We start from the raw sequence: 62,138 nt of genomic DNA, 5'->3' as shown, positions 1-62,138 counted from the left end.
ATATTTTTTATTAAAGTGCATCTAAAATGTAAATTCATTTGACAATAGCACGAAAAAAGTTTCAAAAAAATAAAAATAAAAAATTGAGAAACAAAAAACTTAAAAAATAATTTCTAAAAATTAAACCAAACAAAGTGAGTAATGCTAGGATATCCTATTTTGATACTCAAATTTGATCACATATTGTAAATGTCTTCGTAGTTCTTGCAATATATTTAGAGCCTATGTGAGCTCCTCCATATAAGTCGAATCAGGAAAACAATTTTGCAAATTTAGGCATAAAATGCCATAATGTAAACATCTCTCTCTCGTTTTCCTTTTTTTGTTTGCTATTTATTTTATTCATCAGTAAATAAATAGTTCAAGGTGGTAAAACTACTTTCTAGTCCAAATATTGTCATTTTTGGTTGTTGAAAACATTTTGAACAAGTTTTTCTGTTTGTAGCTAATTTTAAAATGGTTATTTTCTACAGAGAATGTGTACTCCCTCCAAGGTATTAAGTTCAAAATTTTTTAGGTGTAAATAATTTTTTGGCGCTAAGTCATATGGGGTTTTATCCTGGTTTTAATTAAGACTCTCGCAAGTGAACGGTGAGATTGATCCTTGAATTAGTTGGTCCAATAAGTCAGATACCAAGTTATAAAGAAAAAAAAAAAGAAAAAAAGAAAAAAAGAAGTCTTATTGAGTGAAATTATTTACTCATAAATTTTGAGTGATTTTTTTTTTTAAACTTATTTTTCCCTTGTTTTGATAATAAGAAAATTTTGAAACTACTTAGATATATATTGTGTTTGTGAAATAATCATTTGGTGTTGATAATCATACTGATAAATTTATCAAAGTGATTAATGATTGCGATATTTTGACTTTTGTTTATGAATTTTGATTTATTTCTAGTTTACTCATGTTAATTTGTATTGAAGTATGATGTGAGAAAGTAGTTGAATTTTTTTTATTTATTTATAAATTTACAATAATAAATTTATCACTGAAAATTGAAGTTAAACTTTTTAATAAATAAATCCAGTTCACAAGACCGGCTTGTAACCGCCCTTTGTATTTAGAACATAGGTGAATTTAAAAACAAAGAACTATATCAATTAATTCAATAGCCTGATTTTCAGATAAAAATAATTTTTAAGATATCTTTTTTAGTATCCATTTGGATTGTACTTCTTTCATTCTATTTGCACTCAAATAATTACTTAGTCTGCCCAAATTTTGAAATTTTAGTTCCTATTATACCTTAATATAAATTTATTAATAAGGACAATACATATTAAACCTTAACATAAATTTTTTCCCCCCCTCATTGTACACCCTAATAATTTATATATATATTGTTTATATTCAAGTATCTTTATCTTCTTTCTCAAGTTTCAATTATTTTCTCTTCATTTTCTTCCTCAATCGAAAACTCCAATTCACCACATCAAAACTCACAAGTATCATTGATATTATTATTTCTTATTGTATTGTTACTTCCAAATAGAAGAAAATTTGAACAAAATCAAACAATAAATAAAAATAACAATAATAAAGGTTTTTTTAAATTTTTTTTATTTATTATGAGAGGTATGAGCCAAACGCGTTCGGATCTTCTAGAGTGTTTTCCTAAAGTGATTCAGTGGAGTGGTTTCACTATGGTGCGACATCTGTCCCACTTGAGTAACTAAGAGTTGAGATCAATTCTTCACCAAAACGACGCTGTTTTGGTGATGGAATTCAACAAAAACCAAAACAACATCGTTTTAGTGATGGAATTCAAAAAAAAATAACAATAATCTTCCTTCAGCTTCAGAACGTAACTGTAAGTGAGAGAGAGGAGGGGTTGAGCAAGAAACCCACTGACGAAGGAGTCCGCCGCCTTACCACCCCGCCACGGATGAAACCCATTGAACACACTTTCTCCTCTCAATATTAGAATGAAAAACTATCTTGATAATTTTAAAAAAAAAAAAAAAAAAAACAGGGGCTTGAGAGAATATGAGATGGATCACCAAATCAAAGAAGACAAAAAAGATTTAAACTGAAATTAGTTGAAAACCCAATTCAAAAAGCAGTGCAAAATGAAAACCCAAATCTTGATTTTGGTCGGAAAGTAATAAAAAAAACAAATTGATGACCCAAATTTTCAAATGTGAGTTCGATTTCAATTTTTCAAATTTGGGTTTGATATGAAACAAATTGGTGACCCCATTTGTTTTTGTTTGATTTCAAACAAAAACAGAACATAAAACAAAAGGCAATTAATTTTAGAGTAACCCATCCCAAATCTCTGAAATTGAGAGAGATGATTGAATAGAAATTTGAAATCTCAGAAATTTTACGAGCTACTGAAATTGGTAGAAGTTTGGAGGACAAACTTAATATTTTAAGTTTGGAAGATGAATCTGTTAGATCTGTTGAAGTTTTTTGACTAACAGCTTTTTCAATCCCAATGCAACCACTCCTTGTCGGCGGTGGCGGAGCAAGGCAGCAACTCCTCAGCGAGAGGTCCTCTCTCTCTCTAACTCTCTCTCACGTTCAAAGGATCTGAACAACTGAAACCAAAAAAAAAAAAAAATTCCTGAATTCCCTCGCCAAATCGACGTCGTTTTGGTGAGTTTAAATCTCAGCCCTTGGTTGATGAGTGAGCCACGTGTCAGCTGCCTCTCCTTCACTGTACGAGATCATTGTAGGATATTACTCTAGAGGATCTCAACTCGAGCCAAACAGCTTACACAACTATTATTCTATCAACCAAAACATAAGAAAGGAGAGGCTGGGACCCCTTCCATCCAAACACTTGGTTGCTCCAATTGGATAGCCATGGGAGCAAACAAGTGAGCTGCCTTGTTTCTGTGCCATTCGTTTAGTATGTGCACAAGAAGAAGATCGAAAATCTCAAAGAGTACTCCGGATCCCTTGAAAGGGTTTTTAAAAATATTGTAATTTCTGATTTTTGATTTGTTTATTATTTAAGTGAACCTTGACGGGTAGGGTGTATTGAGAGTAAATTATAACCTTAAATAATTAACAGGGAGTACTGAAAAATTGGACGTACTAAATGATTTTTTTGGTGCAAATAGAATTCCCCCGTTCATTCAAATCTGAATTTCAGAAAATTTGAGGGCCCGGGAAGCCTATGTGACCATCACGAGATGAGGTACAACCAGCACCAAAGCAGATTCCTCAAATAATATATAAACATTATTTCATTGCAATATATTTATAAATATGGAATCGAAACATTTGTGCTTATATATATGAAGAGACATTCAACCAAAGATGGTAATTGCAGGAAACAGGGAGGAAAAATATACTCTGTAAAAAATCAGAGATGTACAGACTATTAAACGTACTGGTTGACATCTTTCCATTTTTTCTTCCCAAATGCTAAATAGTACTCCAAAGTGATGCATGATTGACAATACCAGCATATGAATCTGCCTTCAAAATAAAAATCCTGGCAAGAATTCACCATGAAGCACCAAACCTAGAATTAAACAAGAGCACCTGCATAACATCCAGTCTCAAATTAAGAATCACACACAGAATTCAAGCATTCTTGAAACCAAATTTATTGTTGAGAGAGAGAGAGAGAGAGAGAGAGAGAGAGAGAGAGGTGGGAAATCCAACCAATGGATATTGAGAAAGCCTAAGTGCAAAGAGGATTTTCACAGAATGGTATCACTTTGTGTGTCTCAACTTGTGAATTTTTTCTGCCTTCTTAGCACATCTGATAGATATACATTGTTTGGCCATATGTAATCTTTAGCCTTAAAACCAACTTTACTACTGCCCTTAAAATCAATTTTCCTCCAATAATGCTTTCATTTTATAAAGTTCAACAAACAGAACCATATTTTGTCTAGTTGTTCCAATTTGTCTTCTTCTTTTTATTTTTTTTGTGTGTGGCTGTTCCATTATAGTGCAAATTTAAGAAACATTTTTCTCAATCACAACAGAAAGCATGATAAGCAAAACAAACGGAGATCAACTAACTACCCTACAAAGAGGTGTGATGCTTAAAACTCATGCTCCAAGGCACCTCATTCATTACCTTACATGCCCTCTTAAAAATGCTATAGTTACATTCTCATGAAATTGCTTTAACAAATATGAATCAGCTCGCATGTGCACGTGTGTGTGTGTGAAAGACAAACGCATGCACATCCTCCATTTTAAATTAGGGAAAATTCCCATTAAGTCTTTTTTTTTTTTTTCATACTATTCTCGTTAAATCCCATTAACACATGAATTAATTCTCTGATTATAGTGTTAACAGGACAACATGGGAATTTTATGGGAAAAGTAGGACTTATTGGAAATTTTCCCTCTAAATTATATTGCTAAATGAATCACAAATGTAGGTTTAGATGGCAGATGACAAACATATTATGAATGCGGTTCAGTAAGTACCTGTACATGGCAGCACCAAAACAGCCAACGTTTTAGCCGCTTTGAAGTACCTTCAGCGGATCTAGTTGTCCACTACAATAACTGGAAGGAACAGCTGAGAGCTCCTGCCTTCCTTTCCACTCCTCACCAGGTTTCAACGTGATAGGCTTTTCCACAGCTGCAGCCTCAACACACAGCATGTGCTTGTAGTCATCATCCCCCAAATCTGGGATTGCCTTTGCCTTCTTATCCCAGGGATTCCAAACCACTGCAGACACGAAAATTAAGTCCAATAACAAGCAAGTGCTATTGAATTTTGTATGTTGAAACACTTATGTAGTGTTTGGTTCACTGGAATGAAGGTGGATGGGAATGGAATGGTCATTCTTTAGCCTCCTTACGAAGAATGACCATTCCCTTAACAATGATAAATGATGATTCAATTTGCAGTACATTTTTCATAATTTTTTAGCGAACCAAATGTGAAAATGAACATTTTGATGAAATGATCATTCCCTTCTAGCTCACTCCAATGAACCAAATATAGCATTATGTTCAGTTCTACATATTTGCTCAATCAGCTCATTATCTAAGCCAATTTTAAGAGTGAAACTACAGGAATGGTCATATGATTCGTCAATATAAAGTCACCAATTGTCCAAAAGCTTTAAGCTGTTGGGAAATGAGTCCAACCATATATATCAAGCTATTCAACATCCTCCCCCACATGCAAAATGCAACTCCGTTTTGCATGTGAAGATGCAAACATCCAAGAGAAGAAAGAATGCAAACAGGGACCAAATGCAAATGGAAAGACTTAAACCTAAGACCTCCCCCATACCATGTTAAGTCACCAATTGTCCCAAAAGCTTAAGCTGTTTGGAAATGAGATATCAACCAATTCAACAGTCAGAACTAAGAACATAAAGGTCAGGATTTTACAGAAGCCTGTAAAAAGGAAGCCTGGGCTGTAACCTCTCTGCTACAACTGGAGGAATGACAATGTCAGATATACAATTTCAACCCTGAACTCTAGCAAGAACTGTCAGATTAAAACAGTTTTAAGACTTGTACCAAAACGAAAAAAATCAAACAGAAGGGGCCTATAAATCTCTTACAAAAATGTAACACACTGTCATGACAAAAACAGAAAGAAATTGGGTCCCTTGAACTTCGAAGTAGATAAATTATCATCTCAAGAGGGAAGGAAGATATAAAGACAGTGCTTAGAATATCAGCAATGGTTACATCAGTAACATCACCTTTTTTGCTAGGTTTGGCAGAGGGGGCAGGGTGTTATTCAAAAAAAGAAGTCCACAAAATCCATTCTAGGTGGAGTTTGGACACAAATTAACAACTAATCAAATAGCAAGTTGGGTTGTTCAACTTCAAATGTTTTCAAGGTTCATATCTGCAGCTTTTCTATGCATAACAAACGACCATGTAAAGATATACAAGACATATTGCTAGGTTCTATGCTCTCTGTGCAGAAGATAATACATGCTGGTAGCACATTAATTGCTTTGACCTTGCCTCCTATTCTACCCATAAAATAGCTTCAAGCCCCAAATCATAGTAAAACCTTCATAGCATAAATATATTAGGGTAAATTACACTGACCACCCCTGAGGTTTAGAAAAATACAGTGAGAATGTAAAATGAAGAAATTAGGGTTGAAGGTTAGGAGGAAGAAGAAGAAGAGAGAACTTTTGTATATATTGAAAACCAATTAATTCCCTCAACTTTACATCACTCAAATATATATAAAAAACCTAAAGTAGCAATATGACCATCGTACCCTCATCTTAAGTAAATATTAACAAGACAACAAAAATAACTAAAAGAACTATTCTAATACTCCCCCTCAAGCTGGAGCATAGAGATCGAACATGCCCAGCTTGGCAGACAAACGAAGAAATGAAGGCCGAGCCAAAGGTTTGGTGAGAATATCACCCAATTGATCCTCAGAACGAACATAAGGAGTCACCAGTTGCTTGCGGAGTAAGAGATCACGAATAAAATGGCAATCAACTTCGATATGTTTGGTGCGTTCATGAAACACAGGGTTATTGGCAATGAAGATAGCAGCCTGATTGTCACAAAACATGCGCATAGGAGTGGAAACAGAAAGCCAAAATCTTGGAGAAGAGACTGAACCCAGAGCATCTCAGAAGCAGTATGAGCCATGGCGCGATATTCAGCCTCGGCACTAGAACGAGCAACGACGGTCTGTTTCTTGCTACGCCAAGTGACAAGATTACCACCAACAAAAGTACAATAGCCTGAGGTGGAACGGCGGTCAGTCGTATTACCAGCCCAATCAGCATCACTGAAGCCAGCGACAGACAAGGAGGAAGATGGGCGATAGAGCAACCCCCGACCTGTAGCACGCTTTAAGTATTGCAAGATACGACATACAACCACAAAATGGGGTTGGCGGGGAGCATGCATAAACTGACTGACCACACCCACAACATAGGTAATATCTGGACGAGTGACAGTGAGATATATTAACTTGCCAACCAACCGACGATAACGACCAATATCAGGAAAGAAGTCGCCAGTGTCACCAGCAAGCTTGACACTAGAATCCATGGGAGTATCACTGGAGCGAGTGCCTAAGAGACCAGTCTCAGTAAGAAGATCAAGAACATACTTCCGTTGAGAAAGAAACAAGCCCTGAGAAGAACGGGCAACTTCAATCCCAAGAAAATACTGAAGATGGCCCAAGTCTTTGGTGTGAAATTGTTGTCCCAAATGCTGCTTCAAAGTAGCAATACCATTGGAGTCACTCCCTGAAATGATGATGTCATCCACATAGACAATAAGAACAATACTCCCAGTAGACGAGTGGCGAACAAAAACAGAGTGATCAAAAGTGGAACGGTGAAAGCCATAGGCAAGCACAACAGCACTGAAGCGATCAAACCAGGCACGAGAGGACTGCTTAAGACCATACAAGGCCTTCCTTAATCGATAAACAAGATGCTCTTGGCCGGGAACAACATAGCCAGGGGGCTGATCCATATGGACCTCCTCGTGGAGATCACCATGGAGAAAAGCATTCTTGATATCCAGTTGATATAAAGGCCAAGGCTGATTAACTGCAACAGAGAGAAGAATCCGAACAGAGTTAAGACGGGCCACAGGAGAAACGGTCTCCAAGTAATCAACACCATAGGTTTGGGTGTAGCCTTTAGCTACTAGGCGAGCCTTAAGTCGCTCAACAGTTCCATTAGGAAGATACTTAACAGTATAAATCCAACGACAACCCACAATAGATTTGCCAGATGGCAGAGGGGTAAGGTCCCAGGTCTGATTTTGATGAAGAGCATGCATTTCCTCATCCATGGCAAACTTCCAACTAGAGATGGACATAGCCTCAAGATAGGTGCGAGGAATGGAAATACTCGACAAGCTACAAGCAAAAGAGTGAAGACCAGGAGAGAGACGATCATAAGAAACGAAATGAGCAATAGGATGTTGAGTGCAAGTGCGTTTACCTTTGCGGAGGGCAATAGGAAGGTCATCAGATGGTAGAGCAACAGGTGGAACAGGGGCCTCAGACGAAGGAGATGAACTGGTCGAGCCATAAGACACAATGCGACGAGCTTGAGACCGTTGATAAACCTGCAAAGGAGGGGTAGAAGTGAGAGGAGAGGGAGAGGATAGAGGAGTGGATGTGGAAGGAGCATAAGAGGGAAGAGTAGGAGCGAGAGAGGCTGGCTCCCCCTCACGAGAAGAGAGAAGATCAGTAGATAACTGTTGCCCAGAGGAAGAAAAAAACGGAGTAGACTCAAAAAACGTTACATCAGCACTGATAAAGTAGCGACGAGACTCAAGATGATAACACCGGTACCCTTTTTGAGTGCGAGAATAACCTAAGAACACACACTTACGTGCACGAGGAGATAACTTATCCAACCCAGGGTCAAGAACATGGACGAAGGCCACACACCCGAAAATGCGAGGAGGCAAGGGAAAAGGAGATGTGGTGGAATATAGCAGAGAATAAGGAGATGTGTGTACAACACTAGAGGGCATGCGATTGATAAGCAAACAAGCAGTGAGAACAGCATCGCCCCAAAACTGTTTGGGGACATGCATATTAAACATCAGGGTGCGAGCAACATCTAGCAAATGGCGGTGTTTCCGTTCTGCAACACCATTTTGATGAATAATACCATGAGCATCACAAAAGGTAGTAACAATAGATTGCACATATTCTAAGGCATTATCAGACCGAAATATCCTAATACGTTTGCCAAATTGAGTAAAGATTTCATTATAAAACTTAGAGATGATGGAAGGCAAATCAGATCTTTGTTTCATTAAAAACAACCAAGTCATCCGAGAGTAATCATCCACAAAAATAACAAAATAAAAGAACCCATTAACAGTAGGAGTTCTAGAAGGACCCCAAATATCTACAATGATGCTTCCCAAATTGACAGGCTTCACACTCAATCTGAGAAACATGACTCAAACCCGGAATAGCTAACTTGAGCTTGGCCAAGGAGGGATGACTCAAGCGAAAATGCCACTGAAGAGGAGATACACTAGCACTCAACACAGCAGATGGAGGAGGAGACGTCTCAGCGTCCAAAAAGTATAAGCCATCCTTCTCATGCCCCGAACCAATCATCCTCTTGGTCTGGAGGCCCTGCAAAACACATGAAGTAGGAGAAAAGGTTATTGAACAATGGAGAGCTTGAGTCAATTGGCTAACAGAAAGCAAATTAAATGGAAATTTAGGAACATAAAGACCAGAAGGTAAGGACATGGATGGAGTGGGATGAAGAGGACCTTGACCACAGAAAGGCCGAGAAGATCCATTAGCAAGTATAATGGTATGATCAACAGGTCTAAGAGTATCAAAAAGAGAGGAATTACCAGAGACATGAGAACTAGCACCAGAGTCTAGGAGCCAAGGCTGAGAGGACTTAGCCACACATGCAATATTACCTGAACTAGCCATGGTAGCAGTAGAGGAAGAAGGTAGACTAGGCCGGAGAGACTGGACAAGGGCAGTAAGCTCACTAATTTGAGTAGTGAGTGTCTCATGCGAAGTAACAGGAGAAGCATCCGAGCCAATGGACAACAAGGAAGACTGTGAGGAGGGGACATCCATAACCTGATGGACATGATCAGGTCTGCCATGCTTTTGCCAACACCAAGGTTCAGTATGACCTTGGGAACCACAATGAGTACACTTGCGATCGCCACGTGTACGAGAACCAGGTCCACTACTACTTCCACCACGGAAACCACCACGTGAGCCACCACTACGAGAACCACCTCCACGAGAGCCTCGGAAACCAAAAGAACTATGAAAACCCCTGCGAGTAGACACGTGATCACTACTACTAGAAACCAATGCAGAAGATGATAAAGAAGACCCAACAGTGGATTGTGCTTGTCCCAATGAAGAGCGTAACAGCCTAGAATAGGCATTGGCAGCTGAAGGTAGAGTGTCCTGGCAAGAATCTGATCTTTGAACCCTCGCAACTCAGGATCTAAGCCAGAAAGTAAAGAAGCCATCATAAACTCCTCCCAATGTTGTTTTTGGGTGGTCACATCAGTTGTGAAAGGTCAATGCTGTAGTAACTGATCCCACAAAGTCTTGAGACTACTATAATAATCAGGGAGAGACCGGCCAGATTGACGCATAGCAAAAATCTGTTCATATAACTCGTAGACCCGAGAGACATTACTTTGAGTTGAAAAAGACTCAGCAAGGGAGTCCCAAATGGCCTTAGAGGTATCACAAAATTCCACGGTAGTAGCAACCTGTGGTTCCAGACTATGCCAAATCCAACCCATCACACAAGAATCCTCACAACACCAATCATCATAATCCTTATCATCAGTAGGAGGAGGGAGTTCACTAATATAGCGGGACTTCTTCTTACCTCGTAAGAAAATCTTGACAGCATGGGCCCAAGCCAAATAATTAGCACCATTCAATTTCTTTGTAGTGATAGATTTAGGCATATCATCATCTTTACCCATAGCTATAGCCTTAGCCTCAATCTCAACCATAATGATCAACCAGACTTGCAAACAGCCAATACCCACAATCACCACTATAAACACAGAACTAGCTCAACAACCAAGTTTGGACCCAAATGAGACCAACACATCAACTCAACAGTAGCAATCAATAAAGAGAGGACAAATATCCCTTGCTAGAAGGGTTTCAACCCTTATATAGGAGCTTTCAATAGGTAGAACCGAAGAACACAAGGTGACTGGACCAGAAACAGCCAAAAATCAAACAGAATATCAACCCAATAGGAGTAAAACAACAAATTAAGATCAAGGACCCTTGGAGGGGTGATTTTCGGCTCCTAGGGAAGTGAGCCCAGCAAGAAAAACCAGAAAAAAATAGTCCCAAAGGCATATTCAAAAAAACAGTCCCAAAAACACGAAATAGTTTCAAAAATCGAAAACTCACATCAGGGATGATCAAAAAATTTCACAAAAATCACCATAAATCTCAGGAGGCAATTTTGAGTCTAGGGGTGAAGGATCCGTCCGTACACTGCTTACGTCATGCTGACGTCACCGTACGGCTGATGACATCAGCACGTCTCGGTCACCTCAGATCGATCTTTAGAATCTGTAGAACCCTTTCTAATGAAGAAGAGATGGCTCTGATACCAAGTGAGAATGTAAAATGGAGAAATTAGAGTTGAAAGTTAGGAGGAAGAAGAAGAAGAGAGAACTTTTGTATATATTGAAAACCAATTAATTCCCTCAACTTTACATCACTCAAATATATATAAAAAACCTAAAGTAGCAATATGACCATCGTACCCTCATCTTAAATAAATATTAACAAGAGAACAAAAATAACTAAAAGAACTATTCTAACAAATACAATAAGCTTCACAAGTTTGGCATAATTACACCAACCTCCTTTTACTAAGGCTAAAGCAACCAAAATTAATGCAAATTGTGTAAAGACAAGAAGAATAAACAAGGTAAAATATACAATTTAGTGTAAAAGATATGACAACAATGTTTTTTTTATTCATACAACTAACGAATTACTGATGAAATAAGTGTTATGTGAATTAAAACCTTAAGGGAACTCAATGTATTTTCTCCAAAGCGCAAGGAAGGTTAGTACAATTTACCAAATATATTAATAGAAAGCTCAAAAGTCTGATGAAGCAGATAACATGGCTAAACTCACCAGCATCAGGAAGTCCATCCTTCCGCAATACAAATGTTCTTTTTTTCTCATGATCCAGAATTGCAATCTTGGTCGGCGTACTGACATATACTTTGTCCACCTTTTCCACACAGAAAATCACCAAAATATTAGTGAAAAACAACAAGAATACCGCCACATAATCCATTGGAGAAAAAGAATACTAACTTCTGATTCAAATGTAATTGCATCCCCTTGCTCAGTAAATCGCTGTCTATCCTGCAGGTTATCTAGATAATCCAGCGTCTCCAGACCTTCTATGCGCACTTCACTGATTGTAACCAAAATTCAATGTCAGGTAACCAGTATTTGAGCATAGAGTTGTGCAGAATTGTTTTTTCAGGAGTATGTTGTAGACATTATCAGGAGAATTTGATAATATTTGGAACAGTTAAACTGAACAACCTACTTATACTGTTAAGAAGGAGAAACAAAAAAGAAAGAAAAAAGAAAGGGAATATTAAGAACGGCAGGCCTAAGCCCCAAGCGAATTGGAGAATGCAATCGCAAAAGACACCGAAAGCATAACAGAAACTAAACTACAAAAAATATCCACAAAAAATATGACGACAGCCCTCTATATGCACCATATAAACTATAAAAAACCTCCCTGCTTTCAAGGTCCTAACTCCCTGTATGTTTCTTCAATTCATTATCCACTAGCACCATTAATATCACAGCACATTTTGGCAAGCTTGAAATCTTATTAATTTATGTGAAAGACATCACGTGTTCATTATGACAGTATCTACATTGCTTCTTTCTTTTCCTATATTTTTGTCCCTCTTTTTTCCTGATACATTTGCAATTTTTACTGATACATATGTAAGAAATATATTTTTTCATCTTCACAATCATATATAGGATCATTTCTGAAAATTAAAAACATTTCACATATGTGCTATGTGTTTTGCTTAATGTTCCAAGTGTTTCCCAACAAGTTTCAAATTCTTTCCTTGAAGTTTTTACAGCCTGACACTCCAACATAATGTACACAAGGTGGCTGACCTCAGGTATACCGAAACAGATGAAGAAACAGAGCATAAAAATCATAGATGACAACAAGAAGTCGAGTCTGTGAAAAAACCTGATATCAGAAACAGAGAAATAATTGTTATAGGCAAATGTGAATGTAAATGACTTTCCATCTGTGTTGGTATTTCTAATGCGGGATGTCAACATCAGATCTCCTCCAGGTCCCAGGGTCACCCTAAGGCGAAATTCATATCTGCGAATCACGGAATTCTGAAATATTAATTGATCCACGTCCAACAAGAGACCAGAGACTGTCATATTTACATGACCAATGTATGACAAGAGAACCGTCAATAAATTCAAGAAAACATATTTGTAACCAGATGCACAGGCACACACATGTACAAATTTGCAGAATGCAAAAATGAAAATTTCTCTTGGGGTGGGTAAGAAAATAAGATGACTAACATCGAGCCCAATAAATAAATAATGTTGGCACAAGCAAACTAATTGAATTCAACAATTTACCTGAAAGAATTTTCACTCAACAGGAAAGCATGGAGCTCAAATAACTCAATCAAAATGCCTTTCTAAAGGATGATTGCGTGGAATATTGGACCGAATTAAACATATTCTCAAATTTGAGTTGTGCACCTGTGAGGCCATGTCTTTGCATCTTCTTCAGAGTGTTTAAGTATTAAGTCAATAAAAGCTTTGTTGGTCCTATTTGTTGCAAAAGGAGGAGGATCGGGATCAACACTCCAAAACCTATTCCTTGCAAATCCATGTTGTTCTAGAGGACCATGACTTCCAAACTGCATATGGCGAGTATTCCCTCAGAAAAATGTAATATATGAAAAGCAAAAAACAGATTGCAGAAAGAAAGTTTTACACACTTGAGGAAAGCAGAGTGGAATTCCTCCACGTATAGCCTTTGGAGGCTTGAAAATAGCCTGCATGAAACTCAAGTACGTTTTAGAAAAGAGAAGAACACATAATTATGCAACAAAAACTGCAGAAAAGAAAAGCATATATATATGCAGATTAAATTATTCATGGGGGTGTAAGAATTCGTGGTTGAATCTGGGAAACTGGCTCAGCAAGAATTAACAACATAAACCTATTAAGCAAGGGGTTGTTCAAATGCTGCAGAAAAGAGACTTGAGAAAAGAAAAAGCAAGTCGATCACTTTGAAGATAAGAAAAACAAATTCCAGTCCCATTGACATTAGGCTTTAACAGTTACTAATTTGGACAACTGACAATTAAACCACATTACCTGAATTTAAAAACTTCAAGGTCTAAATAGATGAAATTGATAATTTAAAGATAAAATAGAAAAAAATGGCAATCACTCTGTTTGGTTTCCATTTCCAGAATTCACTTTTCAAAAAATTCTACTTTTTCGTTTTCCATTTTTTTGTTTTCACTGAATTTTTTTAATATTTTAAGGAATTTTTTTAATTTTTAGACACACCTAACATAAATTAAAAAATATAATATTTGTGAAAAAAATCTTTAAAAAATTCACTAAAGACCAAAAATACAAACAAAACAAAAAACAAAAAACAAAAAACAAAAATTCAGTACATTTTTTTGTATTTTTGTGTATTTATTAATTTTTTAAAATATTTTTTCACAAATATTTTACTATTTAGATACATCTAAGTAAAGTGCATCTAAAAAAGTAAAAAAAATCACTTAAAATTTTAAAAATATTCATTAAAAACAAAAAACTCAACTTCTAGAAAATTGAATTCAGAAAATTGAAACCAAACCCACTGAATAATTTAGGAGATGAAAATAAAATTAACCCTATTTTCAATGTTTTGTAAAATTAACCATATCTTACCAATTTTAATGAGAAATGAAACATGAATTTTAATATATATATATATATATATAGAATCACAATTTTTCTTCATTTCTCACCATTTTCTTAGCTTCTCAATAATCCAATAAAACCATGATATTTCCCTTCTGTCAATTTTCTTTTAGTTCTCACCAAACCCCTTGAGATCTAAACATAATTGTGTGAACTAGTCATAGAAGAGTGTGAATTAGTTGTAGATGATTCGAACCCCATTCCTTCAGCTCAAGCAAGCTAAGTCCACATGGAGCCGCATTCAAAAACTTCTCTCTCCTTTGTTGTCGCATAGCTTTCAACTCTCCCTCCCTCTCACATGGCCACACAAGGAAGCCTCCATCTTCAAAAACAACTCAAAGGTATTGATCAAATACTCTGTTTTTCTCATATAGACTCGCTCATGTGTGTGTGTGTGCGCACGCGCGTGTGTGATTAATTGGTTGTTGGTTTGTAGATCTTTGTAAGCACTTGGTCAATGATAAGGTGGAAGCCCCCAAAATGGGTGATCGAAAGATCGAATCACTATGCATATCTTGGTGGTCATTACTTTTGATGGTCTTTCTTTTTGGTTGACTCCTGTTTCTATTATATTGATCAAAAGCATCCAGCAGTGCCAACTCGATTCTAAGAGTTAAGGCTGGTGCGCCACCCTTTCTTTCCCCCCTGACCATGTGTGGGCCACACTTTAAAAAGGCCCTATGGGCGTTTTTCACTTACTTGTGTAAGCTCCCCCGCCAGTTCACGCTCCTTTTACCAACAACCTGGCGCTTCGCCATTTGACCGATACATGAATAATCAACACACATCAATAAGTACTCAATTGATCTGAGGTACTATATGCTGGACTAAAGACCATCCTTCGAGGACAGCAGGTCATCTAGACTGTCTGCCCCCAGCATCTATGTGCTAACATTTGGTCATTTATGCAAGAACATATATAACTCTAAGTAATGCATTAGTTTAAATCTCTTTTGGGGAATCACTAGAATCATCTCTAACAAAGATGTTTAAATGTTATCGAGTTTCCAAAGCCATAATGCTCAAGAAAGAAGACTAAAATGAAATATGGTACCTTACTGCTGACAAAAAGCAATTCTTCCCCATGATCATTCTTCCATGATGTAACTTGACCGCCATATAGATACACCTGTTTAAACAAACAAATACGAATGTGATAAGATTGTCAACATATATGCTTTTGAAACTTAGGTGACAAGACAATTCAACAATTTAATTCAAGTCCAAAGTGCACAATGTAACTTCATCAGCACTGAAGTTGGAACACAGTCAGAAACAGAAAAGTGCATTGAAAAATTAATCAAGAAAGAAGCAGAAAGACAAGATGTTCCATAGGGGATGAATATGACACTTGGTAGTCAACCAAGGCAGTCCATGTGTGTGAACCCTACATGCCACTGAAGTTGCATTCAACTATGTGCATGAATCACTATTCAATAATTCAACCAAATGATATCAAAATAACACTGTGTAGCAAGGAGTTCAGAGTAGACAAAACAGACACAAATCCAAACCTTTCTGTCAGATTGGCAAAGAACAAAGAGGATTTGAAAGGATTGGAGCTAAAATGACACATCAAAAGGGAGGAGATTTTTTAGTAAAGAAGCAAGGGAGAGCACAAATACATGGATTTGAAAGGTTGGAGAAAAAATGACACATCGTAAGGGAGGATATGCTTGAGTAAAGATACAAGGGCAGAAGTATATACAACATAGATTTGGATACTTTCTATAAACACATTTACCTATTGTTTAAACTCTTTACCAATCCAAGAACATTACATTTCAGTTCAAGTGTTCCGTAAGACAGTTATGACCATATATCAGAAATGCATACAATCTTCCTGACTAAAGAAGGGTAGGTGGGTATAACTCATCTGATTTACTAGATAAACTGAGTACATTTGTACATGAGCAAGAGCAACCCTAAGGTGCTAAGAATTTGGTTCACACATAAGGAAAAATAAGTAATGGATTGATAGAGAAAAGAGAAAAAAAAAAGGGGGGGGGGGGGGGGGGGGGGGGTCACTGTACACAGATTTAAGATGCATTTTGTGCTGCATTCAGCAAATTTACCTATTGTGTTTAAACTACTTTATTAATCCAAAAGCATTACATTAGCATTTATTTCTCTAGTTGCACCAGAAAGTTCTAACCATATAGAAGAAAGAAGGACTATGCGTAGGTCCTAATAGGTAAACTTATTGTTCAATAGGTCTTGTGATAATTAATGATATTTTTCATCAAACACTATTAAAAAAGTCACTAATTGTTAATTTTCAACGACAATTTGAAAATTATCACAAAAATATCACTAATTATCAGTTTAACAACATTTTAAAAAAATCGTCACAAAAAAAGGCCACTAATTTTCAACTTATAGCGATAGTTTGAAAATTTTGTCACAAAAAAAGTCACTAATTGTAAGTTTAGCGACAATTTATAAAAACCGTTGACAAAAAAAAGTCACTAATTGTCAATTTTTAGCGACATATGCAAAAAGTCGTCATAAAAAACTATTTACTAGAACTTATTTTCAATAGGACTTTGTGGCAATTAAGTCAAACTATTAGGACCTATTGGTACTTTATCCTAAAAGAAACATATACAATAATCTTGATCAGCAACTATCTTAGCTAGAATAGCAAAAGATATACTTCAGCTCCCTTTGGCCCACAAAAACATCATAACCAACAAAGCCAGCAGGAGTTAGTAATCTCCATTCAACTTACTTACAATCTCCACTAGAAAAGGCCAAGGGGAAAGACTTGGGGCCTTTTTTTTTTTTTTTTTGGATCAGCAACAAAGACTTGGGGCCTATTTGAGAAAACTAAAATTAAGTACTGAAAAGTTAAATGCTGAAGACTTTAATCTACTTATTAATTTTAAGGGGAAAAAAATCAATTAGTTGCATCTAAATTTAAGCACCAGACTTAGTTAAGCTATTTGACAAGTACAACAAGCTCAAGTTTAAAAATTGTTAAGCGTACAATTTTTCCATTATTATAGTTATTATTAGCATCATTTTAAGAATATTTTTGTACATACAATAAAAAATGTCATAGACCTAACACACAAAACAAAAACCCAAAACAAATTTTGTCACATGTACTTGACCATTGAACTAATTACATACAAAAAGGATATTCCCTAAATACTTGTATAACCCCATTTCACTCAATACATTTCAATCTTTCAATTCAAACACAAAATACCCATGGTCAATTGATACATACATAAGTATTTAGGGAGGAATGTCCATTGGAGATCAACTGATACATACATAAAAGTGTAAATGAATATATACACACGCAAACAGACCCACTGAATGCGAACTGATATATGCATGTATATGAATATTTAAGGAGGAATGCCCATTGGAGATCAACTAATACATACATAAAAGTGTCTATGCACACACAAACATGAACACTTAGAAAGACCCAATGAAAGGCTTGTGCCATCATATGATTGATGAACGATAGAAACCTTTACATCAGCATTGTTATTACGTGATTCCTGGACAATAAATCAACGAAAAAATCCAACAAGATGACTGATGCTCAGGTACAACTAACCAACTCTCCTTTGAGAGAGAGAGGGAGAGTGGCATTGCAAGTTGCAACAAGACAAAGCGAGACTTTGCAAAGACAAGAGGGTGTCATGTATAGAGAGAGAGAGAGAGAGAGAGAGAGAGAAGGTAACAATTGCACATTATCACACACATTTAATAAGATAAATAACTGTACCTATTCAATATTAAGTACTTAATTGTGTTAACAAACAGACCCTTAGACTCACTAGAACTTGTCTGCATGCATCCAATGTTCATGATCAGCAAACATCTTAGCTACAGCAATTATAAAAAAAACTTGAACTACCCTCAGTCAACAAAGACTTCTTAACTAAAGAAATCAAGAACATCTCATTCAACTGCCACCTCATTTAAAAAGGCTAGACCCACTAGATCAGACTAGTACTATTGAGGCAGTACAAGAAACCCTACATAACTAATCAATAACAAATTAAAAAATGCAACAGATGTTGAGAAACCACATAAAAACTTAAAAGGAGTTATTGACGATGTAACCAATAAATGACTTGATACAAAACAATTACTACAATGATAGAGCCTAAAGCCATATCTTCATATGTCAGCTTGTTTGAGCAAACTACAATGTTCATCAACCACTGTCAGCAACTTAAATCATAACAAAGCATTTGAAGGCAAAAGGTTAAGCAAAGCACATTAATCTCCTCGAGGTGAGGCATAAGAAAAATTACATTAAAATAATGCAAACTCAATCATATCCAATTGGAATGGATTGATTGATTGGAATGATAAAGGGGTGTGCAAATGAATTGACCAACTCGATAAACTAATTGAACCTAGTCTTCATGATTCACTTTGGTTTTGTAATTTGAAGAACCAACTTGGTTTTGTTCTGGGTTGGTTACCTGGTTTACCCAAGTGAACTTGAGATTTAATTCATTTATATATTAAATGAACAAAAAACCCTGGGCATGTGTAACAAAATAGCCTCATAAGCTCTATTATCAATTTATCATGCATTCTATTATCAAAATAGACTCAAGGTTAGTAGGCCAAGATTTTACCATTGAACCAATGGTCACCACTGAATGGATATATAATGCAAAAAAGACTTGAGGCTTCAGCTAACTTCTTGATGTAGGATACAATCCTCACCCTGGTGTGTATTGAATATGGATATATAACAAAACAAGGGAGTTGGTGGGACATTTTTCTTAGATGTCACCATGGATGGTGAGGATTAATTTAATCTGATGGTGAGAAATCTATAAGGGCTGATGTGTTAGGATTGGTCCACCCAACTGGGTCCAATTAGTTGTTTCTTTGCTTTATGCATGTATTTTAGTAGAGTTCGAAATCTACTAGAAATCAAATGTGTAGAATTTGGTTTCCCAATTATATGGGATTAGGATTCTTTGGGTTTGCCTATAAATAACTAAATGGGGGCTATGAATTTATGTGGTGAGAATAAGCGAGTGACAGGGAGGTGAGAGAAAAAACACAAACAACCAAAGGGCTTTGGGTTTGGGTATTTTTTATCTCATATTTGTAATCACTCATATTTTAGTGGATTTCTCATACCTGTGTATGTAGGCAGTTGGTGCCAAACCACATAAATATTCGTGTCATATTTTTTCGGTATGTTTATTTGTGTTTTTGCTAGCATGGGTGGGATTCAAAATCCCAACAAACAGTATTAGAGCTTAAGGTTGTCGATTCTAGGTGGGATTGGCAAACAAAGGAGCACAGGTTAAATTTTCTGATTTGCTTGTACAAATCAAAATCTTTTTTTATCGCACAGAGAAAAAAAGTTTTGGATAGCGAAGAGGTTGGAAACAGTGCAACGCATTGTGGACAGAATTTTGATTGTGGTCTTGGGAGGCGTGCACAAAAGGTTGAGCTTCTTTGCACCGTATTAGTCTTTAATGGAAAAGACAATCAGGTAATTGGAAGTTGATTCAAGTTTCACAGGATTGTGATCCAGTGTAACAGGTTAATGAATCTCGATGATGCAGAATTCTTTTTTGTTATATTGGTGCTTAAATATAATAGAAAAATTTGAGGTGGAGGTGTACTCCTAAGGTTTTTAGGTGCGGTGATTTCATCTGTATGGTCAGAATTTTCAGATTCCGAACAGATCAGTGGAGGTCAAAATTCTCATGGCAAGGAAAAGTTCAGGTTTCATGATTGAACCTTTCAACGAAAATAATGATATTTCACCCTATGGCAACAAAGGGTGAAAAATATTTTGACAAGGGAGGGTGTGATAAAAGCTCTCAGAATTAAGTCTGAAAAGACAGAAGGGATGAAGGATAAAAAGTGGCAAGAGATGAGGGATCTAGCAAACAGGACAATCCAGTTGTATCTCGAGAATAGCACACTTCGGGAAGTCATCAATGAGACAGATCCGCAAAACTTTGGGCAAAGTTGGAAAGTAGGTACTAGTCAAAGTCCTTAACAAATAGGTTGTCTCTGAAGAAGCAATTCTACGCACTTCAGATGACAGAGGGAGCAAATTTTATGGACCATCTGGATGAGTTCAACAAGCTAATAATGGAATTAGATGCTATTGGTGCGAAGATCAAGGACGAGGATAATGCCATCCTTTTGTTGGTCTCCTTACCTTCGTCGTTTGAACATCTCAAGACTACTTTTATGTACGGGAAAGATACTCTCAGGTTAGATGAGGTGGTTGCTACACTTATATCCCATGAGTCAATCCGGAAAAAGGAGAGCGGCAAGATCTCAAATGAGGGTGCCATGGTTGCATCATAACGGATCCAAACTGAGGGGTCATTCGCAATCAAGGCCAGGCCACAAAAGGAAGTGCTACTATTGTGACCAAGAGGGTCATATCATTAAGAATTGCCCAAGGCTCAAGGCAGACAAGGAAAAGGCAAATCCATCTGAAGCAGCAAATCCATCTGAAGAAGCAGTTATGGAGGGTTCTTTTGATGACGAGGTTGATGTTCTCACAATCTAGCCAAGTATGGAAAAATTAGATTGGATGTTGGATTCTGGGTGTTCTTTTCACATATGTTCAAACAAGGAATATTGTTTCCACATATCAGGCTATTAGTGGAAATACTGTTAGGATGGCTAACACAGTGAATAAGGTTGTTGGTGTGGGGACAGTGCAATTCCGTATGAATGATGGAAGAATTCTTACATTGAGTGGAGTTCGACATGTGCTAGGTTTAAGAAAAAATCTAATATCTTTGGGAATGCTAGATTTGAAAGGTTGAAGGTTCTCATCTAGTGATGGAGTTCTTCAAGTTTTCAAGGGAGACAGGGTTATGCTGCATGGACAAACAGTTGGTAAATTGTACACACTTGTAGGGGATGTTTTGACAAAGGGAGCTACTATCAAACATCAGTCAAGTAGTACGGGCAGTAGATATACGCAAGTACTGCGTATGGGTGAACAACGTGATCAAAAGTTGCAAAAGGGCACAAAGAATGGGCATATGGGGGCGCATGGAAGACGTATAGAAGCGCAAATTGGTGCTTCAAAAGATATGTAGAAAGAAGGGCAATTGCTGATTGTTCACAAGGAAGCTCCGAGCAAAAAGACCGAGTTGGTTGACAAGGCAAAGCACGCGCTCGGGAAGAAAAGAGTATCCTTTGCTCAGGTTTTGGTTAGTGGTGGTGATCTCTCCAAATGTGCACAAGAGGGAGGAGAGAAGAAGTCACTACAAATTTGCAAAGTAAGCTTTGTAAGGCACCCAGGTTAAGGGGTGCAAAAGTGGATAACCCACATGGGTGGAGGGGGTGATTGTTAGGATTAGTCCACTCAAGTGGGTCCAATTAGTTATTTATTTTCTTTATAAATAACAAGTGTGTCCAATTGTTAGGATTCGTCTCTCTCTCAATTTGTCTATTTGGGTAAATCAAAGTCAATGCTGGTAGTGGAGTGGCTTCAAGTGGGTACTTGGTACTCGACTGTCGTCAATCTTGGAGACCAGAAAAGGTATTTTAATTTGATTGTTTTTAGATTACATTACACTCCCCCACACACTCAAACAACCAATGAAATTAGTGAGCTTTGTTGAAAGCAAACATTCATTGCTAAAATTGGGAGGATTTAATGTAGGATGGTCATATTTACAGGATAAACTCATTTGTTAAAATCGTTTATTATATTGCTGATATTCTCAAGTTGAAGAGCTTATCTACTATAACTATATCTTCTTTTAACGGGCAATTTATGTTGAAGGACAAAGATAACCCTCCAGACTGACTACAGAGTTGTCATATTGATCTTCTACTTAATAATTCCTACCATATCTTCTATTTTTTTTAAAAAAGTATTGATCTTCTTCTTAAAAATTAAGTCCTACTACAGAGTTTTCATATTGATCTTCTTAAAAATTATTAATACCCAAAATGTTCTTTTGCATACTATATATAGATTGATTTGCCTAATGTACAAAGGACCCCCAAAATGTAACAGAAGATTGACCGGTGACTTTTGTAAAGTGATTGTGAAATTCTTAAAAAGAGTGGTTAATTATTGAAGACTGGAATGTCATGGATATGAAAATTTGTGAATTTTAATAAACAATTTTGGTAGATTTTGGCTTTTTGTAGTATTTTTTGTTCGGGAGATTTTATTTTGATTGTTTGTTTGATTTTTTTTTTTTTCAAAAGCAAACTTTTTTTTGGTTATGTTTTCTATTTTTTATCTGTTTATTATTATTATTAAACTTTAGGTTATGGAGGTGATTATCTGTATACAGAGTAAAAGGGCAATGGAAGGGTATGTTCCAAGAAATGGAGAGAAAGTATTCCTTTATCTACAAGAGAACATGAAACAAGAAAGGTAGCGTTTGATTTACTTTTCAAAACTTAACTTTGTTGTTAGAACATGATTTGGATGAAACATATTAACCAAAGATATTTTTAAAATACAATTCAAAATTACTTTCAAAACTCCTCTCCTTTTTTCTTTTTTTTTAATTATTATTAATCAATCATTTTTTCTCACTCATCTTTTTTCTCTCATTCTCTCACATTATATACATCAATCAATTAAAAAAAACAAAAAAAAAAAACTACAAATCATCCCAAAACTTTTTTCAAAACTCATAACCAAACAAATTTTCTCTTTTCAAATCATGATTCAAAAACTCAGAACTCAAAACACAACTCCACACTCAAAACACAATTCCACACTCAAATCATAATTCTAAAACTAAACCAAACGGACCCTAAATCTTTTTCTTTCCTTTTTTTCCCCCTTACAATTTCAGATATTTGTTTAAGAACTAGAATTTGAATATATTCCTTTTCTTTGCTCGGATTTGTCTTTTTGGTTATAAGTTAATATCCAAAATTTGCTATTTCCTGTTATGGTGGTATTGTGTGTTTCTATTGTTGTGGAGATATTATTATACCAACTTGCATGTTCAAATTTTAGAGTAGTTGCATTGAAATGCATTACGTCTTTGCTATTGTTGCATCCTAGAACTTTTTTTTTTTTTTTTTTGTGTTATTATGTATTGTTGTTAACTGGATTTGTTATTTAGTTGCGCAATTTTGGTAGTGAGCTTGATTTGGTGAAATGTGTTGTTTGGAGGATTTGGATTTGTTGCAAGTTATTTCTGTTTTTGTCTACCATGAGATAATTAATTTTGCCTACAATTTACTAGAAATATTAGTAGTGATGTAGGCATGGACAATTTTTTTTTATACATTTTAATGTGAATTAATGGTTTGATTCACTCACTACATATTTTTTTCATATAGTTTGGTTTGTATCCATCGTATTGGTTTCTATTGTTTGTTTCATGAATAATTACAAAAAATAGTAATAAGACGTGTTCTAGGTCTTGGATAACGCAAGTTGGATCTCAATTAGCTTTTAGAGGATGCTTGATTGAAATGTGACAAGTTCTTGGATTAATTAGCTTTGTTACAGGAATTCACTCAATTTTGATTGGAGTTTGATTGTGTCTGGAAGTGCAACCTATGGTAAATATAAGATATCTTTGAGGATTGGCTTTATTTATTGTTGTTCCTGGTGAAGACATTTTCCCTAACTTCAAATTCAAAGCTAGATTCATCTGTATGATATGGTTTCAATTGCCTCATCTTTGTCTTCCTTTAGCTTCAGTTATATATTTCTTAGCTTTTTCCTTTTTTTTTTCTTTTTTTTTTTTTTATTGTTTGTCTCTTCTCCCCTAAGACTTTGTATATATGGAAATAAAAATCATGTCCCACCATGTAAATTATGCGTGAGTTTGCTTAGTTGGTGAACTTATAGAGTAGTGAAAAGAAGTAAAGAAAACTGTACGAATTTAAACTACAATCTATTAGCAGGAGTATTATATAATTGTATGAACATGGCAAAGTAGGTTTGTTGGATAGATAACACCATTCTTCTCCTCTGCTTTGGCTAGAAGGCCAATGGAAACAGGAGCAAATAGACAATCATAATATGGCCATTTGCCATCTTCTTGAAGGGATGATTAGATAGTGCATTGAGTAGATCACCTGTGTGATGAGGAGGTATTTATAATTTATTGCCTACTAGAAACCAAAGTAAATGAATTTAGAAAATTTAAGAATCATCATTCTTGCGTTTTTCTTTGTTATGTATATCTTTGTAATTAATTGTGATTTTTGTATATCCATCATTGTCCAAGAAGAGTGATTGAACAATAACTGAGTTGCAAGTTTAATTTGTGAACACTTTCTTGCCTTAATCAAAGTATTTGAGTGCATGACTGATCATTGAGCTACAACTACAACACCACACTCAAATGGTGTGCTTCTTTAGATCAACAAGTTCTAAATTAAAAAATTCAACCCATGATAAAACCTTGTAGTATGATGAGATTTTTTTATTTTTTATTTTTTATTTTATTTTTTTTTTAACATATGCTTAGATTTGAATAAAATTTTAATTAGCAACCTTATCCCTACTCTAGATTTTCTTGGTTTTGTTTAAGAAAATGTAATCTATTTGGATTAGCTATAAAGTTCAATACAATAGTTCTATTGTATAAATCTATTACGGGTATCATGGTTTTAGATAGAGATTTGAAAAGGTAAAAGAAAAAAAGTGAGTATAATTTAAATTTTTTGCTCTTTTTCATTTTTATTTTCTTTTCCAAATCCATATTCAAGTTCATGATCCAAACACAGTTTAAAAGAATTAAATTGTTGGTGTTTAGTTTCCCGCACAAGATCATAATGAGCAAGACATTGAAATTCCCATAATACGGATTCAAATTATTTGCAATTTATCAATGCCTAAAGCACTATATCATAAATTTTCAGATTAATAGTAGTTTTTGCTTTTCTTAAATTGAGTGGCAAATAGTTTAAATACTAGGGATAAAAGAGGAAGCAAAACCAATTTATAAAAGAAAAAAAAAAAAGAAAAGAAAAAGTAATACCAATCTTTTAAACCAAGAATTTTTAGTGCATGTACATGATACACCTAAAACAAGTATTTACTATTCAACCACAATTTTTATCTTTTCCTCTTTCTCTTTCTATTTCTTTCTTTTTTTTTTTTTCCCTCCCAAAAATGAAAAAAAAAAAAAAATTATTGGAAAGTCAATTCTTAGATCTTTTAAGGTTAATAATTCAATTCTCATGCAAATATTTTCTTATGTACATTGAAATATTTCTTTATCATATCTATCTTTTGTCAAAAAAAACGTAGCTTAGTTATATCTTCGAGACGTTTTAGCTTAAACTCACTTTTTCCTATTACTGATCGTTCAACTAAAAAATATTAATTACTTTCATGAATTCGTTAATCTTGAACTCAATTTGTTAATTTTACTAATCTTTTTATATTCTCTCACTTTCATACAAAAACATCATAGCACATAAGATAAGACGCGATACAACTCAAACCCAAGACCGAGACCCTTTGAAAAGGTTGCCCTTAACTTAAACATGGCTTTTTTATATTGAGAGTGCTACCGGCATGGGTCATGCGCTAGTAACACTATACAACAAGGGGTACTCATCCCATATCAATAGAAGATTAATAGTTTATTGCCCACCTCTTCTTGATATAGCTCTCTCAATTCAATATGTTCATGTCGCAGTGGCTCATCCCACACCCCTGTCAGTAGAATGGTTGTCCTCCACCTCTCCATAAAGATTGGTTGCATAGGTTATTAATACTTGGACTTGTCATGTAGAGCCTAAGGGATTACGAGCTTGACCTTCTTAGTTCAGTTGTTTTCTTAAATATATTATCATTAAAGCCACAGTTGGAACCAAACCACGTTTTATCAATTTTCTTTGGTTCAGTTAATTAAATGCCATAGGTGGTGTTTGGAGGAGCTTTCCAAAAGGGATCCCTAGCCCAAAAGAACTTCTACAATAAAATGGGATGTTTGGTGAACTCACAGGAAGAGACTTTTGGAAAAAGTCTAATCTCCTGGAAGCTCGTCAACAGGAAGCCACTCGGGGTGGTTTTCCAAAATGACAGTTTAAATTGACTTGTCACAAAGTCTGTAACTCACTAAAGTGTAATATTCCGCTTTCCAATAGTATCCTTATTTGTTTTAACATATTGCCCATAAAACCCTTTTATATCATGATATTTACTAGCCCGAACCTATAAATACATAGGTTTCTGACCTTACTCTGTTCTCCAACATCTTTGCATTACTGTGCATTTCTGTCACATGAACTCAAGACCATAGTGGTCTGCGCAATTTGTGAGTTATTTTTTGTAATGCTATACCTATTCCTTGGTTCTTTTTTTTTTTTTTTTTGTCTCTCACATACATCCATAGTCACTTGTCTCAACATGCTATGATCCCTTTTGAAAGGAAAAAAGAAAACAAAAAAGCCAGAAGGAAACCATTGTTCTAGGTTTGATAGTTTTTGAGAAAGACAGATGGATGTATAATTAAATCTAGACAGTAATTGAAGCAATGGGCTAGGATTTGTAATTTGTAGTTCAGGTTGTTCAACAATAAAGAGGATGGATAGTGGACACGATTGATATAGAGAAAGGGGGGAAAGGTGATCGGAGCTTCGACTCTAATACCAACTGATATAGATGCCTTAGAAAGAAAGAGAAAAGAGAAGGCGGCGAGAGAAGAATAAGAAGAAGAAGGGGTGACAAGATAATATCTCAAATTCCATTAATCAAAGCTAAATAATACAATGTAAACCATAATATTTATAAGTCAAGAAACCTAAACAAACTAGTAAATTGAATCCAAATAGAATAGGAAAATAAATATTATTAAAATCCTAATCAAGCTAAAACTCCTATTTATTATGGTATAATTAAAATTAAATACTAAGATAAATTAGACAATAAATATTGAAGACAAAATTAGAAAAATATCCAAGGTGCACACACGTTCCGCATCAACAAATTTTTGGAGAGTGGCATTCAAGTTTTTTTAATTTCAATTGGTGTATTTGCTATACTCAACAAATGATTATACTAATCACCAAGTCAGTTGGAAGCTATTTGGTTATTTCTAAAATATTGACACTAAACGTTTATTACATGGTGGAAGCACTTTTTGATTTCAAAGGACTTTACAAAAAAAAAAAAATTCACCAAACATTTGTCTTGTCTAGAAATTTTTTTTATGAAGTCCTCTTTACAAAGTCCTTCATGATGAAACACTTTCACTACAAGAAGTTGTGCCAAACAGGGTTCGTTTAGTTCTAGATTTCTAGATTGTGATTTTGGGAACCTAGGCAGCTCAGTTCACTTCTAAATTAGTACTAACTTTAACCAAACCAACCCATGCACAACCATAGATTGATATATGGCTTTAATGTTTGGCTAGGCGGTGGAAGGTGATTCTTTTGTTGCATATGCCACTAAGCCTCCTTCTTGGGGTCCTTAAAGATAAACCTAAATGCAGAGATCACAGACATCCCCAATGGATCTTTATTATGTTCTAGATGTACAAATTCCAACATAGATGTGGATTAATTCACAAAACAGGAATGACATCCAAAGAAGATTGTTGGGCTGCCCTTTCCGGCTTGAGTACCTATAGGACCAACTATAACTTCTTTGCACGACTTGCATGGGCCTTTTTGGACGAGTGATTTTCTTAGCTCACTTTGAAGAAAATCTTGTCATCACAAATGTTCTGTTTTCGTTTACCCTTACTCAAAAAATTGATATTCTCTTATTCAAACATATTAAAAGAAGAAGAAGATCTAAAAGTAGATGAATTGATCATCTCATGCCCACAAGTAAAGTAAATATGTAAACAGGGTATGAATTCAGGGACATAAAAACAAGAAATCCTCATCAACAGGGTTAAAAGAGGCAACAAATTAAAGGCCAGTAAGTCTGTGTCATCCTCAACAGCAAAAAAATTGCAGTTCATTCCCCAAGTTGAAAGCTAATAAGTGAGGCAAGACGGGCAAAACTGCACAATATATAAATAAAAAATGTTGGCAACTTGTATGTATAAAGAACACAAGTCCATCAGAAGTTTATCAACGTAGAAGGAAAGCCAAGAAAGAAAGGGAAAGGGAAAGGTTCTAAGAGTGAAAGTGTTCTGGAGAAATTGAAAACATTTTGGGTGAAGGAATCCAAACGTGTACCGAAGAAGGAAAAGCGTCGTAATTAGAGAAAGGAATCATGCGCCACTTAGGTGTTGTGTTGTAGCATAGGTTGTTCATGGGAGTTGTTTTGGGAGTTGTCCTTTTGCTGGTTGGATTCTTGCTAACCAGTTTTGATGCATTGTAGTGGGAGCAAACTATTGATTTCTCCTTAATCGATGTTTGTCATTTCTTTTTTGCCTTGTAATATTTTTATGGGTGACTTACAGGCCAGTCTTATTGATCAAACCTGTTTACCTATAAATTGTGCTCCTTTTTCACTTATCAATGTCCCTAAATAGTGTTGGGGCAAATAAGTACTTTAGAACTTATTGGTGCATTAAAAAAGTATACAAAACTTGTGTGTACTTAAAAAAAAAAAAACAACCATAGAAGGAAAGCCAAACTATCCTTAGCCTAAGGACCAGCTTTCAGGGAAGATACATTGCAGTTACAATGTATATTCAGATACAATCTAGGTAGCACAGACACGAGACACGACACGGACACACATTCAATATATATAATTTTATTTATTTATTATATGTGTAAAATTGAAAAAAACAAATCATTGGAAGGCAATTAAACATGCAAAATAACACTAAAATATTAATAAACATGTTCAACAAATTAGTTTTTTCCAACAAATAAAAACAATTAGTGCTATGTATGTTCAGGTTAAGCAAACAAGAATACCCAAAAAAATAGATAGAAAAAATAAAAAGAGGGGGAAAAAAAGGGAGTATGAGGTATAAATAAAAAAAATTGGGTTTTTGTTATTACAAAAAAGGTATTTTAATACAAAAATATCTTTAATTAGGGACTATAAAAAGAAAAAGAAAAAAAAATACAAAACAGACAGAGATGAGGGACAAAATGGGGGGGGGGGGGAGGGGGGGAGAGAGAGAGAGAGAGAGACGACTATCGAAGACCATCGAATTGAAGAAAGAAGAAGAAAAAAAGAAGCAAAGAAGAAGAATGAAGGACATACCTCGAAGCCCTAGATCGATCGACTGGTTCTTCACCCTCTTGAACTTCAATAGGTTCAGATTTTTTTGCATCCTCTTTTCTCTTCTCTTTCTCTTTGTTGACATTAGGGTTTAGTTTAGGAAAGCAAAATTTTGTGTTTTTACACATTTTACCCCATTTACAAGTTTTTAAAATTACATTTTGTACCTTGTAAGTGCCCAAAACGTGTCCCGGCGTGTCCCGAACGTGTCCAACTGCAAGAAATTCAAAAAAAAAAAAAAGGGACACCTCCCATAGAGTGTCCGACACGTATACACCGTGTGTCCGGTGCGTGTCTGTGTCTAACACGTGTCGGACACTCACACGCTCCCTTCGAAGAGGTGTCCGTGTTTCATACGATACAACACCCCATCAAAGTAGTAATTGATATCCATAGGATCCTTTTTTTTTTTTTTTTTTTTTCTTTTCATTTTATGAGTTTGTAAATTTGATTGGCATTAGCAGTCATCAAACTTGAACATGAAAACTTCTATCCTGACTGTTACCACTAATTGATGGAGGCATCGACTCAAAAAGTCCTATAGCAACTAAAGCTCATAATCTCTGCCATCAGCAATAGTTGTAAGGTAAGGCAAGGACAGATCTTTTTACTCTTATTTTGTCAGAACAGCTCTTATATTCCCTTTCTTACATTTATCCCTATTTCTGTACTTTTCCAAACCCCCACCTTGCATAACCGTAGTCATATCTATTGAAGTTCTATCTCAGTTAATATGTCAACTAGCAGTCATAAGAAAAATATACACAAAACAAAATTCAAGGTGCCTATTAGGATTCAGAGCCCCCAGCCTCCCCATACATCCTTCTCAACTATTCAACAATCACTGCTAATCAGCCTTACTTCACCTCTATCATAATGAATAATTCAACTGAAAAAAAAAAAACACACACACACAATTTCTCCAAATTAATGAGGGAAACCCCCAAAACTGAATATCTTCTGCGCAAGCAAACAATTCAAACAACATTCAAACAGTCAAAACATTGTTAAATGACCCATCACTTGAACAGTTTACATAGATCATGTATGTTTTTATTTCTGTATCTATATTAAACTATTATAATTAATTAAAAATTTGAATAAGCCACAAATGCCCTGTACTGCACAAATACAAGTGGGTTTCAGAAATACAATATGCAGCCAATTAACCCAGAAAAATCAGTTAATCAGATTGCTAAAATTCAATAAAAAATCAACAAAATTTTCAAGCATGAGATCAAGAGTGCATGTACATTTGACAAAGCATACCTCAGCAGAACTACCACGAACCTCTCTCAAGACAACCTTGTCGAGGCCATTAATGCCCTTACAGTGCTCCACATACACCCTCTCGCTCGACATCGCATCACCACCCTAGATCCTCAGGCCCAAATCTCTCTCTCTCTCTCTCTCTCTCTCTCTCTCTCTGTATATATATATGGAATCTGGAATCTCGAAATCTATTATATGTATTGATGGGTCGGGGTTGGAAGCAATCGGACAGAGAGAGGAGAGTGCACTTTGGGTGTTTTTGCTTTTGGGTCTTCCAAATACGAAGTGGATAATTCTGTATATTTTATAAATTTTTTTTTTTCAATTACTTTATGATTTTCAACAACAAACTACATTGATTGTCATGAATTTGGCCTTGTTTGGGAAGTTTATCAGATTGTTTGGTTCTGTTTGTTAGAAAACAATTTTGAGAAAATTTTATTTTTTGTGTTTTAATATTTTTAATGAATATTTTTAATATCTTAAGCAATTTGTTTCAATTTTTAGACACACCTAACATAAATACATTTAAAAAATATAATATTTGTGAAAAAAAATCTTTAAAAATACATTAAATACCAAAAATACAAAAAAAAAAAAAAACACGAAAATTCAATACATTTTTGTATATTTGTGTATTTATTAATTTTTTAAAATATTTTTTCACAAATATTTTACTATCTAGGTATATCTAAGCAAAGTGCATCTAAAAAGTAAAAAAAAAAATTGCTTAAAATTTAAAAAATATTCACTAAAAACAAAAAAATACGAAAAACAAAAGTACTCAGTTTTTAGAAACTAAAATCAAACATACTGAATTATTTTAGTTAGTTATTTTTATTTTTTTGTTATTTTGGTTTGATTTGGGAAGATAGTTAGATTTTTTTTTTTTTTGATAGTTGATTTGATTGTTATAAAAGAAAAAATGATATAATTATGGATTAGATGAGAAATTTTCTCTTATTGACTATTTTAACTTATTTTGTCTTTATTGATTATTTTAGCCCAAACAGTCCTTCGCAAGCCGACTTATTTGGCTAAAATAAATAATAGCAAACTACACTGTTATATTTTCTCTCTCGTGTTACTTTGATCATTGTATTTTTAATTGATTTGATTTTAACTCTTAATTTTAAATTTTGTATTAATTTGATTTAATTGATAACGCCATTATCATTTTTTACGAAAAATAATCACGGAGTTGGTTGAAGTTTAAACAAGTTTATCATTTTATCCTTATAAACATGACACTTGCCGCTTATATGCACGCTTTTCATGCTAACCATTATAATCAATTTAACCAAATTGAAACAACGTTATAAATTGAGATTAAAATCGAACTAATTAAAATTATAAGGACTAACATGACCTAGAAATCAAAGTATGACAACTACAAGCATAATTTGCCCAATAAATAATTCCACTAACCTTATTTGAGATATTAAAATATATAATAAATTTTATAAATTTAGTATCATTACATTAGATTATCTTAAAGTTTTAATTAACGTAATATTAGTGTCATTTTCATCAATAACTCATTAGGCATATGAATGAAAAATAAGGAAGTGGAGATGTTGTTGCGCGGGCTGTGCAGAAATGGGTCCATTTTGGAGCTCATTTTGATAATTCGAACTATTCACATGTTAGAATACATTAAGTAGAATATGCTTGTAAAAAATTAAATTAATCGGATATCGTTTACCCATTTATCCACTCACATTTGTATCTACAAAAATAAATCATAATTATAATTTAAAGTATTAAAATGAATACAAATATGAGTGAATGAATAGTTAAACGATATCCAATTAACTTAATTTTTTGCAAGCATGTTCTACTTAATGTATTCTAAAATGTGAACGGTTCGGATTATCAAAATAGGCCCCAAAATGGGCCTATTTCGCCGCATAGCAGCCGCTGTTGCGCAGCCCGCATAACAGCTTCTCCACTTCCGGAAAATAATGTTCTCATATCTTTTACACTAAAATATATATTTTATATTATTTATCTTTGTATCTTTACATCATCTTCATTAGTTCGAATCACATTAATCTTACTAAAAGTGAGATCAATATAATTACGCTAAAATGATAAGGATTAATATGTTTTCTCCAAATATCATAAGAGGTGGGTATAATTTACCACAAAGAAAAAACAACAAAACAAATTTCAGTTGCTAGTTACATTAGAATGCTGCTATTAGCATATAGATTTTATATTATTTGGCCTATTTTGGGAAGTGGGTCATAATCCACTTCTTAAATTATAACCCACTTCATTTCTCACAAAAAAAGTTGCTTATAAGCAGCTTTTCACCAAAAAGTTGATTATAACCATCTTCCCAAAATAGCCCTTTATCTTAGTGTCTTCACGTCATCTTCATTAGTTTGAATCACATTACCCTTACTAAAAGTGAGGTCAATATAATTACGCTAAAATGATAAGGATTAATATATTTTCTTCCAATATCATAAGAGGTGGGTATAATTTACGACAAAGAAAAAACAACAAAACAAATTTCAGTTGCTAATTGCATTAGAATGCTGCTATTAGCACCCCATGAATTATTTTGGACCCTCAAATTTTTAGGTTATTTTTTTTTAATTACAATAATAACCTCAAATAAAATTACTAAAAAAGCTGTCATTAATTTTAAGACATCCCATCTCACAATTAAATCCACGCACCCACTATATCATAAATTAAGATTTATGAGAATATCCACATCCATCACCACCCATCCATCTTCTCCAAATCCTATCTTAAAAACTTATCCACTCTCAAAACCTTGAAAACCCTTTGACAGTAATATTCCAACAGTAATAATGACAACCATTTGCTTATTTACACTTCTTCGCAATGACAATGAGTGGAAGTTTTTCCAGCAAGCACAACTCCATAAGATAAAAGGAGTACAACAATAAAAGCTCAAAGGAGATTCGTAACTTTGATGTTGTTCTTAGCTCAGAGGAGATTGGCTTTGTAAGGGTAAGTTTATTGAAGAAAATAGCAAAAATAATAAATCTGTTTGTCATTTTTTTGGGACTAAACTCCTAAACATATGATCGAAATTCGGGAACACAGGCTCAAACATTGTTTGTTTGTTCAGAAATCGGTAATCGAACATTTATTATTTGTTTAGAAACAAGCCCGAGTGCATCATTTCACTTTAGTCGTAGGATCGAGTGTAACGATAACTGAGACAATGGAGTTGGATGTAGACATATGAAGTTCTAGTGAAGTAGATGTACATGTTTATAACATATTTTTTATTATCTGAAAAATTTCAGTTTTATTTCTTTATGAAACTGGTTGGTGCTACTTATCTTTGTTAATCAAAAGTATTAAACTTTGACCAAATGATATTGGTTGATGTGTAATTTTCTTCGTTAATCAAATAATGTTAGATTCTGATAGGCTGAACTGGTTGTCAGACGATAGACTTTATGTTTCCTATGGTTCGGGAATACAGGCCCGAATGTTACTTATTTGTTCAGGAACGCATTCTAGAACAAATAAGTAATGGAAATTTCTTAACACTTAGAACGGTCAAAATTCTTAACGCTTATAGAAGTTTTTATTTTTTCAAGTTAGAGAGAGATGGGGAGAGAGAGAGCTTATTTGATAGTGTATATATAGAGAGAGATAGAGAGATAAAGAAATTATGTGTATATATATATATATATAGAGAGAGAGAGAGAGAGCATACCAATTGTAACAATGGTTAAACCAAAGAAAAGGCTGAGGAAGCAGAGACAGTAATTACACTTGGCTCTTCTTCTTCTTTGTAGGTTTTGTTAGGGTTTGTTGGAAGAGAGGTTTTTTGGGAGTGTGGGGATATGAGGGGTGTGCATTCAATGGGTGAAATATTTTCACAAGGATAATTTTGATATTATTTGGGTGGGGAAAAGAAATTTTAAGAGTTTCAAAATTTATAAGTAAGGGTTCAAAAAACGAGGGGTCTAAAATAATTTATGGGATGCTAATAGCACCACTCTTGCATTATGGATAAATTATAATGACACCCTTGATGTTTGTCTTCATTACTAGTATACCTAAACTTCTAAAAATTGCATTTCTCTACTTAGATTAATTATTATTGCATTATATATAATCTTCTTCATTTGTTGATTTAGCAATTTTGAGGGAAATTCTATTTCCACACACATAATTATCTTAGTGCACATACTTAATAAAATATTATTTTAATGGCAATTATGCCCTAAACTAAAATGACTATAATGAACATCACTAGTACCCATAATATTTTATGAAAATATTCTCTGTACACATCTTTAAAAAAAAAAAAAAAAAAAAAAATCTCAATGTACACCTTTTGAGTAAAAAAAAAAAAAACTAAACCCTAAATTTTTCATTGTTGTCACTTTGCTTATTACACACTCTATACTTCTCTATTACTTACAAAGCAATATTCTTATAACAACTCTCATATTGTTTTAATCTCTAAATTTATACTCTACTAGTGATGAAAATATTAGTTTTTTCGGGCATAATTTTTTTTCCTTTTGCAGTTTTCAGTCTAACAACCAGTGCCGAATTATTTCATTATATTCAGACATCAACTGCCGAATTATTTCATTATATTTGGATATCAACTGTCAAAAGTTTTTTTTTTATATTTTTTTCGGAACAAATTTGTCGAACTAATCACTTTTATTCGAAAGTCAAATTTCGAATTAAATGTGTAATTTTGAAAAACCAATGCCAAAATCTCCAAACTAAAAAACATGAAAAATAAAAACAAATCAAAACAAAGTGTGGAAAGAAGAGTTGAGTGGTGTGTGTACAATAATTATGAGTGAAGGGTATAATTGTAACTTTTAGTGTGTACATTGAGAAAATTAATTAATAATCAAATTAATAAGTGTGTGTACTGAAAAAAGATGTGCACTAAGGTAATTAAGTATGTAAAAATTGAAATTCCCCAATTTTGATAGTGTTAATGTCACGACCCGCTCCCCGTACCCAAGGGTTAAGTATCGTGATGGCCAGTAACTGAAGTTACCTCCAGCCAATTCTTAAATAAATTAATAAGCGCGAGCGGAAATAATATTTAAGTGAGGGTACCAAAATAATCATCGGAGTTTCTATTTTTATTACAAAATTTATTGACCAAAAAGGCCGATATTTACATAGAAAAATATCATAAAAGTGCTGTGTGTGTCTATTTCGCAGCCCCACATCTAAGACTTTCCAAAAGCTATTTCTGAATTGTATTGTTTCCTGAAAATTGGTAAACAACTATAAGCATATGGCAGGGTGAGAAATATTATACCAAGAGTATAAGGGATACAAAATAACCATGGATAGTTATATAACTAAAATATTTAAAATAACTTAGTCTGAACAAATAATCATTTAAGTGGCAAAACTGAGATTATGTAAATAAATAACCATAACCACAGTACAGAACAGAACAGAACAGATGCATGGACTCAAGAGGTGGCTCGTACGGATTATAAAGGTGGCTCCCACAATAGTGTAACACTTATCTCCGCACAACACTTTGCTCCCCACAGAACAGAGGTCAATGGATCCATGACAGACAGAGGGCCACAAAGTGACCAAAATAGAGGCCAATGGTTATTTAAGTCCCCCAAGGCGTCGGACTCCCGTGGTGGTACTTACAAAACATAATTGTTTATAAGGTCATAGTCAAATATTCTTTAAAATACAAACAAACATATCCATAGATTTCATTTTAAGCAAATATGGTTCTGAAATTAATCCACGTAACTGAAATATTTCTAAAACTTAACTTGAATTATAATAATTTATAAACTATAACTTGCATAAAATATATTATGGTAAGTCAAAACATACGTAAAATATATTATGGTAACTCAAGGTATAATATAACTCACCTTAACTTTAATACCTTACTCTTTCTTTCCACTACCAAAGACCTTCTCAGCTTCCACTATTTTTCCTTCATTTTCTTCCTTTCTCTCATTTCTTTCTTTCTTTCCTTTTTTTCTTCTTTTCCTTCTCTTCCGCCCAGCTGATCAGCTCCTCCCTATTTATAGGGACGTGAGAGCATTACGTGGCCCATGCGAATCTTCCCAAGATTCGATAATAAATTTCATAGTTTCATTCTTATCCTTAATAAATATTTAAGATAATTACATTTTGGCCCAATTTTTTAATATAACTATATAAATAAATTAATCCCTAATTAAATTACACTTTATCGTATATCAACAGAAAATTAATTATTTATTTACTACCACATCCATTATTATTATTCTTATTATTATTATTATTATTATTATTATTATTATTATTATTTATTATTATTTATTTATACTTTGACCCCCAAATTTTTTTACTAATTATATTATTTTACAAAATTATACATAATAATACAAAATCAATCATATATTTTCCTAATTGTGATTAAATAATATTAGTATAAATTTTACAGAATAATTAAAAATCTGGGTTGTTACAGTTAACAATAAATTTTTGCCAACTTTAACCTTAAGATTATCACACTTAATTACACTGATGACATTTATCTATTTGGCCTTTTCGAATATCTTTAGCTCCCACCAATTTATTTCATTTCCTCTACCCAGACATGCACCACTATCCTATAAGAGGTCGAAAAATGTTTTGGAACTCTAATTCTTGAGCTCTAAAGCTAGCTCTAATGAGCTGGTAGTGAACCCCACTTATTGTGATGTGATATTTTGGTCTTGGTTTATTTTTTTATTTTTTTTCCCTGCTCCTTGCCATGTCATTAGTGCTCCATTAGAGTACCAAAATTAGTGCTCTGAATCATTATTGTACGAGGTCAAACGATATTATAACTACACAATAGATCAACATGGCCATGCTTACATGATAATTGAAGATGAGAGGCAATTGAATAAGCTAGCAATTTTGATGATTGCCTAAAACCTTTGACGACTCCAAATCTATATATAGGAAGCTTTTGTGCAAAGACTTTATGACTTTCCTCATTCCCACCATCCGCCATCGCCATCTAATTCTACTGTGAACAACCTATTTAGGATATGTTTGGCATAGATTTTTTTGGTTATTTTAGTCGCAAAAATATAAAATAGACTAAAAAGTTAATATGACAAGATGTCACATCTAAACTATAATCATTTAAAGTCAAAAAAATCAAAAAATCCATCCCAAATGAGACTTTTTAGCCTCAGACTAAAATAACCAAAATGCCAACTCACATCTCAAACGAAGGTTTAGTCTCTACCATGTACAACATTGCCACCCCTTTCCATCTAGTAAACTACCATTTTCTTCCATGCATTACACCCAATGCAAGCAACCAACTACCATCAAACACTACTAACAACCCCTAAATCACTTGAGTCAAAAAAACATCAATAGAGAGAGGAAAAAAAAAAGAGTTTAAAAAAGAAGAGAGTTCCATTATTGAAACAAAATTCACAAATAGGTATACATGTATTTACAATAGAAATTATGATGAAAATCATAGATGAGGGTCATGGAAAAAATGGTGACATGGAGAAGGGAAAAATAAGAGATACAACAAGGGTTATGGGTGGGTCTGTGGTAAGAGAAAAATAAAAAGATAGTTATTGAGGGTTTGATTTTGGGAGGTCATGGGGGATTTTAAGTTTGATTTACACTTGTTATGAAGTTTGGAATTGGGGTTATAGGGCATCAATGGTGTTAGGCCTGGGTTGAGTGATGGAGATGTGATGGTGTAATAGGAAAAAAATGATGATTGAAGGGTGGCAATGGTATAGAGAGGTGGTGCACAATGGAAGGGTGGCAATGGGGAGAATGATGATGTGGTGAGGATAATAAGTTAAATTTCTTTAAGGTGCGGATAATAAAGTAATTTTACATTTTATGTTGAAATAGAAAGGTTTGTGTAATTTACTTAATATGAGGTAAGGTTGTTCATGAGTCGGATCAGACCGAGTTTGACACATATCTGTCACTCGAATCAATCGCTCACACTATTTGGATTCACGGTCGGTGCCGGACGGGTCTTGTTTTCTCAATTTGGGCTTCACATAGTAAACAACAACAAGAAGAAAATTACATGGGTCAAAGATCAGATCCAAACTTGTAAGATTTTATGTATTATTGATTGATTTTATTACAAGATTGTTGTGTATTACAAATGGTGAGTGGCTCATTATATAGGAGAGGGTGAGTGTAGTAGGTGAGGAGTAGGTGGTGGTAGGTGATGGTAAATTGGTGGTAGGTGATGGTAAATTCTAACAGCCCCCCGCAAACTCAAGGAGGATAGAAACTAACCAACTTGAGTTTGAAGAGAGGAACAAAACAAGAAAATACATAAAAATAAAAAAGGATAGGAGACACTGTATGGTCGTGTCAGACCATTGGTGAAGACACTGAATGGTGGTGTCATAACGTTGTAGATGACACTGTATGGGGGTGTCATAACGTGGTAGATGACACTGTATGGGGGTGTCATAACGTGGTAGAGGACACTGTTGTGACAGTTGTTGTGACAGTTTACGGAGTCTTGCTGGACCCTTGTAGAAACTAACCGGAATCAATATCGGGACAGTTTACAGAGTCTTGTCGGACCCTTGTAGAAACTAACCGGAATCTATGTCGGGACAGTTTACAGAGTCTTGTCGGACCCTTGTAGAAACTAACCGGAATCAATGTCGGGACAGTTTACAGAGTCTTGTCGGACCCTTGAAAAAGCTAACCGGTATCAATGTCGGGACAGTTTACAGAGTCTTGTCGGACCCTTGTAGAAACTAACCGGAATCTATGTCGGGACAGTTTACAGAGTCTTGTCGGACCCTTGTAGAAACTAACCGGAATCAATGTCGGGACAGTTTACAGAGTCTTGTCGGACCCTTGAAAAAGCTAACCGGTATCAAATGTCGGGACAGTTTATAGAGTCTTGTCGGACCCATAAAGGAGCTAACCAGAATCAATGTCGGGACAGTTTACAAAGTCTTGTCGGACCCTCAAAAGGTGTGCCCAATCTTTCAAAAGGCGTGCCATCAAAAGGCGTGCCAAATCCATAAAAAGGCGTGCCATAAAAAGGCGTGCCCAATTCATCAAAAGGCGTGTCGGACATGATAGCGAGGCACGTGGGCGCCTTGGCTTGCGTGCCCGTTTTGTCGGCTAGTGGCAAGAGGCGCGCGATGCGCGTGGCTGCCTCGGCTATTTAACGGAGGCTGAGGCCGAGGCATACCATTCTGAAACCTCTGAAACCAACCCTTCTCTGAAAAAAACTCTGCCTCTTCGGAGAGAGAAACTGTGGAACACTTTGTAGCCCAGAAAAATGGCTTCGTCTTCCCGCGGGCTGCTCACCCTCTTTTCCGACCTCAACGAGTCAACGAGAGAGAGAACTGGTGCGGTGGCACTGGAAACTCAACCAAGCGCCCCGGAGTTTGCTCCGTTGAACTTTCCGATGCGGTCTGTGGAGCAAAGAATGGCAGTGCAGTCGGATGTGGAGGCCAACCAGTATACTTTAAAGTCATGCGTGGAAACCATGACTGCGGTCACAAATTTGTCGAACCGGCTGCAGAGTAGGACAAATGAGGTGCAGCAGTTAACCTCCCAGCTGGCTCTGCTCCAACGCATGTATAAGGATGCGCGAGCAGAGATAAGTGTGCTGAAAGCAGAAAATAAGGAGCTGAAGCGGAAGGCCACCGTGATGTGGCGATTTGGAGGTCCGCCATATGCTGCAGTGGAGGAGCAGGGGGGAGGCAACTTGCTTGGTAGTCTAGGAAACACGGAGACCGGACTGGCACGGGACACCCAAGATAAAAGTAAGAAGAAGAGACCTGCAGTAGAATAGAGAAGGGAAAAGAAAAATCCCACTGTGGGTGTGGTTGTTTTGTTTGTGGGTTTTTTTTTTTTTTTTTTTTTGGTGTAAAATGGTGATCGGGGTGAAGCCCGATATAAATAAAATGAGTTTGCAGTTCGTCTTCTTCCTCTTTGTTTGTTTGTTTGTTTTTTTTTGTTTTTTTTTGTTTTTGTTGAATAATAAGAATAATAAAAATAAAATATGAATGGAGAAAGCAGATAGTGGGAAACATGCGTGGGTGGAAAGATGGAACCAAAAAAGTATGAGTGGGAAAAAGTAAAGTGAGAAAAGAGGAGAGAGAGGGAGATTGAGTGGGTGCAGGAGTGGGTTAAAAAAATAAAAAGGAGGATGGATGAGACGGCTGCCAGGCTAGGAGATGATGATGTTTGTGTTAAAAAAAGAAGAGAAAAAATAAAAAATTTGTTGAAAGCAGCTTCTGGAATTTTGATGCACTGTTCCAGCCACAACAACATCCTGCCCGTGATTCTCATGATACGTTCTTCCTGCAAGTTCCTCCCACTACGAAGTTTCTTCCTGAAGATTATGTTGAGCGGGTGAAGCGTGTTCATGAGTTTGGTGGCTATGGGTCCAGGGGTTATGAATATGATTGGAAAAGGGAGGAGGCAAACAAAAAACCTTCTGCGAACTCATACAACTGCTGTTTCCTCAAGGATGCTTACCGGCTTGCACAATAGATCGTGTATTCAGAAATGAAGCTGTGGATCGAACTCCTCCACATCTCCAACACAGCCGATCGAACTCCTTCCGCCCTTGTTTCTGTTGATCTGCACCAAAAAGACAGAGGACACGAAGGAGAGGAGAAGCGGCCGAAGATCTGATGTCATCATCGACGATCCCATCGTCGTCGCTGAGAAGGCTTTGACGTCCATGACTTCTGGATCGCCGGCTGCAGTGGTGGTAGAGGAGGAGAGAAATCTGTGTGAAAGATCTGAAACCAGAGAGAGAGATGTGTGTTTCAGTGAGGTGCCGAGAGGGAGAGGGAGGTTTGAATTGGTTGAGATCCGGCGGGCGGTCAAGGCAAGGTTGCCGCCCGCCGGAAGGCGAAGAACACCAAGATCTTTAACCTATGGCTCTGATACCATGTAAGATTTTATGTATTATTGATTGATTTATTACAAGATCTCATCTAAAAAGAAATATGACAATAAAATAAAATAAAATCATACACGCACAAAAAAACACATGAAAAAAAAAATCCAAACTTAACCCCTTCCCAAATAAAATCAAAAAAATGCAGGCTCATCTCTCGATCTAGGCTTCCAATCTCTTTGACTTGATACTTGTCAGATGTTACAGATCTAGATCCAGTAGGTGCAACACCAAACAAACCTACCATCTACAATCACCTTCATCATCTGTGGTTCTAACGTGTTAGGGTTTCAGAAGGGAGTAAGGCTAGAAGAGGGATTTGGAAAAAATCAAAGGGGGGGATGGGAAGGGGATGATCAGAGTAGAAAAGGGTGCAAGAGATGATTGAGGGTCTCTATTAGATAAGAGAGAGAGAGAGAGAGAGAGAGAGAGATGTTTTTACCAACTAAACTTCTTCAGCAAAGTATTGAAAGAGACGTGAAAATGAAAAGTTCAAATTTGTAATGTTGAAGTCTAGCTAAAGAGTTGAATAAGTCAAATGTATAATTATGAAGTCTAGTTGAAAAGTTGAACATGTTCTAGTAATGATGCCTATTCCCTAGGTTATCTTGGTAGATGAAACAAAACTATAATAAATACCTTTTGTTAATAATATTTTAATATCTCTAACTAGTAAAGAGCAAACACGTGGATAGAAGCATCGTTTAATACATCAGGCAGGTCGGATTAATTATTTTTTTATTCTTTAAATCCGACACTCGACCGCAAAAATGAAAATTTTATGTAACTTCAACCACTGCTGACCGAAATTAGTGATGAAACTGTCTGTACATGGTCAGGTCAGATCAGATCGGATTAATCGGTTTAAACAGGTCAGACTAATATTGCACAAGAGGGATAAGCTATAACGATTCCAGTTTTGATCTGACCCTTGTTGTATTATAGATACGGGTTTCATGGTTCCCTACTGTTGATTATACCTTGTTTCCCTTGTTTTTTTCCTTAATTTTGGCTATTGGGTTGTTGTGGTTGTGTTTGGAACTAGTTGGTTGCTCGGTTTCCAAACTCTTGTCGCCCAGAATTTTGTTCTTTTGCTCGAGCGACACTTCTTGCACTTAAGCGGGCTTTGCAAACTCTCAGTACTTTTGTAGGTCTACAAAACTACTAGGAGAGTGTATTCGACGCTCGAGCGGTTCTTTCTACGCTCAAGTGGGCTTAGCACGAGCGGCGATTTCTTGTGCTGGAGTGTTGGTCTGTTCTCTGCAAAACTACTGAAAATGTGTATTTTGGGTTTGAGCGTCACTTCTTCCACGCGAGCGATGTCACTCTTACTCATGGTGTCTTGGTACTCGAGCGTCACTTCTTGCGCTCGAGCGGAATAACTTATTGTGTCTGACACTCAAGCGTCACTTCTTGCGTTCGAGCGAACTGTACGTATGTCAGTTCGTAAAAAGGTCATTCTATATCACTTTTTCAGATCTATTTTTCTCCAAACCCTAAAGTTGAGACATTTTCTCTCTAAAACCTACCTTATCTCTACTTTTTCATCTAGATCTAGTGATTTCTCCACCCTTGTGCCTTTGTTAAAAAGGTAGAGAACCTCAAGAGCTACGTTTTGATACGAATCAATCCTGGTATCGGCGTCTTTGGAGTTTCTCCACTTCTCCCTTGGTCTTCTAAACTTGAGGTAGAGATTTTCTATACTCTCCTATGATTTTTAATTTAGTTATTTGTTGTTGTGTAAACAAATGGTGGGATTTGGAAGAGTTTAGACAAACCTAGGGTTTTGGTTTAAAATCAAAAGAGGGGTTTTTAAAAGAAAGTATTGAAAATGATTGTGGTTATAGATGTAAAGATGTATTGTGTGAAAATTGTTGATTTTAACACATGGATTGAATTTTGGGGGAAAATTGAGTTTTGCCCTAAATTGTTTAAATTAATTATTTGGTATAAATAATGGAATTGGTATTGGTAATGTGAAATTGGATACATGTTCCTATTAATGGTGGAGTTAGATATGTATTACCTCCCACCTATAAAAATTTGGATGATTTATCTGTCTTAGAGATTGTATATCTGTTTAGAAATATCTGTTTGGGTTATCGGTGGAGAATAACTATGATTGCTGTAGAAATTGTATATGGATTAAGTGAATTAAAACTAATATCTTATTAGGTGTCATTGAACATGACTATGTTTTAATACATTATATACGTAATTATATACGTATGATGTTTGGAAGGAGAAATGGAATGTACTCCATGTCTAGGAGAAGAAAGGGGATGGACTTCAGTGAATTAAGTTGGCCTATGTGTCCAAGGTGAAAGTCCCGAAAATAGCTTGTATACATGGGTACCGATCCCGCAGACGAAATTTTCGTAAAATAGCAAATGATTGAGCTTGTGTGATAATTACATTGATTTGAAACCCAATGAGTTGTATCCTCAGTATTGGTTGATTGAATGATATGAATAATGAAATGAGATATAAAACTTGGCATAGTATGATCTGGCAAATTATGAAAGATTTTGTCACAGGCATTGTATGTGCACATCATGCTTACATCTTTGTTAAGATTCATAAATTGTGTTAGATTATTTCTACTGGGCTTTAGTTCACCCTACTTGGGAAAAACCATTTTTAGGTGTTGGTGCTAAGGACTTAGCTTAGGAGGACTGTGAGGCTGAAGACTCATTTTGTTTATTTTGTGTTTAACTTTTGTACAAGCTTAGGGCTTTAATTGTATTGAGCTTCTGACTCATTTTGTTATAACCAAGCACGGTCTTAGAAAGATGTAAGCCTTTAGGGCATTTGGATATCTGTTTAGCTTTCATTTCTTATTACTATTTATAAATATGTTGTAGATTCAGGATGAATCATTTATGAATGTATAATACATGTGTCACATTTTGTATACCAACTCTGATTAATGAAAGTATCTGGTTTCAACTTTATTTCCTTTTATGAGACGGGTTTATCCTATTTATTTTGGGGCGTTACATAAGCCATACAAAGTAGGTGTAATTTATCCATTTATTTTATAACATCAAGATAAGGACATATGAGAAATGGAATTAGAGGATCACAACGACAACTTTGACAACAACTGGTCTCGTTTCGCAACTCAATATTTTAGTTTAAAAGTCAAAAAATCACAAAAAAAAAAAAAAAATTAAAAAGCCAATAACTTATACCAAAAAGTCAAATATTCATTTTTTTCTCTACTTTTTGTATATCTTTTTGTAAAAAGTCTAAAAGTCATCCCAAACATTTTTTTTACCTCATATTTTAGTCAAAAAACTAAAAAAATTACTAAAATGGCATATCTCAGACTAAAATAGCATATGTTTTATACCAAAGGTAGTAACTTGGCACATCCTCTGAAAATTTTTTAAATATTAATTAATTAATTTATTCTACTAGTAACAAACTCATGCTATGCATTGAATAATTTTTTTTTAAATATAAAATATTATAAAGTAAAAACAATTTATCTTATTTATTTAAATTCTATAAAACAATTTCTATTAAAACAAAAATAATTCAATAATTTTAAATTAACTATTAAAATTTAATTGTTAAAACATGTCAAATTTCTTTAAGAACTATTATATTCTATATTGGTTTGGTGAATTATCTACTAAGTATATTTGGTATAGGGGCATCAACTAAGTTAGGGTCAGATACTTCTCAATATATAGTTTAGAGGTCAATTTGTACACTTTTACAGTTTAAGCGTATACTTATCAATCTTCATGCAAATAACCCTAATCATAAATGCACCTAAAATGTAAAATCTGTGAAGAAAACTGGGGGAATTTTTTTTTAATAAGAATGAAAACGTAAAAAATAAAAACAAAAAAATGATGCATTTTTCGTGGTGTTTTTGTTTTTAGCAATTATTTTATTTTATTTTTTCCATAAATATCTTAGTTTAGTGTCTTTGACTGAAATATGAAGGGAAAAAAAAAGGTTTACTGAAGATTGAAAAAAAACAATAACAAAAACGCAAAAATAATTTTAAAAATTAAACCAAACAAATATGATAAGTGTATTTTTATTAAAAAAAAATAATTATTAATAATATTTGTTATATATATACTTTAAAATATGATTTTGAAAATCTTTCCATATTAATCTTTCCATATAGTTTTTTCTTAAGTTAAGCCGTTATAATTGCAATGTAATATTATTTAAAAATAATTCCTTTTGTAATATTTGCAAATAATTTTCAATTTGGAAAAGAAAATCCTACACCTACAGAAGTCAATTAATCCATTAATAATGACTTTACAAATTTCCTTTAATTATATTGTTTCCAAAAACTAATATGGAATGATAATTAATCCATTAATAATGACTTTACAAATTTCCTTTAATTATATTGTTTCCAAAGACTAATATGGAATGATTTTTACAATTATATTTTAAAAGATAGAAAGATTTAGCTGTAGGATTTCTCTTTCCAAGTTGAGAATTATTTGCAAACATTACAAAAGAAATTATTTTTAAATAATATTACATTGTGATTATGGCAGTACATTTTAAGAAAAAAAATTATAATTGTACGGGGAGGAAATAATTCTCCTCGTATAATCCTGTTGACCAAGTCCACGCTCCTCCGTACGACGTCGCTTTGTCACCTGAAAACACAAACGTGAGCTAGCCGGCGGGTGTGTGCCGGAAACCTCTCCGATGCCTAAGTCAGAAAACTTGACAAATAGACAAAGCTCTAAGTTCTCAGAAAGATGATGTTCAACTACCTCCTCCAAGGTGATGTTTGTGAGCTTTTATAAGTTTCATATGGCACAATCCTAGTAGGACTTGTATTTCTCCATACAGAGTCCTCCTAGGATTCAATCTCTTAAGGATAATGCTTATCCTTTTACACCCTCCCCCACTGCTTAAACCAAGTGGGATGGTTTTCTTTATGGCCGAACTTCCCTTCGACCGAAGTAAAATTTGGCTATACCGAGCCACAGAGGGCCGAACTATCCTTAGCTCGGTCTTCTCCTCTAACTCCTTACTTCGGCTGCCCCTGTTCAACCTTGATGTGCTTAGTTCAAACTTCCAAGCAACAAGTTCTGACCGACCTAACCATTGTAAGCCTCGACCGGACTAATTCCGACACCGGCCTTCCCAGAACATACTGCGACCGGACTAACTCTGAGTTGCCTCCAGACCGGAGTAATTTTACTCTTCCTTGGGCCGAAGTAACATTTATTTCTCCCAGCCGGAGTAACTACGCTTCTCCTGGACCGAAGTAACATTGCTCTATAGGCCGGAGTATCCTTTACGGCCTTCTTACTTAGTCCTTCGCGTTTTGGGCCTCAAAGCTCAACTTGCAGCTCGGCCCAATTTTTCCCAAAAATTACCCTCTCAATTGCCCCTTAATTCTATCTGCATAGCATGATTGGGATTACCAGTCCACTGGCCGAGCTAGTGTCGTTTTAAGCTTCTCCAGCCGAGCTAAAAAATACTTTAGCCTCTCCAGCCGAGCTAAAAACTCTCGAATTTTAAGCCGAGCTAATTTTACTCCTGGCCATGTTTTGTCCGGTCAAAAACGTCTCTTCAATCATAAGGTCTGTAACGCTTCCCATTCTTATGACACGTGGCATGTTTTGGTTGGCTAAGGACGGCTGTCACGCCGTCTTCGTGCTTCGTGATTTTGAAACAGTTCCCGCTTCTTCCTTTCCTTTTCCCTCTCTCATATTTCACAAAACACCCCTTCCTTTCTGAAACCTTCACCTGTATTCACATTCCCTATCTTCTCTCTCTGTCTTCATTTCTTTGCTTCCAAATCCGTGCTTTTCGTTGCTGCTACTGTTCCATCTTTAGCTTCTTCTACTTTAATCTGGTGAGTAAGCCTACCCTTCTTGCTTTTTTGGTTGTTCTTCCATCTGTTTTCGTTTTGTATGCTTTTTGTGAACATTTTTCTCCTTCTATCTGCTTGGCTTTTGTACTTTTTATGAAGAAACCAGTAGAATTCTATGTATGTATGAACTATTTTGTAGAAAAATAGTCTTAGATCCAAAATCACCAAGCAACCGGACTAGGAAACTGTTTGTGTTATGTATGTGGACAGATTCAGAACATAACCGAACTAGAACTTGTAGGAATATCAGTAGTTTCTTCTGACCCACTCTAGCCAAGATAAGATCACCGAACAAGCTTGCTCATACCGAACTAGGTACTTCGGTCTATAACCGAGCTAATATTTTGGGGCTAAGCCGGCTTTCTTAGTTCTCAAACCGAACTCAGAAAGCCGCCCCTAAGAGCTCAACCGAAGTAATTATACTGTAACCGTTTTAGGCCTTGGGACTAAATCAGCTTTCTTAGTTTTTTTAGACCGAACTCAGAAAAGCTGCCCCTAGACGTTAAACCGATCTGAACTGCTCAAAACCGAGCTAAGAAACCTTCTGATGAGCCAAGGTAGAACCAGCCAACTAAGCCGAAGTAGGATTTGTATATCTTGCTTATAATTTGTAGCGCGGTCCAACGATCTGTGCTTAACCCCCTTGCTTTCTACTTTGCAGACTTAGGTTGCCCAGGCACTCCTGCGTGTGCTAAACCGAGCTACTGAGCCAAATTTTTGTACCGAAATAACTTATCCGTAATTTATACAACAAATGGGTAAGTATAGATATTTAGTCGAAACCCCTGGTGGCATGGCCGAATTCAGGCAGGACTACCAGATTCCTGATGATGTCCAACTGGAGTTGGCCAAGAAAGATGCTACTCCCTGGGACAATGAAGGCTTCGTCCCTTTCACCCTTCAATCCATAATAGAAACCGGACTACGGTTTCCTGTCCAGCCGTTAATCTGCGAATTTCTTAGACAGACTAGGTTATGCCCCACCCAGCTGTCCACCAATACATACCGTATCATAATGGGAATAGCCGCCCTAAATCACCAGACCGGTTTGAACCTCGGCCTAGCCGAAATCTTACATCAATACTCTATTGGCTCAAAGAATGCTGGGTGGGTCTACTACCTCAGAATTCGCCGCCGTCGAGAGAAGATAATTAAACATACTCCGGATAAAGATCTAAATGATGATGATTTCTTTTGGGTCTCTGGGAACTTTGAGGATTTTCAAGCTCAAATCCCTGGCCGACCTATAAATTGGAAAATGGGAGAGCCTGGTAATTTTACTTCGGTCTTCTACTTTGTGTGTTATCTCGGTTGTTTAGTCTATTGGCCGAACTAACACTTCTCTTTTTTGCAGATTTCGCCCATCTCCATTCCTTGTATAGCTATCCCAACCTCGGAGTTTTGCGAGCCGCATTTCGGGTTAAAGAAAGAGATTGGGCCAAGCTTCTAAATTTCGAACCGACCTACCGTTACAGCGGTCGACGGAAAGCAAAGGTAACCGATTTTCTCCTCGAGGAAGACCCAGAACCGGACCCAACTTTGCCCGAGATAAGACTTGTCCCTCTGACCACAGAAGAAGAGATGGCAAAAAGGAGCAGAGTCAGGGCCCTTCTCACCGAAACAGCTAGGCCCGAAGTGGCGCCTCCCAGCCAATCGCAACCCGCCGTTGTCGCCCTCCCTTCTCAACAGCCATCCTCTTCCCGCCGAACCAAACGTGCACGCACTGCCGAACCCGAACGAGTTTCGGTTGATGAGGAACCTGTCGTTCAGCCGAGCTTACCATCAAGCCCTCGACCGGAGTCTTCCGACCGGACCGTTAGTTGCTGGGCACCGAAGCTATCCTTCAACGACCGAGACATTCTGGAAACAGACTCGATTGTTGCTGAGAAAGACCACCTGTTGGCCATCAACCTGGCCAAGAGTGTGTGTCTGCCTAAGGATATGGAGCATCATCACAAACAGTTAACCACCGAGCTGAAGTCTATCCGGTCAGCCACTAAATCAATGATTCTGGTAAGTAACTTCGGTCGCATTTCTGTTTTTCTACTCAACTTTTTCTTCGGCTAACTTGAGGTTGTTGCTTTGTCAGGCCATCCAGAAAAATCAAATCACCCATCGGAAGGTGTTGGAGCTGAGGAAAGTAACTAGGCAGGCAGCGGCAGAGGCAGAGGCGAAATCGGCCGAACTAGAGGAGGCCAGAAAGGAAATGGCCGAACTCCGAGGTGAGGTCGGTCGTTTGACCGGATTGGTTAGTTCGGCCGAGGCTGAAAAACAAAAGACTGCCATTGTGCTGAAGGACAAGTACTTGCGCGAGTTGTTAAAACTTGAACGAAAGAAGGATGCCGAAATAAAGGAGAAGGTAAAAGAGGCTGACAAGCAGGGTTTCAAGAGGGCAGAGGATGCTTACGCCCTACAATGCAATGCTGCCAAGGATCTCTTCTTTAAGTGCGGCTGGAGGGGAGCCGTTGAGAAGCTCGGTCATGATTCTCAGACCGAGGTTCTCAACCCTCCAGCCTACTTCATACCGAACTCCCTGATGGAATATGCCACGGCCATGCAACAGCAGTTCCTTGAGGGCTCAGATGATGAAGATTCTGATGAAGACTCTGCCCCTGAGAATACTTCGGTTGTGAATGCAGATCAGGTAGTTCGGTCGGAGCCCGTGGTGGAAGATCTAACTCTTGATCAACCAAGTGAAGCCGTGGCTCCAGCCGAACCCGTTCTTCCTTCTGAAAGTGTTGTAGCGCCCGAAACCGGTCTTCGGGTTGACGCCGATGCTGCTTTCGACGCCGAAATAGATGAACTTTTCTCTTAATTTTGTAATCTTTTCTTTGTAACCGAACTAAGCAGCCTTGTAATGACTTCTTTTTCTTATTCCGGTTATTGTGTGTATGCTTGGATTTGTAATGTCTTCTATTACTCCATGTGTTATTTCGGTTTTTGGTTGGTTAAACTATACTTACCAGCCAACCACTCCTTAGCCGACATAATTACTTCGGCTGGGGAGTACTAAGTGTTGGTTTAATCCAGCCAACCACTCTTCAGCCATACACTTACTTCGGCTGAAGAGTAACAAGTGTTGGTTTATTCCAGCCAACCACTCTTCAGCCATACACTTACTTCGGCTGAAGAGTAACAAGTGTTGGTTTAATCCAGCCAACCACTCTTCAGCCATACACTTACTTCGGCTGAAGAGTAACAAGTGTTGGTTTATTCCAGCCAACCACTCTTCAGCCATACGTTTACTTCGGCTGAAGAGTAACAAGTGTTGGTTTAATCCAGCCAACCACTCTTCAGCCATACACTTACTTCGGCTGAAGAGTAACAAGTGTTGGTTTATTCCAGCCAACCACTCTTCAGCCATACACTTACTTCGGCTGAAGAGTAACAAGTGTTGGTTTATTCCAGCCAACCACTCTTCAGCCATACGTTTACTTCGGCTGAAGAGTAACAAGTGTTGGTTTAATCCAGCCAACCACTCTTCAGCCATACACTTACTTCGGCTGAAGAGTAACAAGTGTTGGTTTAATCCAGCCAACCACTCTTCAGCCATACACTTACTTCGGCTGAAGAGTAACAAGTGTTGGTTTATTCCAGCCAACCACTCTTCAGCCATACACTTACTTCGGCTGAAGAGTAACAAGTGTTGGTTTATTCCAGCCAACTATTTGAAGTTAGTTTTTCCAGCTAACTTATAGTATTTGGTTATTCCGACCAAATGTCCTGCAGCCTGGATCCTTATCCTGGGCTTAGGAAGGATGTTGGTTTAATCCAGCCAACCTCTGAGTTAGTTTTTCCAGCTAACTTGGAATAGAATGCTTGCAAAAAACTTAGTCTCTAAAGCTAACTTTTACAAAGAATAATTTGTGCTAAAAAGAATTGCTCATTTTATTGAAGGAAGAAAAAATTACACATGTTTGAAAAAGAAAAGCTAAAAGTAAAATAGCTTGAGATTGGCCGTATTCCATGGCCTAGGGATTGCCTTGCCATCCTTGTCTTCTAGGTGGTATGCCCCTTTGCCTGCTAATCCAACCACCTTATAAGGACCTTCCCAATTTGGGCCTAACTTGCCGTCGCCTGGGATTAAGGTGTTTCCCATTACTTTGCGTAGTACCCAATCCCCAATCTTGAATTGTCTTGGATGAACTTTTTTGCTGTATTTTCTGATTAACTCTCGTTGGTATGAGGCGATGTGGACTAGCGCTCTTTCTCTTCTTTCTTCTGCAAGGTTGAGTTCAAAGGTTATGGCTTCTCCATTTAAGTCTGGATCAAAATTTTCGCTTCGAATTGTGGGGAGGCCAACTTCTAGTGGGATTACTGCCTCCATTCCGTAGGCTAAGGAAAATGGTGTTTCTCCAGTTGATCGCCGAGGTGTGGTGCGGTAAGCCCATAAAACATGGGGAAGTTCGTCCGCCCATTTGCCTTTTGCTTTCTCTAGCCTTTTCTTTAGTCCATCCAAGACGACTTTATTTGATGCTTCAGCCTGCCCATTTGCTTGAGGATATGCCGGAGTAGAATTGTAGAACTCTATCTTGTACTCTTCACAAAAGCTTCTAAAGATCCTGCCGTCGAACTGAGTTCCATTATCTGAGATCAGTGCTTTTGGTATGCCAAACCGAGTGATAATATTCTGCCAAACAAACTTCTTCACATCCTTCTCTTTGATTGACGCCAATGCTTCTGCTTCCACCCACTTTGTGAAGTAGTCTGTTGCTGCGAGAAAGAATTTTCTGCCACCGGGTGCTGTTGGAAGTGGTCCCACTATGTCCAAGCCCCACATTGCGAAAGGCCATGGGCTAGTTAAGGGTAGGAGTTCTCTTGCTGGTTGATGTATTTGGTGCGCGAATTTCTGGCATTTTTCACACTTCTTCACATATTTTTCTGAGTCTGCTTGCATATATGGCCACCAATATCCTTGCGAAATAGCCCTGTAGGCGAGCGACCTTCCCCCTTGATGACTTCCACATACCCCTTCATGTATTTCGAACAGGAAGGCTTCTACTTTGCTGGGATGAACGCACTTGAGGTAAGGCCCAGAGAATGACTTCTTGTATAATGCCAAGGATGGAGATAGCCAAAATCGCTGCGACTTTGCCCTTATTTTGTTGGCTTCTTTTTTCTCTGCTGGTAGGATGCCGTCTTTTAGGAAAAAGATGATGGGATCCATCCATGAAGGGCCTAATTCAGTGCAATATACTTCTTCTGCTTCGGGGTCTTCTATACTTGGTCTTGGTAAGAAGTCGATGAGTAATGGATGAGGGATCGATGTATCTGCCATTGAGGCCAGGCCTGCTAGCTCGTCCGCTCGGCTGTTTTCCTCCCTGCCAATTTGTTCTATCCTTACCACATCAAACTTCTTGATCTCTGTTCTGACTAACTCTTGGTACTTGGCCATTCTGTCGTCCTTTGCTTCGTATTCGCCCGAAATTTGGTTTACCACCAGCAGAGAGTCACTGTATACCATTAGTTCGGCTGCTTTCATGAAGTGTGCTGACTTGAGTCCTGCGATAAGCGCCTCATACTCTGCTTCATTGTTGGATGCTGGGAAGCCAAGGTTGATTGCTTGCTCTATAACCAGACCGTCTGGAGAGATGAGGACTATGCCAAGCCCTGCGCCATGTCGGTTGGATGCTCCATCCACAAAGAGCTTCCACATCTCTCCAACGAATAATTTCCAGCAAGTGGAAGGATCAGATGATGCCGTGAGGTCTAGAATGGTGTTATCTTCACGGTCCATGTTGGCTATCTGTCCTTCGTCCTCTGTTTGAACTTTTGGCAAGCCTTTGTCTGTCTCTTTCTTGCTATCCTTAGCATGGTCTGTCTTGGTGCTTGATTGACTACGTTCTACTAGGGGTTGCGCTATTCCGGCGTCAACTTCCGTCCCTAGTTCGGTTGTGTCAGTCAGGTCGACTGGGCAGATATGATGACTTCCAGGGGTGAATTCTGCGACGAAGTCTGCCAAGGATTGGGCTTTTATTGCGGTTTTAGGTTGGAATTTGACGTCGAATTGTCCCAATTCTACTGCCCACTTCAAAATTCGCCTACTAAAGTTCGCCCTTTCAAACAGAGCTTTTAGTGGAAAGGCTGTGAGAACGACTATGGTGTGGGCGTGAAAGTAATGTGCCAACTTTCTGGATGCCATCATCAATGCCAATGCTAGTTTCTCTAAGGGAAAGTACCTTGTTTCGGCTCCCAACAATGTCTTGCTTACATAAAAGATGGGCAGGTGTTGTATTCCTTCTGCACGAACCAACACTGCGCTAACTGCGTGCTGAGAAACTGCCAGGTATAAAAAGAGTTCTTCACCAGGAACTGGAGTTACAAGTAGTGGTGGGGAAGACATGTACTCCTTCAAGCTTTCCAGAGCTCCTTCGCATTCTTCATCCCACTCAAACTTGGCTTTTAAAGCTTGGAAGAATGGTCGTAGTCTGTCTGACGACCTGCTTATGAACCGGTTTAGCGCAGCCGCCATACCAGTGAGATGCTGCACTTCTTTGACTGAGTTTGGTCTCTCCAACTCCTGGATTGCTTTGATCTGAGAGGGGTCTGCTTCTATACCTCGGTTGGTCACCAGGAAGCCCAAGAATTTGCCAGATCCAACTCCGAATGCGCATTTGGATGCGTTGAGGCGCAACTTGTGTTTCTTCAGGATCTGGAACATCTCGCCTAGGTCTTTCAGATGGTCATTCTCATCCTTGCTTTTGACCACCATGTCGTCGATGTATGCTTCCATTGTTCTGCCTAACAATGGTTCAAACATCTTGGTGACCATCCTTTGGAATGTCGCCCCTGCGTTCTTTAGGCCGAAGGGCATGACCTTGTAGCAATATAACCCCCTTGGTGTTGTGAAGGATGTGACCTCCTGGTCTGGTTCATGCATGGCGATCTGGTGGTAGCCTCTGTATGCATCCAGAAAGCTAAGTCGGTTATGTCCTGCCGTTAAGTCCACCAGTTGATCAATCCTTGGTAGAGGAAAGCTATCCTTTGGGCACGCCTTGTTGACCGTTTTGTAGTCGACGCAGACACGCCATTTACCATTCTTTTTTGGCACTACCACTGTGTTGGAGATCCATCTTGGGTAGTGCACCTCTCTTATTGCTCCTGCGTCCAGCAGGTTGCCTACCTCTTCTGCCACTATTTCGGCGTGGTGGAGTGCCGATCTGCGTGTGCGTTGAATGACTGGTCTGGCGGTTGGGTGGACATTGAGTTGGTGACTGATAAAGTTTGGATCAATACCTGGCATATCGTAGGGCGTCCAGGCAAACACTTCGATGTTAGAAGTCAAAAATTCCAAGACCTCTGACCTCTCAGTGCTGGATAACGATGAGCCAAGCAAGAAGAACTTATCCGGGTTCTTCTCATCTATCTTTACCTCCACCAAATCCTCCACCGCTTTCTGATCAGCTTCTTTGCCGACGTCCGCGAATAGTTCATTACTTTCTGGTTCTTCCACCGAATGAACATATCCTTTGGCAGCTCGGCTTCCATTCGCCGTGGCGAAGCATTGTTTTGACATGATCTGATCGCCATAAACCTCTTCAATTATACCGGCGTCATTGGGGAACCGCATTACCTGATGGTATGATGACGCTACCGACCGCATGGCATGCAGCCATGTTCTGCCCAGGATGATGTTGTAGGTGGAGGGGACCTTCAATACCCAGAACTCCACCTGTTTTGTTACACTTCCAGCTCTGACTGGTAGGATTATTTTGCCGACAGGCCACTCTGGCATGGAGTTGAATCCAATCAGGGGAGAAACTGCAGGTGCCAAGTCTTTGTCTTGCAGTTTTAGTTGCTTGAATGTGTCGTAATACATGATCTCACATGAACTACCCTGGTCAATCAGAATCCGCTTGACGTCAAAATCCTTGACTCGGAGTGTGACAACCAGGGCGTCATTATGGGGGCAGTAAATTCGATCCAAGTCCTTATCCGAAAAGGACATGACATTTGTGGCCTCTGTCTTTCCTTTCTTGTTGGCTGGTTGGGCGCTTCGTACTTCTTTGAAGTGCTCAGCCTTTTTGATCGAACCTCTCAGCTCACATACGTGCTCGGGTTCTACAACTCCATGTATTACATTGATGATACCTTGTGGAGGGGCGTCAATTGGCATTCTGTTGGGATGGTCATTATGATCTTGGGGGGCCGGTTGCGCTCCTCCTTCAATGTATTTGTCCAAGTGGCCTGCTGCCACCAATTCTTCCAAGTGCTGTCTTAGTGGCGTGCAATTCTCAGTTCGGTGCCCCTTTTCTTTGTGGAAGGTGCACCGTGATCTGTCGTCGTAATTCTTCTGAGCTTCCCCAAGCTTGGCTGGCCACTTGACAAAAGGCTCATCCTTGATTTCGCTCAGAATCCGATATATTGGTTTTTTGAACACCGTGGTTATGGCAGTGCGGATTCTCAGCCATCTTTTGTCTGGGTCTTCTCCGTTATCTCGTCTGCCTCGTCCATTTTTGTTACTTCGGTCCACCGTATTAACCTTTGCTGAGGTTTTCTTTTCTGGTACCGTGGCCGCACTTGTTTTGGCTTTGGAACGTGCGCCATCTTCTTCTACCCTGATGTGCTGATGCACTCTCTCCATCAGGGCCTCCATGGTGAGGGGTGGCGTCATTGTAATTGAATCCCTTAGTCTATTCCCTACTGGTAGACCTCTTTTATACTGCGTAATGGCTAGATTGGTTGGGCAGTCTCCAATTTGGTTGAATGTCTCCCAGTAGCGACTGTTGTAAGATCTGAGGGTTTCTTTTTCACCCATGTCGATGGAGAGTAACTGGTCTATCTCCACTGGTGTTTTTGTGTTCGTCCGAAACCTTGTCACGAACGCTTCTGCCAATTGGGCCCAGGAGGCTATGCTGCCCTCTGGGAGCTTTTCGAACCAAGTCAAGCCTAGGTCGCCAAGACTTGACGGGAAGAGTATGCACATTAAGGCCTCGTTTCGCCTGTACATAGCCATGACTTGGCGAAAGTGGCTTAGGTGTGAATACGGGTCCGTCTTCCCTTCATATGTATTGAATTTCGGCTGAAGGAAGCCTGATGGTAGGGGCGCGTTTTCGATCGCTGGGACAAACGGCGAAGTCTGTAGTCTTGCTAATGCTTTGTCCGCTGGTTCGTAGGCCGGTCGCGGTATTGGCATTCCAGCCTCGACGCTTCCATGCGTTCGAGGAGCCAACCGTTGTAAGGCCGAAATTCGGTGTGGATCCTTTGCCCTGGCATCCTCCTTGCATCGTGCTTTTTCTTCGAGCACGGTTCGTAAGTCGGATGATCGGGGTAAGTCCGTCTGTCTAGATCTGGTTTGATGCGAGTGCGAAGGCCAATACGTGCTCCCTTCAGTGTATGATCTTTCGGACCTCGTCCCCTCAGGCCTGGAGTGACGAGTTCTGGAAGATAAGGAGTGAGTGTCGCCTGTCCTGAGGCTTCTGCTCTCTCCCTGGGAGGGTGTAGTGTTCCTACTACGATTCTCTGAGTTTCGAGGGGGCGTTTTGTGCTTGCGCCCCTCTCCTGTCGCCACGTCTTTAGTCTTCATCTGGCGTTTCAAAGCCTCCATGTCCGCCGCCATCCTTCGAATTAGTTCATCTTGCTCCTTTACGCGATCTTCCAAGGCCTAAGGATCAATCCTCCTCCTTTGTCTGTCAGGACTTTGAGAATGGCGAGGGCTGTTATTCCGCCTTCCCCTGCCACTCCTCCTGGAGTTATGTTGCTGGGGCTCTAGATCTCCCATTGGAGGGACAGGGGGTAATCCTTCTCGCCTTGCGCCCCCGTCTGGTGTTAACCCGTCGACGGCGGACTGTGGTGGTTCTTCAATGTGCGCCATTGAATGAGAAAAGGAGAAGCTTAGTCAAGAGGTTTTTGTTCTTGTCTGTTCTTCCCACAGACGGCGCCAATTGTACGGGGAGGAAATAATTCTCCTCGTATAATCCTGTTGACCAAGTCCACGCTCCTTCGTATGACGTCGCTTTGTCACCTGAAAACACAAACGTGAGCTAGCCGGCGGGTGTGTGCCGGAAACCTCTCCGATGCCTAAGTCAGAAAACTTGACAAATAGACAAAGCTCTAAGTTCTCAGAAAGATGATGTTCAACTACCTCCTCCAAGGTGATGTTTGTGAGCTTTTATAAGTTTCATATGGCACAATCCTAGTAGGACTTGTATTTCTCCATACAGAGTCCTCCTAGGATTCAATCTCTTAAGGATAATGCTTATCCTTTTACACCCTCCCCCACTGCTTAAACCAAGTGGGATGGTTTTCTTTATGGCCGAACTTCCCTTCGACCGAAGTAAAATTTGGCTATACCGAGCCACAGAGGGCCGAACTATCCTTAGCTCGGTCTTCTCCTCTAACTCCTTACTTCGGCTGCCCCTGTTCAACCTTGATGTGCTTAGTTCAAACTTCCAAGCAACAAGTTCTGACCGACCTAACCATTGTAAGCCTCGACCGGACTAATTCCGACACCGGCCTTCCCAGAACATACTGCGACCGGACTAACTCTGAGTTGCCTCCAGACCGGAGTAATTTTACTCTTCCTTGGGCCGAAGTAACATTTATTTCTCCCAGCCGGAGTAACTACGCTTCTCCTGGACCGAAGTAACATTGCTCTATAGGCCGGAGTATCCTTTACGGCCTTCTTACTTAGTCCTTCGCGTTTTGGGCCTCAAAGCTCAACTTGCAGCTCGGCCCAATTTTTCCCAAAAATTACCCTCTCAATAATAACAATTATTATATCTAAAATAATTATATTTATATCAATTTAATTTTAAATTTTAAACTAAAATTTAAAGTTAATTTTATATAATTATCAAAAAGTAAAAAATAAAAACATCCATCTTTTAGTTTTAAATTTATTTAAAATAATTATGCCTTATAAAATATATGTTAAACCAAACACTTTGACTCAAATTCTTAAATATATATATATATATATATAACTGAATAAATCACATCGAATATGAGCTATATTTAACACATGCAAAATTAAATTACTTAAAAAAAATTATGGAAACTGTGTAATCCTAAATATAACGAAATTACTTTGACTTATTAATTTTGCACAATTTTGCTATACTTAAACCTAATCATGATTGATTTTTAAAATCTGCTAGAGTCATGTATAATTTGCTGCTGATAAAAAAATTTAAGGCATTTAAAAGTATCTATGAACAAGATTACAACCTCCTAAAAAAAAAAAAAAAAAAAAAGCACCAACATGTTATAATGAAAACAATTATAGCGATCCCGGTTTTGCCCCGACCTTCATTGTGTTCCGGACTCGGGTTCCGTAGTTGAACATTGTATCCATGTCTTGTTTTCTCCTTTGACTCTTTGTATTTGAGTTTTAGAACTTGTTGGGTGAGTTTAGAACATGTTAATTGTTAGTTGGTTTAAATTGATGTTGCCCAGATTTTGGCCTCTTCGCTCAAGCGAGGCTTCTTGAGCTCGAGCGAGCCTTGTGTAATGGGTCTCTTTTGAAGGTCTTCAGGTTTCTCTCCCAGACGCAGTTTTTTTGGGAAGGGGAAGTTCTTCGCTTGAGCGAAGCTTCTTGCGTTCGAGTGAGTCTGGTGAAATTGCTTCTTGCGCTCGAGTGTGCGTGTGCGTCTATGACAGACTTGAAGCTTTGCATTCTATGCTCGAGCGACACTTCTTGCGCTTGAGCGAGGTCACTTGTTGTGTTGGTCGCTCGAGCGATAACTCCTTCGCTTGAGCGAGGACTGCGTATATCAGTTCGTAGCAGAGTATTTTTATATCACTTTGTGCACTTCTTCTCACTAAAAACCCTAGATCGGCTGTCTCTCTCTCTAAAAGTCCAACTTCTCTCTACAAATCCCTTAGAATCTAAGAGTTTCTACTCTACTCCCTTTGAGAAAAGGCAGAGCAACTTGTGAGCTTCCATTTGATCCAAAAAAGTTGGAGTTTTGGGCATCTTCAAGGTTTCTTCTTCTCTCCCTTGAGCTTCTCCACTTGAGGTAGGGCTATTCTACTCTTTAATATGAGTTTTAACCTAGGTGTTTGTCATTTTGTATAAATGGTGGGATTTGGGAAGATTTGGATGAAATTAGGGTTTGGATGTGTAACAGCCCTCACTTCAACTTAGTCATACTTGCATACATTTTTATATGATCTTGTTTTGTTATGTGCATTTGCAAATCCTGTCTTGTTTTGATTAAGTGTTGCTTGCATGCTTGTTCTTGCCTTGTGTGTTGCCGAGGTCATCTTAAGCCTAGACACCTTGGAACCTTTCCACACTTAGAACTATCTTGGAACCACTTCGGTTGACCTCCATCTTCACCCTGGCATACTGGTCGAGATGTCACCATCTAGGCCGAGGTGCGCGTCGCCTAGGCCGAGATGTGCATCATCTAGGCCGAGATGTGCATCATCTAGGCCGAGATGTTATTATCTAGGCGTTCTAGATCCTTGATCCTTGCACTTAGTGATTTTGTTCCTGGAATGATATGACCTAGACCGAGGTGTGGCATATCTAGGCCAAGGTGTGGCACAGCTTAGTCAAGTGTTGTCCTTCCAAGCCGATGTCATTGTCACCCTACTTGCCGAAGCTTTGCCTTTAGCCGAGATCATCACTTGCCGGAGTGCTCTTGCTGTCTAGCTTGTTGAACACACTTTGTCATGGTCTTGTCTTGTCAGTCAGTCACCTTTTCGAGTAGAGCCAACCAGCCGATGCCACGTGTCCCAGCAGAGGGATTAAGTCATTTTGATGTTATATTGGGGATAGATTGGTTAGTGGCAAATCACGCATCCATAAATTGTGTTTCTAAAAGTGTTACGTTAAAACCCTCAAACCTAGCCGAGGTCACGTTTCAGGGTAAAGGAGTAGTATCCCCACCTTACTTAATCTCATCCATGAAAGCCTATAGGTTGATCCAAAAAGGGTGTCAAGGTTATCTATGTAGTATATTAAGTAATTTGAATGGAAGTGTTGAGTTAGCCGACGTCCCAGTTGTTAATGAATTTCCCGACGTTTTTCCAAACGATTTGCCTGGTCACTTGGTCGATAGAGAGGTAGAATTTGCTGTTGACGTCATATCGAGAACCCAGCCCATCTCTAAAGCACCCTATAGGCTGGCCCCTGCCGAGCTTAAGGAATTGAAACTTCAACTGTAAGAGTTGCTAGATAAGGGTTTTATTAGGCCGAGCACTTCACCTTGGGGAGCACCCGTCTTGTTTGTTAAGAACAAGGATGGTACACTTCGTCTTTGTATTGATTACCGGGAACTGAATAAGGTAACCATTAATAATAAGTACCCGTTGCCGAGGATAGATGATTTGTTTGATCAGTTGCAAGGAGCACAAGTCTTTTCCAATATTGACCTTAGGTCGGGTTATCATTAGCTTAAGGTTAAAGCCGAGGATGTTGAGAAGACCGCTTTTCAGACAAGGTATGGCCACTACGAGTTTTTAGTAATGCCTTTTGGAGTGACCAATGCCCCTGCGGCATTTATGGATTTGATGAACAGGGTCTTTAAGCCATATCTAGATGAGTTTGTGGTTGTCTTCATCGATGATATATTGATCTACTCTAAGAGCAAAGCTGAACACGAGGATCATTTGAGACTTACCTTACAGACTTTGAGGGATCGGAAGTTGTATGCTAAGTTTAACAAGTGTGAGTTTTGGCTTTCCACTATTTTATTTTTGGGTCATGTGATTGATGAAGATGGTATTTCGGTCGATCCTAATAAAATTGAAGCTGTTGTGAATTGGTCGAGGCCGACCAATGTGTCCGAGGTTCATAGTTTTCTGGGAATGACAGGTTATTACAGGAAGTTCGTGAAGGATTTCTCAAGGATTGCAATCCCGTTGACACAACTGACTAAGAAGGGAGCGGCTTACGAATGGACTGAGGATAGGGAAGCAGCCTTCCAGGAGTTGAAGACGAGGTTAGTCGCAGCACCAGTTCTTGTACTACCATCAGGTAATGAAGAGTTTCATGTGTATAGCGATGTTTCACATAAGGGTCTGGGTTGTGTATTAATGCAAGGGGATAAGGTCATAGCTTATGCCTCTCGTTAATTGAAGCCACATGAAAAGAACTATCCCATCCATGATTTAGAATTAGCAGCCATGGTATTTGCTTTGAAGATTTGGCGCCACTACTTATATGGAGCTTTATGTCAGGTTTTTACAGATCATAAGAGTTTAAAGTACTCGTTCACTTAGAAAGAATTGAATATGAGGCAGAGAAGATGGCTTGAGTTATTGAAAGACTACGATATGCAAATTCAATATCATCCAGGTAAAGCTAACACCGTAGCCGACGCTTTGAGCAGGAAGATGGTTGGAAATTTGGCATGTCTAACCACGATCTTAGTGGAGCCGACTATTGTTGAGGAAGTAAAGACTAGGCAGATGGAGGATGAATTCTTTAAGAAGGTAGCCGATGAGATTATCACAAAGCCGAGATCAGGGTACACCATAGAAAATCAAGTGTTCAAGTTTGAAGGAAGATTGTGTGTGGCC

At 37.5% G+C, this 62,138-nt stretch overlaps 1 protein-coding gene and 1 long non-coding RNA gene across 3 annotated transcripts; both read right to left on the bottom strand.

The window, feature by feature from the left end:
* Positions 1 to 3,180: 3,180 nt before the first annotated feature.
* On the bottom strand, positions 3,181 to 31,267 carry LOC114273418 (putative glucose-6-phosphate 1-epimerase). Of its 2 annotated transcripts, XM_028215200.2 has the most exons (9): positions 30,853 to 31,267; positions 15,517 to 15,591; positions 13,475 to 13,531; positions 13,233 to 13,393; positions 12,691 to 12,831; positions 11,772 to 11,874; positions 11,586 to 11,685; positions 4,406 to 4,652; positions 3,181 to 3,499 (listed from the first exon to the last, which is right to left on the bottom strand). In XM_028215200.2, the coding sequence occupies exons 1-8, from the start codon at positions 30,943 to 30,945 to the stop codon at positions 4,438 to 4,440; spliced, it is 945 nt and encodes a 314-aa protein (XP_028071001.1). In that variant the 5' UTR covers positions 30,946 to 31,267; the 3' UTR covers positions 3,181 to 3,499; positions 4,406 to 4,437. The 2 variants fall into 2 exon arrangements, 1 of the variants encoding a protein (XP_028071001.1); XR_014357209.1 differs by lacking the exons at positions 11,586 to 11,685; positions 11,772 to 11,874; positions 12,691 to 12,831; ... (2 more) ...; positions 15,517 to 15,591; positions 30,853 to 31,267 and having other exon boundaries at positions 4,406 to 8,871.
* Positions 31,268 to 40,540: 9,273 nt separating this feature from the next.
* LOC114309533 (uncharacterized) lies at positions 40,541 to 41,810 on the bottom strand. Its single transcript, XR_014357208.1, has 2 exons — positions 41,318 to 41,810; positions 40,541 to 41,215 (listed from the first exon to the last, which is right to left on the bottom strand). It is a non-coding gene; the product is annotated as an uncharacterized LOC114309533 (long non-coding RNA).
* Between the last annotated feature and the right edge of the window lie 20,328 nt (positions 41,811 to 62,138).

Source organism: Camellia sinensis, chromosome 15 (genome assembly GCF_055761805.1).
Source record: "Camellia sinensis isolate YWXY chromosome 15, ASM5576180v1, whole genome shotgun sequence".
Lineage (NCBI taxonomy): Eukaryota > Viridiplantae > Streptophyta > Magnoliopsida > Ericales > Theaceae > Camellia > Camellia sinensis.
Note: the sequence above shows the minus strand (reverse complement) of the source record. Positions and strands in the feature narration are given on the sequence as shown.

What these genes read in the sequence shown, in the direction of transcription:
- LOC114273418 (XM_028215200.2), bottom strand. Translation starts at nt 30,945, where the DNA reads ATGTCGAGCGAGAGGGTGTATGTGGAGCACTGTAAGGGCATTAATGGC. An exon ending in GCAAAGACATGGCCTCACAG is followed by an intron (nt 12,832 to 13,232) that starts GTGCACAACTCA and finishes CGTGATTCGCAG; the next exon opens with ATATGAATTTCGCCTTAGGG. An exon ending in GGATGGACTTCCTGATGCTG is followed by an intron (nt 4,653 to 11,585) that starts GTGAGTTTAGCC and finishes TCGTGTCTGCAG; the next exon opens with TGGTTTGGAATCCCTGGGAT.